Genomic DNA, 64,501 nt, shown 5'->3' on the forward strand with positions numbered 1-64,501 from the left:
CAATTGTCTAGCAAATCCCCTCACGAGGGGATGTCATCAATGTAGCGCCATACTTGGGTGTGTGGGGACAGCTGGATCCAATTAATTTCTTGTGAGTTGAGGTTGTATGTGATGGCTGAACCGTTGTGGTATCCCATGGGCAACTAAGTAAAGGTGTATAGTACTGAGTTCCTATGTAGGCAAAGGAGAGGCTGTTAAAATAGGCACTGGCTAGAATACATGTAAGAGCAAAGTATTGGCCTGTGAAGATTGAATGGCACATTCATTTGAATTATGTGAGGTATGGGGCCTCAATGGATGGGATCAATGTAGCTGTAATCCACCATGAGATGCCATTCCTCCTAGGACAATTAACATCTATGGTGGTGTCTCAGATCTAAACAAAATTAGTTACTTCTCACTTTAAGTTAATGAACCTGATCTGTATGTCAAAGATATTCTTTTGATATGTCTTCAACATGATTTCTGGTCATTTTATTTTCTCATTTAATGTGTTATTTTTGTCTATTAATTCCTTTTTTTATTTCGTGTTTAAATTTACTTGGAAAAGTTTGTGTAAATACACGAGGATAAATTTAACACATACACTTTCCTCCCCACCTGTATATGTATGAAACGAATCAATTATGGTTAAGATCCTTTCCGTAACATTTGGATTTGCTTACATACAGTAGCATCTGTTCTCACTCTCCCGATATGACCTCCTGACTGTTTGATTCATTCCCATAGTGCTCTTTTAGCCCCTGCCAGATGCCTGTATACAGCTGCACGATTGTAGCTCGTGAGATATGCCCTTCAAGATCCTGCCCCAGAACTGTGGACAATAGGCAACTATTTTCTTCCCAAAACATTAGTGCTAATTATATTTATTATTACAGTATGCACCAAATATGGACAATTGGTATGTGACAAAGACAAAAAGATAGACAGAGAGAAAGAGTCTTCAACAAATCCTAGTTTATATGCACTGGATAACTTTAGAAATTAGGACCTAAAATCTGCTCCTCTGTTAAATATGGGTGATAATATTGAGAATGTCTAGAGCTAATAGCACTTTAAATTATAACTGTGCTTCCTCTGATTGTTCTAAAATGTACTGAAATTCCCCAATCACTTTACAGAACCCCAATTATTATGAATTATGTTGGATTACTTATGGCTTTTCTGTCAACAAGAACAAAGACACAAAATACTAGAGGATTCATACTGAAAACAGTATGGTTTTGACTCCAAAATAAAATGCTGGAAAACTGCGTCTCAACTTTTAATTTATACCTTTTTATTTTTTTATTTTTTTTGGCCATACTGAGTAGCATGTGGGATCTTAGTTCACAGACCAGGGATAGAACCCACACCCCCTGAAGTGGAAGTGTGGAGCCCTAACCACTGGACCACCAGAGAATTCCCTAATATGCATTCCTTCTGATCCTTTGTGAGAAAAACATTTTCAAAGTTTGGGGGTTTTTTTCCCTCAAGAACTGCCTGTACTTGAAATATCTTGCCTGCTCTACTTTTGTTTCTTGCATAATTGAAGTAGTGAATTGAATAATTTAACTGAATAAGTGCCATTATTATATCAATAGACTGTCTTTTGTTTCCAATGAAAATTTTGGTTTCAGGGTGTAAGAATGTATCAAAACATCAAAATGTACACCTTAAATACATGCAGTTTATATGTTCCGTCAATTATACATTCATGAAACAAATATTCAAAACCTGTCACTTCCTAATAATTTTATTATGTTTTATTATCATCTGTGTCCTACAGGTTATTGTAGCTACTGGAATAGTATGGCAGAGTTAGAATGATGGACCTCTGACAACTTTTCCCAACTCCATGTTCAGTGACATCATGTTGACAGTTTGAAATTGGCCATGGTGGGAGTATTTATATCAGGGAAATTGGAAAACACTACAAACCAGGACTTAACTGTATTATTAAAGCCTAGACTTAAGAATATAGGAACAATGCAGATTAAAATTGTACGTATATGGTGTATGTGGTAATTAAATTGTACAGAATGCACAAAAATTGAGGAACAAAAATGAGCGTATTACTTGTTAATGAAAAGGGAAATAGTCACAACATAAAAAAGTAAAATAAGCATAAGATATAAACAGATATTTTACCAAGAAGGTAAACAGATGGCAAATAAACACATGAAAAAAATGCTCAACACCATGAATCCTTAGGGAGATGTAACTAAAACTACTGGTTCCTTACTAAAAGTGTAAATTCAAAAGACTGACCATACCAAGAATTGGCAAGAATGTGGAAGCATTTTACATAAACCTGGTGGGTATACAAAAGCAAACCATAATTTTAGGTCACCATTTGGCAGTTTTGTAAGTTAAACACTCACCTATTTTATGACTCAGGCATTATACTTTGAGTTACTAACACAAGACAAGTGAAAATGCATACATACATAGAATTACACACAAATGTTCTAGCACCTTTACTCACAATAGCCAAAACTGGAAGTAACCCAAATTCTCTTAACCAGACAAATGAATAAACAAATGGTATAAGTATAGAAAAGATACTACTCAGCAATAAAAAGAATGAACTACTATGGATCATTGAAGAATCTGAAAATAATTATGAACCATGAACGAAACCAGAAAAAAAAAAAGTAAACATTTTATGAATAAAACCATATAAAATTCTAGAAAATACAAAATAATCTATTATAAATAAAGGTAAATAAATGATGGCTTGGGGGCCTGGGGAGAAGAGCCTGAGTTAAACTGGGGGTGAGAGACATGTTCATTATTGTGATTATGATGAGGTTTCATGGGTTTATATGTATGTAAAATTTAAATTGTATACTTCAAATAGATACAGTATATTGCATGTTGACTATACCTGAATAAAAATTTACAAAATGGTTCAAAAGAAAAATATAGATATCCCACTCTTTTCAGAAAATCAGGCCTGGCAATCCTATATTGCCTCTCTTTCTAATGACCTTGGAGGAGCAGCCTTGCCTTAGTGGTAGAAAATACTGATGAGTAATAGATTCCTTCACACCTGAGTTAACAGGAATGTTGGCTGGTCACAGAGCCACACTGTGGACTAAGGCAGCAGTCCCCAACCATTTTGGCACCAGGGACAGGTTTTGTGGAAGACAATTTTTCAGCAGACAGGGGAGGGGATTTGGGCAGTGAGGTGGGGTGTGTGATGGTTCAGGAGGTAACGTGAGCAATGGGGAGCAGCAGATGAAGCTTCACTCACTCGCCCACCACTCAGCTCCTGCTGTGCAGCCCACTTCCTAGTAGGCCGAGGATCGGTGCCAGTCCGAGGCCAGTGGGTTGGGGACCCTGGACCAAGGGATCTCCTTTCGCTCTATGCTTGTTTCTTTGTGTAGCAATGGCCTTTAGCTGAACATCCAAGAGAGGCTATAGGAATCCAGAAAACCAATAGCTTATTTTCTTTCACAATGACCTCAGCTAAAAAAGATACACTTGCCTGGAGGTTCTGAGAATTTCTGGGCATCTGTGCCCACTGATATTGCACAGTCACAGTCAATTTGTTGATGCAATTTTAGAAGGGGCACACTCCATCTACTCCACTGCACTCTCCTCCGCTCCAGGGTTTCTTTACCAAGATGGTTCCCCCTGGCCCTAGTCTCACAGTGGCATTATCTAGTGAACTCTGGGGATCATGGCATGTGGCTCTTTTGCAGGATAACTGCTGAGCATTATGTGATATTTACTGTGAATAAGAAAAACAATTTGTGTTGTTATCAGAAGCACTGGAGGCTGTCATAACTTCCTGGCTCCTCAGGGTGTTTTCTGAGCCCACAAAAAAAACCCTGATACCCAGTCCACAAATTAGGACTCTGAAACCCTGCAGTCTTTCCTAGGAGACCCTGGGTAACAATGTACATTAGGCCAAAACCAGAAAGAGAGCTATATTCTTTATTTATTTTTTTTGCAGTACGCGGGCCTCTCACCGCTGCGGCCTCTCCCGTTGCAGAGCACAGGCTCTAGATGCGCAGGCTCAGCGGCCAAGGCTCACAGGCCCAGCCGCTCCACGGCATGTGGGATCCCCCCAGACTGGGGCACGAACCCACGTCCCCTGCATTGGCAAGCTAACTCCCAACCACTGCATCACCAGGGAAGCCCGAGAGCTATATTCTTAATCATACTGACATGTGAGGCACACAAAGCATGGGACCTCCATGAGAGCTGTGCAGTCCTTAATGCTGGTAGAGCCCAGTTGTTTTCAGATCACCTCACACAGTGAATAGAACCCCAAGACCAAAGGTGGCTTAAACATTAATGCCTTTATTATTAAAAAATGCAGAACAATAGGAGGCATGCAGTTCCCAGCTTTGTGACTCGGAGGCTGGGAAAATCCAAGAGAAGTGTCACCAGAAACTAACGTGTCCCTGAATATGCAGTGCTCCCTGACAAGTCACCAATAGAACTCAGACAGGGTCCACTGGGCCCAGACTAGGTCGGGTCCAGGCCCTACTTTGGAAATGAGAAGGGAATGAGGACCCCATAAGAGCTAAGACTACTCATTGCTTCCCCCGCAAATGGGGATGGGACAGAGGTCAGCTTCCCTGAGTATGTTGGGAGGTAACTTTTGCACACTGTGGACCTCCCAGGTGATAGAGATGAAATGAATTCTCCCATAGATGGCACTGACATAAAGCTGGCAAGGGTCCTGGGCAGGTAAGAAATTATAACACAGTTCCTTAAAGATTATCACATACCTGGGACTTTAGGGAAATCTTTCCACTGCAGACTTTCAGATATATGGGCTTTAATTCAGGCAGATGGCTCCCTCCCAACTTCTCTCCTCCAGTGTAATTATACTAGAACTGTACATCCCAGCATATCTACGGCTTTTCACTAGTCTGAAGGCTCTGGTATTGAATGAGATCAGATTAGCAGCTAACAGATTACCTGCGTTCACTGCACTCGTAAAACACCTTCCACTGTGAACTCTCTAATGTTGAATGAGGTTGGAACTTTGGCTAAAGGATTTTCCAGTCTCCACACTCACAAGGCCTTTCTCCAGTGTGAATTCTCAGATAAATGGCAGTTGGGGCATGTTCAACAGCCATTTATGGCATGTTCAACGAAGTTAGATTTGCAGCTAAAAGATTTTCCACATTCTTTTCACTGATGAGGTCGTTCTCCAGTGTGAACTCTCTGGTGGTAAATGAGACTAAACTTTCGGCTAAAAGATTTCCCACATTCATGGCATTCATAAGGCCTTTCTCCAGTATGAATTCTCTGATGTTGAATGAGGATGGATCTTTGACTAAAGGATTTTCCACACTCTCCACAATCATAAGGCCTTTCTCCAGTGTGAACTCTCAGGTGGTTAATGAGGTTAGATTTGCAGCTAAAGGATTTTCCACATTCCTGACACTCATAAGGCTTTTCTCCAGTGTGAACTCTCAGGTGGATAATGAGGTTAGATTTGCAGCTAAATGATTTTCCACACTCCTGACACTCATAAGGCCTTTCTCCTGTGTGGACTTTCCGATGTGAACTGAGGCTGGAGCTTTGCTTAAAGGATTTCCCACACTTACTGCACTCATAAGGTCTTTCTCCAGTATGAAGTCTCCTGTGGTGAATGAGAGTGGAGCTTCGGCTAAAGGATTTTCCACATTCATCACACTGATGAAGCCGTTCTCCAGGGTGACCTCTCTGATGTTGAATGAGGTTGGATCTTTGACTAAAAGATTTTCCATATTCCCTGTATTCATAAAGTTTTTCTCCAGCATGAGCTTTCTTATGGCTATTGAGGCTGTAGCTTTGGGTAAAGGACTTCCCACATTCATGGCATTTATAAGGCCTTTCTCCAGTGTGAACTTTCTGGTGCTCAATGAGGTTCCATCTTCGGGTACAGGCTTTTCCACATTTGCTGCAATTATAAAGCCCTTCTCTAGTGTGGACTCCTTGGTCCTCAACAAGTGTGTCTATGCAGCTAAAGGCTTTCCTGCCTTCTCCCCAGTTGTGATGCATTTTTCCACTGTGAAAGACAGCCTCACACTCATTATTGTTGTTTGGGTTCTCTTCAGTGTGAGTGACTGGTTGATGGAAAAATCTCGTGCTGGCTAAGAAGTCTTTCCCTATCTCCCTACAGGAAAAGGATTTCCCTGACACATAGGTTGTGTGGCTCTTTATAAACAAGGCTCTGTCCACAGAACTTCTGATGTGTATCTCTCCAATGTGCTGCCCTTGATACTGTTGAAGGTTGGCAGAGAAATAGAATCGATTCCCACAAGTGTATGGTTTCTGCCCAAGATGTGTTCCCTGGTGATCAGGCAAGTGCAAAGTATCTCCCAAGATTGGGCCACACATCTCAAAGGGCTGGGCCTTCTGGGGAGATGAACCTGCCTTGAGAGTCCTGATCTGTGACACTCCATCTACAGAAATGCTCTGTTGAGAAGGTGCTTCCTTATCTTCTACTCCATGCCAACAGCCTGAAAGTAAAGAAGTGATGATGAAGTACATGTTAACCTTATTGAGAGGGGGCAAAATCATCACAAATGTAAATTGACACATCAAAGAATCAGTCCATGAAACTGTTTTCAGGAAAAGGAAGTTGGGGTCAGCTTGAGGAAACAACTGCTCTGCCCTGCTGGGTCCCTAAGGTCACAGGATGGTGCAGGCCTCACTAGGCATAGGACAAGAGTAAAGGGTGTGGCTCAGGAGAAAGGCCTGTTCTACAGCTTATTCTTCTGTCAACAGCTTTTCTTTTTTTGGCTGTGCCATGCGGCATGCAGGATGTTAGTTCCCCAACCAGGGATCGAACCCGTGACCACTACAGTGGAAGCGTGGAGTCTTAGCCACTGCACTGCCAGGGAAGTCCTGTCAATGGCTTTTAGCAGGATTATATCTGCTGATGACATGTGATGCTGTTCAGAAGTCTTGTTCAGGCCCAAAAATATCTGACTGAAAAAAGGTAACAGGTGTTTAAGGATTATTAGACACGTGCACTCTTTAGGACACTACAAAATGGTAAAGCACTGAGGAGGGAAGAGTGTGAGGAATCCGTGAGGTAAACAGTCCAGAGAGGTGGGGAATAGTCTCAGCTGGAGTCAGAATACAAATGACTAGTATTAGACATGACAAGTCAGCAAAGTGTTAAGAATGGAGAAGGAAAGTTGGAGGTGAAGTGTGGCCACTGGTGATGACATCACCAAAACAAAACTAAAACAGGACAGGTTCTTGATATGATTGATATGAACCAAGCCCTGAAGTCATGTCCTCCCCCAACTGCCATTTATCGGGATCAGGCCCCATCTGGGCCCATCTTGTGGAGAATGGGATCATATCCATCCTGGGAAGCACAGAGGACTCTTCCTCTAACCCCAGCTGAGCTACTGCATGAGAGATGGATGATACAAATCCTAAGGGAAGGACAGGAGAAGTCAGTAGCCAATACTGTCCCAGACAACTCAGACAAAACAGATCACAGGAAAGATATTTCAAATATTACAAGAAGTACCCATGGGCACAGCTAAAGGGAAGGTGGCAGAGTAGTAAAACCAGGTATTTTCCCACCTGGACAGAAACTACAATGGTAGAATCAATCTGATGTAAATACTTTGCAATGCAAAATTGCTTTAATTTAGGTCAACTGCAGCTGTTACTATTACCCTGATATAAAAAAAAACAGGCAAAGACACTAAAAGAAACCTACAGGGCAATATATTTGATGATTATTTGTGCAAAATTAATCAACAAAATACTAGCAAACTGTATTCAGCAGCATAGTAAAAAGATTATACACCATAAACACCTGGGATTTATTTCTAGAATGCCAGGATGTTTCAACATACAAAATTAATCAGGGTAATATGTCATTTTAACAGTAAGAAAAAAACTTATTATCACCTCAATCAATGTACAAAAACCATCTGACAAAATTTATCACCCTTTTATGACGAAAATACTCAACAAATTATATATAGAAGGAAACTAGCTTAACATAATGGAAGCAAAAAAACTGAAACCCACAGCAAACATTAAACTCAATGGTAAAAGACTGAAAACGATTCCTCCAAGATCACTAACAAGAAAAGAATGCCAGCTTTCACCACTACCATTCAACACAGTATTAGAAATTCTAGACAGAGCAATTAGGCAAGAAAGACAAATAGGCATCCAAAAGAGAAAGGAAGAAGTAAAACTCACTACAGCTCATGACATCTTGAAGATTCCACCATAAAACTGTTAGAATAATTGAAGTTTGCAAAGGAAGAAGATATAAATACAAAATGAAAAAAATCAGTTATATTTCGATACATTAACAATGAACAATCTGAATGGGGAACTAAGAAAACAATTCCACATATAAAAGTACCTGTCAAGGGACTTCCCTGGTGGTGCAGTGGTTAAGAATTCACCTCCCAATGCAGGGGACGTGGGTTGAATCCCTGGTCAGGGAACTAGATCCCATGTGCATGCTGCAACTAAGAGTTTGCACGCCACATCTAAGGAGCCCACCAGCCGCAACTAAGATTTGGCACAACCAAAAAAAAAAAAAAAGTACGTGTCAAAAGTATAAAATAATTAGAAATAAACTTAACCAAGGAAGTAAGATTTGTACAGTAAAAAGTACAAAACACAGCTAAAAAAAATTACAGACAATAAATGGAAAGATTTCTATACTCATAGGCTGGAAAACTTAACACTGTGAAGATGTCAATACTCTCCAAGCCATCTACATATTCAATGCAATTCCTATCAAAATTCCCATGATGTTTTCTGCAGTAATAGAAAAATTCATCCTAAAATTCATATGGAATCTCAAGGGACACCAAATTGCCAAAACAATATTGAAAAAGAACAACAAAGGTGGAAGAGTCACAATTCTAAATTTCAAATATTACTGAAAACCTACAGTAATCAAAACAGTGTGATACTGGAATCAAGGCAGACATATAGACAAATGGGATAGAATAAAGAGCTCAGAAATAAACTCTCACATATGCAGTCAAATGATTTTCAACAAGGAGGCCAAGAACATTCAATGGGGAAGGACAGACATTTTAACACATGATGCTGGGAAAACTGAATATACACATGCATAAGAAGGAGGTTGGATGGATACCGAGTACATAAATTAACTAAAAATGCATCAAAGATCTTAAGAGCTACAACTATAAAACTCTTTAAGAAAACATAGTGGAAAAGCTTCATGACACCACATTTGGCAATGATTCCTTGGATACGACAAATTCACAAGGAATGAAAGAAATACAAACTGGATTTCATCAAAATGAAAACCTTTAGTACATCAAAGGATAGTATGAACATAATAAATGGCAACTCATAGAATAGGAGAAAATATCTGCAAATCACCTGTCAGATGAAGGGTTAACATTCAGAATATATAGAGAATTCCTAAAACTCAAGAACAAAAAATCCAAGCAACTTGATTCAAAAATTGGCAAAAGACTTGAACAGACATTTCTCCAAAGAAGATATACAAATGGGCAATAAGTGCATGAAAAGATGCTCAACATCACTAGGCTGTCAGGGAAATGCAAATCAAAATACAATGAGATACCACTTCACATTACTTAGGATGGTTATTACTCAAAAAAAAACAGAAAAGAAGTGTAGGCAAGCATGGGAGAAATTGGAACCTTTGTGAAGCTGCTATGGAAAACAGTATGGTGAGTCTTCAAAAAATTTAAAAAAGAATTATCATAAAATGCAGCAATTCTGATTCTAGGTATATACTCAAAAAGAACTGAAGCACGGACACTAAAAGATATCTGCACACCCATGTTCATAACATCATAATTCACAAGAGCCAAAGGCAAAATCACCCAACTGTCTACCGATAGAATAATGGGTAAACAAAACGTGGTATATACAATGTTATTCAGTCATAAAAAGGAAGCAAACATACTACAACATAGATGAACCTTTAAGATACTATGCTAAGTAAAGTAGGCTGGACATCAAAGGAGAACTACTGTCTGATTCCACACACATGGGATACTCATAATAGGAAAATTCATATTTACAGAAAGTAGAATGGTGGTTATCAGTAGATGAGGGAAGTTACTGATTAAGGGGAACAGAGTTTGTCTGAAGATGAAAAAGTTCTGTGGATGCATGACTGATGGTTGCACAATGAGAGTGTACAAAATGCCACTTAGAAATGTAAATATTTTGTTTTGTATATTTTGCCACAACTAAAATAAAGTAAAGAGACTTCCCTGGTGGTCCAGTGGTAAAGAATCCGCCTTACAATGCAGGGGACATGGGTTGGATCCCAGGTTGGGGAACTAAGATCCCACATGCTGCGGGGCAACTAAGCCCGTGCATCTCAACTACAGAGCCCACACGCTCTGGAGTCCACCCGCCACAACTGCAGAGCCCACGTGCTCTGGAGCCCTGTTGCCACAACTAGAGAGAGAAAATCTGCAAGCCACAACTAGAGAGAAGCCCACGTGCCACAACGAAGAGCCTGTGCACTGCAACGAAGATCCCGCATGACACAACAAAGACCAGGTGTAGCCAAAAGAAAATACAAGATAAATAAATAAATTAATTAAATATTTAAAAAAAGAGAAAGAAATATAAACCTTTAAAAAATAAAGTAAAACGAACTTAAGGAAAGGACCTCTCAAGATCATCTGTGTAAGCAGTGACTATATAAGTGACTACACTTCCAGGCACAGTCAGGAACAAATAAATGTGAGGTACAGGAAGGGAGCAATACTAGGGTGCCATGGAACTAGACAGTCACCCAGCGAGAGAGAGGGCATGACAGGTGGGATCCATTAGGCTGACCTAAAGAACAGCGATACCTAATCCTTCCCTGTGAAGCTTCGGGGCAGGAGGTGCTGGAGTGATAAGGATGAGAAGTAGACATGCACTCAGCTCAACCCTTGAACCACAGCACATACCCAGGCAACTGGGAAAGGAAGCAGTACCCATGGTTTAGATGGAGACATACTTGACCCTGGAGAAAAGAGGAAGGCCAAGCCTTGCCCAGGGCATAGGGGCAGGTGTAAGAGCTTACCCAATGAAGATGTAAGTGCAAAATTCTCCAGCATCACATCGTGGTACAGGCATCTCTGAGCCTCATCAAGGAGAGCCCATTCCTCCCAGGAGAAATACAGGGCCACATCCTCAAAGGTCACACTTCCCTGCTAGGACAGAGACAGATGAAATCATCAACAGCCTCACTCCTGAAGACCCACAATCTATCTCCTCACACATCTACCCCATGTCCATCCTCCTCCTAAGATCTCAGAGGAGATCCCAGATCCTGGTACCATTGGTGTCTGCTGTCTTCTCATACTCCCAGCACTGTGTTCACTCTGCTGTCCACTCTGCAACCACATGGGGCCTGTTAAGACCTAGATGCGTACACCTCCCTCATCTGATCCAGACCTCCCACTGCCTGCAGAACAGATGCCTAACCTCACAGGCAGTCATTCCAAGTCTGACTCTTACTCCCCACACCCAGTTTGTTCTCACCAGAAAGGAAGGAGACCTGCAATTCCCTAAACCAGCTTAGCCTCACCTCCAAGCACTTCCCGTTTTAGTGATAAGCTTCTACATCTCTTTCCATTGGTGGCCTGAAATGGGAACCCCTCCATCAAACCCCTGGACTCAACTCAAGACCCTGAGCTAATATTCTCTAAGGTCCCCACACACAAAGGTTGGGAAAATGGCACGTGACAAGTCTCATGACACCACAAATTTGGAGAAAATAGGGGTTGGGACCAGTGAGGGAGGACGAAACCGCCACTTACCTGATTAGGTTCCGAAAGCACTTCCGCAGCCATGGAAACCTGTGGGAAGAGGCAGGTCTTAGAGGGATGTGAGCATGGCATCCTACCAGGGGCTCAGGCCTTCCCTGCACCCCTGGGAGTCACCAGAGCCAGGTAATCTCGGACCGACCATCTAACCTCTGTATTGACTCTCAGCAGTTTTGTGTCCTTGGGGAAAAAACCCCAAACACCCTCTGCCGCAATGTCCTCAGCAGCCCTACAATTTGTGCTTCCACTGAACAGACTCTGGGGATTTTTTCAAACTTAACTTAGATCATGTCCCTTTTACGCAAAAATTTCCATGGCTCCAAGAGCCCTAAGAAGGAAGGTACAACTCCTCAGCCTGTCACTGCAGGTGCGACTCTACCCACACTTTGTTCCCTGCAGAAGCAACACGGACCCCAGTTTTCCCCAATCCTCCCGGCTCAATCCGACCTCCCAGCCTTTGCACCTGCCGGTGCCTCCACCTGTGACCCTCTGCCACGCGCCATCACACCGTCTGTCAGAAACAGGGCCCCACACACGGCCACCTCACCGTCCTGGACACCGGGGCCTGGGCTGCGGGCACGAGAGCAGGCGCCCCGCACTCGGGGCTTTAGTGTCTGGTGGGGCGAGGGCGGTGAGGACCCGCAGAACGAGCGTTTACCTGAGGCGGGTCCCTCGGCGCCGCCGCCGCCACCTGAGCCACAAGCCGGGGCAGAGAGGGGACAGCCGAGCGTCCCGAACGGACCGGGCACCAACGTCTCCAGACCGGCCCCGCAAGCGGCGATGTGCCCGACTATAGAACCGCCTCTAGTCACTGGGGACAAAGCCTCTTCCCGCGCCTCCTCTGTCTGTCTCCCCAATACAGACTCTGCGCTCTGACCCCAAGGACTGCCAAAATGACCGCCACAAAATACAGGAAGTCTCGTCTTCGCCCAGTGCGCCCTCCCGGAAATGCCGAAAGTCTGGATGTTCATTGGGTGTTCTTCGCTGCCGCTCAGCGCATAGCTTTCTGGGTAATGGAGTTCCCGCCGGCACACAGGCCCGCAGGAGCGGCGCCTTTGCTGGAATCTCCCAGGGAAAGGGTCAAGCAATGCCACGGGGCTGCTCAGAGCTGAAGGCCTTGTTCTTCTAGGTCGGAGAGAAGCTTCGCTTCCTTTCAAAGGGGCGAAGGCCAATTTCTGGGGAGCCCGAAGTGCATTTAGAAATCCTTCAATGCTATTGATCTCTGAAGTGTTTAGAAATTCGGATTCCATGCGAACATTGTCTGGTAGATGTGAACATTGTCTGGTAGATGCAAGTGATTATACATTATCCTATTGTCCTGTAAATGCACGCAGACTGAGGCATTAAAGTCATTTTTGTGAGCTTTAGTACGTTTTGTCTGGGAATTTAAAGAAAAGGAAAAAATCACCTGGGCCACAGTAGACAAGATAGAGGAGGCATATTGGACGGCTCTGACGAAGCCGGATGTGGTGGGATCCGGGCCTCTCCTTCCTGGTAGTCAATGATTAATGATTATGCCCAACTCAGTGAGAAACACCGTCTTATCCATAAAACATTAAATCATTTTATCTAAAAAACATAAATCTGTTTAACACATGCACATTCCTTTTTGTACTACACAGCTGACAGTTTCTCTTGTATGAAATATAACATTGGCTATTGTTTATTAAGGAGTACTACTCTCTGTACATTTATAAAATAGAAAGTTGTTGATAAACAAAATTTAACTGACTACATGTTAAAGATCTAAATGGGGGCTTCCCTGTTGGTGCAGTGGTTAAGAATCTGCCTGCCAATTCAGGGGACATGGGTTTGAGCTCTGGTCCGGGAGGATCCCACATGCCGTGGAGCAACTAAGTCCCTGCGCCTCAACTACTGAGCCTGTGCTCTAGAGCCCATAAGCCACAACTACTGAAGCCCGCACACCTAGAGCCTGTGCTCGGCAACAAGAGAAGCCCCCGCAATGTGAAACCCGCACACTGCAACAAAGAGTAGCCTCTGCTCCCGGCAACTAGAGAAAACCAGCGTGCAGGAACCAGGACCCAACACAGCCAAAAATAAATAAACTAATTAATTTTAAAAAAGAAAGAAAATAGTTTTCAAAAAAATTAAAAGTATATAATCATGAATGTATCTCTTAAACATGAAATTCATTCATGAGCAGAGCATGTATGTGCATTTCACACCTACAAAAATAACAGTGACATCAAACACATGGTCAGAGTTTATGCATAACAAATTTCCTCTCCCCAAAAAATTTCCTTTTTAGATCATTTGAATCACGATCCAGTCATTTTGTCTTTTAGACCAGTTGTAATTAATATTTCTCTCTCCTTCAAAACTTTTTTTTCGTGAAGAAAATGGATCATTTGTACAAGATCATTTCCATCATTCTACTATCTAATTGCAGCTGTTTTATATTGTCTAACACCTTCTTCCAAATGGCCAATAAATGCATAATTTGCTCCAAAGGGTGATCTAATGTTTGTTCATATTTTTGTCAAGGATAGTTCCCAGGTGGTACAATGTCCTTCTCATTGCCTACAATGGAGAGCCATTATGACAGGCTGTATTTAACCCTTTCTGTGACATGAGGATTGATCATGAGGATTGATCAGCACAACCATGTGCCCCAATATCAGTTTCCCACAGCCTGTCATCGGTTGGTTGCAGCTGTCACTGATGATCATTCTGTAGATCCACTACTATACTAGAGGAAGCAGAATGTTAATATTCTATTACAATTTTTGTATTTTCACTTAGAATCCTTCTAAAAAAACTTTTCTGCATCCTCTATTTGATTACCTTGAAATAGTCTGTACTGGAAAGACAGTAGAAATCATTCATATTTCCCTTTATTTTTATGTTTCCAGAATAAATAGTCAATTCCTTAACTTTCTGAAAGGTTTCTGACTCTGGCTTTGTAGCATTACGAGCATGTGGTTACTTAAAGTACTTGATGCATTTAAAACTTGTCCAGGTAATTTTCTTTGAGATTTAATTTGTACCATAACTGTGGAGGGGAATGCTTTTCAAGTTGAATCCTGTGGCATCCTCATTCTCACGTGACCCCAGTTGTGTGGTAGACTGTCCTTGTGTCCTAGATTGAATAGATGTTCCATCTTGAACATTTCCTGCACTAGATCTGGAATTGGCAAATTTTTTAAAGATGCTATTTTCTTTCATGAGAAAGTGCATTTGGAGAACACAGCCTGAGTAATTTGGATGGTAATTACTCAGAACAGGGCTATCATCTGTAGATCCCTTTAATGAGAGGAGATACAATATACATATATGGTTTAAACATGGTTTAAACAAATACAGATCAAGTTTAAGTTCATTCTTCCAAACAAGTTTAAAATGATATAATTTTTCCTTAAATTGTTTCCTTTCAATTTTTCTAACTTTTGATCAAACTGTGACGAATCTCTTGTATAATGTACTTATTAATTTTAAATATAAATATTTTCTTGAAATATAAACATGAGTAAATTTTTTAAATCTCCATAAGGATTTTCCACAGATATGTTTCAGTACAAATGTACAGTCAAAACTGTTTTTTAAAATGTACTTGGGGAATTCCCTGGCGGTCCTGTGGTCAGGACTCTGTGCTTCCACTGCCAGGGGCCCAGGTTGGATGCCTGGTCAGGGAACTAAGATCCTGAAAGCAGTGCAGTGCGGCCAAAAATAAAAAAAGTACTTTAAGTATTACTATTTTGTATGGATAGACTACAACTTTATTACACAAAGAGATTTATATATTTGTTTTACTTTTGTCATTAAATTTGATTGATTGTTTTAATTTTATTTTGATATAATATAGTTTAATAAATAAGTAAAATATTTATATTTACCCCAAAGTCAAAATTATAATTGAGGTAAATTAATTCAGATATATCTAGTTTCTATTCGTCCCTCCACATTGTTTAATCTCTGCCCGTCTATATCATTACTTATTGAAGGTTATAGTTCATTCTTTAATTGTTTTTAATGTAATTGTATAGATAGATAGGTAGAGAGAAAATGTGTATTTATCTACATTATTTATATTCTTATTCCTTCACAATCATAAGAATAATTGTAGAATACTAAACATCTTTTAACCCACTTGCCTTTTCTCACTTAAGAATATATCCTGAAGGTAATTTCATACATGGAGGAAAATGATCTTCATTCAGTTCATGGCTGTAGGAAAATATGTTCTGTGAATGGTGCATCCTTTATTCAAATACCCCTTCATATGAACACTTGTATGAATTCCATCTCAAGACCTTTATTAATAACCACTGCACCCATAAGTATGTACTCCTATAATCCAGTTAAATTAAGAAAACGTGTTACCAAAAGAGAGGAAATCATGTGCTATGTTTAGCAGTAGATACAGCTGAGCAGAAGAAGGTGACACATTTATGTTCATTTATCTTTCTAGCATTTATTCATTTATTTCTATCTCAAATTAAAATCAATATCTCCTAGATATGAAAGTGAAGGGTTGGACTTCCCTGGTGGTGCAGTAGTTAAGAATCCACCTGCCAATGCAGGGGACACAAGTTCGAGCCCTGGTCCGGGAAGATCCCACATGCCGTGGAGCAACTAAGCCCGTGTGCCACACTACTGAGCCTGCGTACCACAACTACTGAAGTCCGCACGCCTACAGCCCATGCTCTGCAACAAAAGAAGGCTCTGCAATGAGAAGCCCGCACGCCACAGCAGAGTAGCTCCCGCTCACTACAACTAGAGAAAGCCCACCGAAGACCCAACGCAGCCAAACAAAAATTAAAAAAAAAATAAAGAAGAAGAAAGTTAAAGGCATGTCAACCTGGAAATGGAAATCATCTTCCTCACTCAGACTGGAGTTGTGATCCTGGGAAACTCCTCCCTCTTTTGTCTTTTAAACTTCACTTTGTTGACTGGATAGAAGTTGAGATCCACAGATCAGATTATCAACCACTGGCCTTAGCCAACAACTTGTCTCTCTTCTCCATAGGGATCCCACAGACAATGGCAGCTTTTGGATTGAAATATTTCCTGGATGATGCTGGATGTAAACTTGTCTTCTATTTACACACACTGGCCAGAGGGGTTTCTCTCAGCACTACCAGTCTTCTGAGTGGTTTCCAGGCCATTAAGTTTTGCCCCAGAACCTCTTTATGGGTGGACTTCAGAATTCGATCCACAAAGTGTATTGGTTTCTGTAGTTTTCTTTTCTGGATCCTACAACTCTTGGTAAATGTCTGTATTCCTATTAGAGTAATTGGCCCAAGAAGTAGCAAAAATATAAGTGTAAAAACAAATTATGGATACTGTTCCCCACTCATGCCTGATAAATTTATCAGCTTATTACATGTAATTATATTATCTTACACGGATGTTATATGTTTGGGCTTCATGATCTGGAGTAGTGGGTACATGGTCCTTTTCCTGCACAGGCACAAGGAACAAGTCCAACACATTCACAGCAACAGACTCTCCCCCAGACCTTCCCATGAGGCTACAGACACGCACACCACCCTGATTCTAGTGAGCTCCTTTGTCTACTTTTATTGTCTCCCTTCCATTTTGAGTCTTTGCATTACTCTTATTGTGAATCCAAAACAGTAGCTAATGGACACGTCTGTGCTAATAGCATCACTTTACCTGCTTTCCTTTGTGTTCATCAGCAGTGACACCCATGTCTCTAAGTTCTTCTGTGATTTCTGAACCAGGAAAAAAAGTTTCCTAATCTAGCTCAAATAGCTATAAGTCTTATGATTTCTCCAGTTGGATCAATATTAATTTGTATTTTTAATTTTTTAAATTACATGATTGTCGGTCCAAATTATTCTGCTAGAATTGGGGATATAATAGTAAATAAGAACAACCCTTGCTAAATAAGCAAACAACAGATCTATACACAAATTTTGAATTCCCTTTTACTAAACAAACAAAAAAATGGAATATATATATATATATATATATATATATATATATATATATATATATGAATACACAGGCAAACACAGAGAGATGCATTCATGTGCAGACAGAATTCATAAAAGTTACCATGGCATAAACATTGCTTTTCTCCACAAGATAGAATTATCAGACTTTTCACTTTGCTAAACCAGAAACAACAGCCTCTAAGTGGAGTGGCTCCTGCTAACACCAAGACTTAATACCGAACATAGCTGCAGTTATAACCTTCCCCAGAAATGTAATCAGAAGCAGTAAGTGTGGAATTGTGAGGTCGGTACCAATTGGACCATCTGTCACATGGGCCGTCTCCATTTCTCAAAGGAAGATGAGGTAACCCACCTCAAAAGAACTTTTTTCTCCAAAGGGAGATGACCTTATGTGAAATAATCCTTTTTTGTGTTTATGACTTCCCTGTGTTGCCTTTAAAAATCTTTCTCTTTCCGTGGAGCTTTGAAGCTCCTCTCTACTTGCTACATATGATGCTGCCAAATTCATAAATCATTCAATACACCCATTTAGATCTTTAACATGTAGTCAGTTAAATTTTGTTTATCAACAACTTTCTATTTTATAAATGTACAGAGAGTAGTACTCCTTAATAAACAATAGCCAATGTTATATTTCATACAAGAGAAACTGTCAGCTGTGTAGTACAAAAAGGAATGTGCATGTGTTAAACAGATTTATGTTTTTTAGATAAAATGATTTAATGTTTTATGGATAAGACGGTGTTTCTCACTGAGTTGGGCATAATCATTAATCATTGACTACCAGGAAGGAGAGGCCCGGATCCCACCACATCCGGCTTCGTCAGAGCCGTCCAATATGCCTCCTCTATCTTGTCTACTGTGGCCCAGGTGATTTTTTCCTTTTCTTTAAATTCCCAGACAAAACGTACTAAAGCTCACAAAAATGACTTTAATGCCTCAGTCTGCGTGCATTTACAGGACAATAGGATAATGTATAATCACTTGCATCTACCAGACAATGTTCACATCTACCAGACAATGTTCGCATGGAATCCGAATTTCTAAACACTTCAGAGATCAATAGCATTGAAGGATTTCTAAATGCACTTCGGGCTCCCCAGAAATTGGCCTTCGCCCCTTTGAAAGGAAGCGAAGCTTCTCTCCGACCTAGAAGAACAAGGCCTTCAGCTCTGAGCAGCCCCGTGGCATTGCTTGACCCTTTCCCTGGGAGATTCCAGCAAAGGCGCCGCTCCTGCGGGCCTGTGTGCCGGCGGGAACTCCATTACCCAGAAAGCTATGCGCTGAGCGGCAGCGAAGAACACCCAATGAACATCCAGACTTTCGGCATTTCCGGGAGGGCGCACTGGGCGAAGACGAGACTTCCTGTATTTTGTGGCGGTCATTTTGGCAGTCCTTGGGGTCAGAGCGCAGAGTCTGTATTGGGGAGACAGACAGAGGAGGCGCGGGAAGAGGCTTTGTCCCCAGTGACTAGAGGCGGTTCTATAGTCGGGCACATCGCCGCTTGCGGGGCCGGTCTGGAGACGTTGGTGCCCGGTCCGTTCGGGACGCTCGGCTGTCCCCTCTCTGCCCCGGCTTGTGGCTCAGGTGGCGGCGGCGGCGCCGAGGGACCCGCCTCAGGTAAACGCTCGTTCTGCGGGTCCTCACCGCCCTCGCCCCACCAGACACTAAAGCCCCGAGTGCGGGGCGCCTGCTCTCGTGCCCGCAGCCCAGGCCCCGGTGTCCAGGACGGTGAGGTGGCCGTGTGTGGGGCCCTGTTTCTGACAGACGGTGTGATGGCGCGTGGCAGAGGGTCACAGGTGGAGGCACCGGCAGGTGCAAAGGCTGGGAGGTCGGATTGAGCCGGGAGGATTGGGGAAAACTGGGGTCCGTGTTGCTTCTGCAGGGAACAAAGTGTGGGTAGAGTCGCACCTGCAGTGACAGGCTGAGGAGTTGTACCTTCCTTCTTAGGGCTCTTGGAGCCATGGAAATTTTTGCGTAAAAGGGACATGATCTAAGTTAAGTTTGAAAAAATCCCCAGAGTCTGTTCAGTGGAAGCACAAATTGTAGGGCTGCTGAGGACATTGCGGCAGAGGGTGTTTGGGGTTTTTTCCCCAAGGACACAAAACTGCTGAGAGTCAATACAGAGGTTAGATGGTCGGTCCGAGATTACCTGGCTCTGGTGACTCCCAGGGGTGCAGGGAAGGCCTGAGCCCCTGGTAGGATGCCATGCTCACATCCCTCTAAGACCTGCCTCTTCCCACAGGTTTCCATGGCTGCGGAAGTGCTTTCGGAACCTAATCAGGTAAGTGGCGGTTTCGTCCTCCCTCACTGGTCCCAACCCCTATTTTCTCCAAATTTGTGGTGTCATGAGACTTGTCACGTGCCATTTTCCCAACCTTTGTGTGTGGGGACCTTAGAGAATATTAGCTCAGGGTCTTGAGTTGAGTCCAGGGGTTTGATGGAGGGGTTCCCATTTCAGGCCACCAATGGAAAGAGATGTAGAAGCTTATCACTAAAACGGGAAGTGCTTGGAGGTGAGGCTAAGCTGGTTTAGGGAATTGCAGGTCTCCTTCCTTTCTGGTGAGAACAAACTGGGTGTGGGGAGTAAGAGTCAGACTTGGAATGACTGCCTGTGAGGTTAGGCATCTGTTCTGCAGGCAGTGGGAGGTCTGGATCAGATGAGGGAGGTGTACGCATCTAGGTCTTAACAGGCCCCATGTGGTTGCAGAGTGGACAGCAGAGTGAACACAGTGCTGGGAGTATGAGAAGACAGCAGACACCAATGGTACCAGGATCTGGGATCTCCTCTGAGATCTTAGGAGGAGGATGGACATGGGGTAGATGTGTGAGGAGATAGATTGTGGGTCTTCAGGAGTGAGGCTGTTGATGATTTCATCTGTCTCTGTCCTAGCAGGGAAGTGTGACCTTTGAGGATGTGGCCCTGTATTTCTCCTGGGAGGAATGGGCTCTCCTTGATGAGGCTCAGAGATGCCTGTACCACGATGTGATGCTGGAGAATTTTGCACTTACATCTTCATTGGGTAAGCTCTTACACCTGCCCCTATGCCCTGGGCAAGGCTTGGCCTTCCTCTTTTCTCCAGGGTCAAGTATGTCTCCATCTAAACCATGGGTACTGCTTCCTTTCCCAGTTGCCTGGGTATGTGCTGTGGTTCAAGGGTTGAGCTGAGTGCATGTCTACTTCTCATCCTTATCACTCCAGCACCTCCTGCCCCGAAGCTTCACAGGGAAGGATTAGGTATCGCTGTTCTTTAGGTCAGCCTAATGGATCCCACCTGTCATGTCCTCTCTCTCGCTGGGTGACTGTCTAGTTCCATGGCACCCTAGTATTGCTCCCTTCCTGTACCTCACATTTATTTGTTCCTGACTGTGCCTGGAAGTGTAGTCACTTATATAGTCACTGCTTACACAAATTTTCTTGAGAGGTCTTTTGCTAAGATTCTTTTTTCTTTATTTTAGTTGTGGCAATTTTGCAAAACAAAATATTTACCACTTCTAAGTGGCATTTAGTAATTCTCATTGTACAACCATCACAATCATGCATCCACAGAAGTTTTTCATCTTGTAAACTTCAACTCTGTACCCATTAAACAGTAACTTCCCCCATCCACTCACAACCACCATTCTACTTTCTCTATCTGAGTTTGACTATTCTGAGTGTCACATATTGGCAGAATCATCAGCAGTTTTTTTTTTGGTCTGGTTTTTTGACTTAGCATAATATCTTAAAGGTTCATCTGTGTTGTAGTATGTGTCAGAATTTCCTTTCTTTTTAAGGCTGAATAATATTCTATTTTATGAATGTAGCACATTTTGTTTACTATTAATTTATAGGGGGACACTTGAGTGCTTCTACATCTTGGCTCTTGTGTATAATGCTGTTATGAACATGGGTGTGCAGTTATTTAGTGTCCCTGCTTCAATTTTTTGGGGTATATACGGAAAATTGGAATTGCTTCATCTTATGTTAAATCTGTCTTTAATAGAATTAAAATTACAGCTGCACAAAGGTTCCAATTTCTCCCATCTTTGCCAATACTTCTCTTTTTTTTGGGTGATAACCATCCTAATTGGTATGAAGTGGTAGCATAGTTTGGTTTTTTTGTTTGTTTTGTTTTTGTTTTTTTTAAACAGGCATGTTCTTTTATTTATTTATTTATTTTTGGCTGCATTTTGTCTTCGTTGCTGGGCGCGGGCTTTCTGTAGTTGTGGCGAGTGGGGGCTACTCTTCATTGTGGTACGCGGGCTTCTCATTGTAGTGGCTTCTCTTGTTGCAGAGCATGGGCTCTAGGTGCACGGGCTTCAGTAGTTGTGGCATGTGGGCTCAGTAGTTGTGGCTCGCGGGCTCTAGAGCCCAAGCTCAAGAGTTGTGGTGCACAGGCTTAGTTGCTTCGCAGCCTGTGGGATCTTGCCGGATCAGGGATCACATCCGTGTCCCCTGCATTGACAGGCAAATTCTTAACCACTGCACCACCAGGGAAGTCCCAGTATCATACTGTTTCAATTTGCATTTCCCTAACAGCTGGTGATGTTGAGCATCTTTTTGTGTGCTTATTACCCTTTTGTATATCTTTGTTGGAGTAATGTCTGTTGAAGTCTTTTCCCAATTTTTTTTTTTTTTTTTTTTTTTTTTTTTTTTTGCGGTACGCGGGCCTCTCACTGTTGTGGCCTCTCCCGTTGCGGAGCACAGGCTTCGGACGCGCAGGATCAGCGGCCATGGCTCACGGGCGCAGCCGCTCTGTGGCATGTGGGTTCTTCCCGGACCAGGGCATGAACCCGTGTCCCCTGCATTGGCAGGTGGACTCTCAACCACTGATCCACGAGGGAAGCCCTTTTCCCAACTTTTGAATCAAGTTGCTTGATGTTTTTGTTTTTGAATTTTAGGAATTCTCTATATATTATGGATATTAATTTTTTTATCAGATATTTGACTTGTAAATATTATCTCCCATTATGTAAGTTGCCTTTTTACTATTTTCTTAGCATCGTTTGATGTACCAAAGTTTTTCATTTTGATGAAGTCCAGTTTGTTTTCCTTTTGTTCCTTGTGCCTTTGATGTCATTTCCAAGGAATCACTGCCAAATGCAATGTCATGAAGTTTTCCTCTGTTTTCTTTGAAGCATTTTATATTTGTAGCTCTTAAGTTTATATCTTTGATCCATTTTGAGTTAATTTATGTACCTGGTGTCCATCTAATTTCATTCTTATGCATGTGGTATTCAGTTTTCCCAGCATCATGTGTTGAAAAGCCTGTCCTTCCCTGTCGAATGGTCTTGGCCTCGTTTTTGAAAACCATTTAACCATATATGTGAGAGTTTATTTCTGAGCTCTTTATTCTGTGCCATTGGTCTGTATGTCTGCCTTGATTCCAGTATCACACTGTTTTGATTACTGTAGCTTCACACTGATAACTTGAAATTTAGAATTGTGACTCCTCCAACTTTGTTCTTCTTTTTCAAGATTGTTTTGGCTGTTTGTTGTCATTTGAGATTGCATATGAATTTTAGGATGAATTTTTATATTACTGCAGAAAACATCATTAGAATTTTGATAGGGATTGCATTGAGTCTGTAGATGGCTTGGGGGTCATATCAACATCTTCACAATATTAAGTTTTCCAATTTATGAACATAGAAGTCTTTCCACTTACTGTCTTTAATTTTTTTTTAGCAGTGTTTTATACTTTTTAGTGTACAAGTCTTACTTCCTTAGTTAAGTTTATTTCTAAGTATTTTATTCTTTTGATAGATAGTTTTATAAGTGGAGTTTTTTCTTAGTTTCCTGTTCAGATTGTTCATTGTTAGTGTGTAGAAGTACAACTGTGGAAAACTGCCGCCATGTCCTGCCTGCCGTCTGCCGCACATGGTAGGTAGTTGATCCAAGACCTTGCTTCATACGTGTGGAGGGAAGCCCTTCCCCTGAAGTTAGTTATGACTTACAGCAATTGGGTAAACTACACCTGTGTGTAGAATTGAAACATTTTTCTTTTCTCCCTGCCTGGTGCCTCCAGAAATTGGGGACTCTTGGGTTCTGAACAGCCTTATCAGGGGAATGGAAAAGGCTGACTCCTGGCATGTGCAGGAATCTCAATATTTTGGGAACTTCTAGAAGAGAAAAATCCACCAAGGCATAATCTGGTGGCATGCCTTTGGCATGGCTTTCCTGGCCTTGAGAGGCCTTTTGGGAATTCATTCTGACACTCCTTCTGAGGAATTCCACCACAACTAGTTTGGAGGAGCCTAAGTGGTCAATTGACCACACTTGTTTTACAAACAGATTAGTTTCGATTTGGCTGTTTGGTGGAGATGAGGGTAATTTCAAGGAGAAAAAAGGCTATGTTTTAGTGGATATTAAATTCTAGTTCTGTTAATTGAGGTTTGTATTTATGAAAGTTATTATGTTAGCCATACTTTTGCCCTGATGTTCTGGATGGAAAGAAACTTATCTAGTGAAATTGCCACAGAGTGTGTGACAGTGTGACTGTGTCACATTAAGTGTGACACTGCTTGCTTTAAGTCTGCTACTAAAAGCACATGTACAATGCTTGTGTGACAATTGGGTATAAGAAATATATGGTCTAGGGCTTCCCTGGTGGCACAGTGGTTAAGAATCCACCTGCCAGTGCAGCGGACATGGGTTCGAGCCCTGGACCAGGAAGATCCCACATGCCACGCAACAACTAAACACGTGCACCACAACTACTGAAGCCCACGTGCCTAGAGCCCGTGCTCTGTAACAAGAGAAGCCACCAAATGAGAAGCCCACGCACCACAATGAAGAGTAGCCCCTGCTCACTGCAACTAGAGAAAGCCCGTGTGCAGCAACAAAGACCCAATGTAGCCAAAAATAAATAAATCAATTTATTTTAAAAAAAGAAAGAAAGAAGTATATGGCCTATAAAGTGTTTGCCCATTAACATTCCTCTGAGCCTGTTCATGAGATCTGATTAGTTTTTCCCCACCTTGTATAACTAGGCAAATATAAAGGAGGCCTAGCACTGAGGGACATGATCTGAACCTGGGGTAGGAGCCAGCACCCCAGCCTAGAGGGACGGATATTTTAGTCATCAATGTTTTCTACTGAGAGATTTGCAATCAGAAGGGGAAATGATGGGAAAAATCTCCATGTGTTGAGGTATAGGGGAGTCATTCTGGCTTAACTTAAATTTTACTGATCAGAGCAGCCTATTTGTGATCTTTCAGACATGCGTTGTACATCTGCTTTGGCCATTGAGGAAGGGAATGTGTTTGAAAGTCAAAATGGAGTAACTTGTTCAGACATCCAAGGTGAAACTAAGGGGCCATCGTATACATGATTTTAGTCACGTTCTTGTGTTATTGAAAGTTGAGTTTTGAACTGTTTTGCAGACTAGGAGAAAAACCACAGGCAGGTGTGTTATCTCAGAATGTGGTTACTGCTTGTGTTTTGCTTAATTGTCATAATCTCTCCTGTGTTGTGCCTGTTAGATGTCTTAAATTTCATCTCTAGCCTGAAGGAGGAAATCTATTCCACGACTGAACAGCAACACTGGCCTCACTGTGAAGTGAGTCTAATTGCTGGGTCTCCAGCGAGATGTGATTGTCAACCTTCTCTGGACTTCCATGAAAAATTGACCTGGCTACTATGACTATTTGGGGACTACTGACAATGGGGGAGAAAGACTCTCACCATATTTTTGTCCTGCATGCCAGTACATCAGAAGGAGCCCTGTTGAACTAAGATCTCACATGCTTCATGGCACAGCCAAAAATTAAAAAAAAGAAAAAAAAAGAAGGACCCCGTTGGTAAACGTTACTATACAGCTGACTGCCCATGAGCCTCCCTTGGCTATGCTGTGTGGAATGGAATAGGCTGGCTTCTGGACACATAAGTCCAACTAGTGGGATTAACTCTTTTTTGTTTGGAAGGATCTAATGGGTCCAACCTTAATGGCACTCAACCTAGCATGGGGAGACAGATCTGTAGTGCAACTGCTGACCATTGGCCAGGTCACCAGAATGTTTCTTTAAAATCCGGACCTCCCCATGGGGGTAGCTCTGGGTTTGTGAAAACCCGGGGTGGCCTTACCTTCCTTATAACTGGACAGGGCACTCTTACTATTGACTCTCTTTCCATTGACCTTGTAAGATCTTGGCTCCAAAATTTGCCCACATCCTGGCAAATGACTCTTCTGAGCATAGTAGGTATCTTGATACTCTGAGGCTGCTGCTGTCTGTATTGTATTTGTGGTATCTGGTTGCAGTGCCCCCTACATACTTGACCCCAGGGATATCGCGGAAGAGGGTAGACCAAGATTGTAAGGGTCGTGCAGTGTGTGTAGGGGTAGAGTGTATGGTCAGGCCACTCAAGATGGCTGTTCTCTTGCTCTCTGTACATCCCCTGCCCGACCATTGCCTGCTTCATCTATACCCTATGCACATGACTGACCTTCCTACTCACTTGCCCCAGGCCCCAGCTAGTGATCATTCTTATCAAAGGGGTGGTGAGGGGTTTGCCTCTCTACTGGTTTCCCTGGTAACTAATGAGCCCACCTGATGCCAGTTCCCCTATAACTGGTAATCTTCTGTTCCCCTGGGAGCAAGGACTGTTGTCATGTCCTGCCCATTGTCTGCTGTACAGGGTGGGGTGTCACGTCAGGACCTTGCTTCAGATTTGTAAGCTCCCCCATCCATTAAACCATTGATGTCTCTGTTGCTGGGAGGAAAAAAAAAAAAACACAACTGTTTAATTCTTTTTTTTTTTTTTTTTTTTGCCACACTGCCTGGCTTGGAGGATCTTAGTTCCGGACCAGGGAGTGAACCCAGACCTTGGCAGTGAAAGCTCTGAGTCCTAACTACTGGACCACTAGGGAATTCCCACAACTGTTTAATTTGTATGCTCTTCCTTTGCTGAATTCATTTATTCTAACAGTTTTGTGGTGGAATCTTTAAAATTTCATGAGCTATGGATGCCTTTTGTCTTTCCTGCCTAATGCTCTGTCTAGAATTTCCAGCACTATGTTGAATAGTAGTGGTGGAAGCTGGTGTCCTTTTCTTGTTTTTGATATTGTAGGAATACTTTTCAGTCTTTTACCGTTGAGTACAATATTTGTCATGGATTTTAAATCCTTTGCTTTTATTATGTTAAGCTAATTTCCTTCTATTGATAGTTTGTTGAGTATTTTATCATGAAAGGGTATTAAATTTTGTCATGTAGTTTTTGTGCATTGATTGAGGTGGTATGATTTTTTTCCTCATTCTGTTAATGTGATATATTACACTGAATTTTGTATCTGTTTTAAAAATATTTATTTATTTATTTATTGGCTGCATCAGATCTTAGTTGCAGCACGCAGGATCTTCCTTGCAGCATATGTGATCTTTCATTGTGATGCATGCTTCGTCGTGGCGTGCAGGCTCAGTAGTTGTGGCTTAAGGGCTTTAGTTGCCCCGCGACATGTAGGATCTTAGTTCCCTGACCAGGGATCGAACCCATGTCCCCTGCATTGGAAGGTGGATTCTTAACCACTGGAACACCAGGGAAACCCCTGAATTTTTTATGTTGAACCATCCTGGCAAGTTGTGTCTTGTAGAAAGCATATAGTTGGATTATGTTCTTTTATCCATTCTGCCAGTTTCTCTTTTGCTTAGAAATTTTATTCCATTGACATTTAGAATAATTACTAATGAGGGGGGAATTACTTCTGTCATTTTGCTATTTGTTTTCTACATGTCTTTTGGTCTCTTTTGTCCCTTGTTTCCTCATTACTGTTTTTTGTGTTCCACTTGTGTTTTGGTAGTAAAATGTTTACATTTTTTGTCGTTTCCTTTGTGTACTTTCTATAGCTATTTTTTTCTTTGTAGTTACCATGGAAATTACATTTACCATGCTAAAATTATAACACATTATTTGAATTTATACCCTTTTAGCTTCAACGATATTGAAGTGAAAGGGGGTGGAGGGATAAACTGTTGGTTTGTATGTCCCATGATTTTTTTTTGTTGTTGAAAAATGGGTGTTTGTGTCTTACATTGTGGTAACTTGAGATTCAGTTCTCCCTCTTCCTAGGGTTTGCTGGGATCTGTTTGTTTGTCTTTCTGTTTGTTTGTTTAATGGCTATAGGGTGTCTCCAACCTGGAGATCAGTCTGAGGTATAAAGTTAAGGTCTACTCAGATTTTTTTCTTACCCAGATATGCATGGTGACTTTGTAAATTCCCCTGCATATATGATTGATTTTGAGTGCCTTAGTCCTTGAATTTCTGCCTATCAAAATGGGACTAAGAGAAAAATGATGTGAGGGGGGTGGACGGAATAGACATCTGCCCTTTAAATCCCCTGTGAAATTGCTTCAGCTAGTGAGGGGAGGGCCTTTGCAACATTGGTAGTGTGGTTTCCAACAATGGCTGCCCAACTCTGTAGCACTACCATCATTAGAAGCAGCAAAAAGAGCACAGATTTCTGATATTTGGAGGACAGATGCCTTATTGCCCAACCTGGCTCCTAGAAGCTTCTCCAGGAACATATACATGGTGCCTGCCCCAGGGCTCAGAGTTAGGGGAGTTGGAGAATGAAAACCATTACCATGCTAAGAGCTGAAAGTGATCAAAATTAAAGCAGTTTAGCATTGCAGAGGGGTTACATCAGATTGATTCTACCAGTATAGTTGTCCAGAAGGGAAGACACATTGCTGGTTCTTACTTTTCTGCTCTCTTACCTCTGTCTGTCCTTAGGAACTTTTTTGTAGTATTTAAATAGCTTTCTGGTGGTCTATTGTGTGCTGAGTTGTCTGGGACAGTATTGGCTACTGACTTGTCCTGTCATTCCCTTAGGAATTGGGTACTCTTGGTCTCATGCAGATCCTCAGATGAGGCTACAGAAAATGTCCTCTGCTTCACAGGATGGACATGACTCCATTCTCAACAAGATGGGCTCAGAGCAGGCCTGACACAGATGAATGGCATTTGAGAGAGGACATCACTTCAGGGCTTTGTCAAAATCATACAAAGAACTTGTCCTGTTTAATTGTGTTTTGGTACCATTGCTAGTGGCCACACCTCACTTCTACCTTCCCTTCTCCATTCTTAACACTTTGCTGACTTGTCATTTCTACTAGTCATTTTTATTCTGACTCCAGCTGAGAGCTACTCCCCACCTCTCTGGACTGCTTACCTCACTTATTCCTCACACTGTTCCCTCCTTAGTGCATTCTCACTTTGTAGTGTCCTAAAGTGTGCAAGTGTCTAATTATCCTTAAGCATTTTTTACCTTTGTTCCAGTCAGATTTTTCTGGGACTGGACTGGACTTCTGCACAGCATCCCGTTGTCAGCAGATATAATCCTGCTAAAAGCCATTAGCAGAAGAATGAGCTGTAGGACATGCCTTTCTCCCTGGGCCACACCCTTTACTCATGTCCTGTGCCTGGGGAGGCCCACACCATCCTGTGAACTTAGGGAACCAGTGGGGCAGAGCAGCTGCTTCCTCAAGCTGACCCCAACTTTCTTTTCCTGAAAACAGTTTCATGGACTGATTCTTTGATGCATCAATTTACATTTGTGATTGTTTTGCCCCCTCTCAATATAGTTAACGTGTACTTCACCATCACTTTTTCAGGCTGTTGGCATGAAGTGGAAGATAAGGAAACATCTCCTGAACAGAGCATTTCTGTAGAAGGAGTGTCACAGATCAGAACTCTTAAAGCAATTTCATCTCCCCAGAAGGCCCAGCCCTTTGAGATGTGGGGCCCAATCTTGAGAGATATTTTGCACTTGCCTGAGCACCAGGGAATGCATCTTGGGCAGAAACCATACACGTATGGGAAACAATTTTATTTCACTGCCAACCTTCAGCAGTACCAGGGGCAGCACATTGGAAAGATACCCATCAGAAGTTCTGCAGACCAAGACTTGTATGTAAAGAGTTGCACAACCCACTTGTCAGGGAAATCCATTATCTGTATGGAGATTGCGAAGGACTTCTTAGCCAGCATGGGATTTTTCCATCAACAGGTCATTCACACTGAGGAGAAGCCAAACAACAGTAATGAGTGTGAGGCTGTCTTTCACAGTGGAAAAAAGCATCAGAACTGGGGAGAAGGCAAAAAAGCCCTCAACTGCACAGACACACTTGTTGAGGACCAAGGAGTCCTCACTAGAGAAGGGCTTTACAAGTGCAGCAAATGTGGAAAAGCCTGTACCCGAAGATGTAACCTCATTCAGCACCAGAAAGTCCACACTGGAGAAAGGCCTTACGAATGCCATGAATGTGGAAAATTCTTTACCTACCTTTCCAGCTTCATTATACATCAGAGAGTTCACACTGGAGAAAGGCCTTATGAGTGCAGTGAATGTGGGAAATCCTTTAGCCAGAGCTATAGCCTCAATAGCCATAGGAAAGTTCACACAGGAGAAAAACCTTATGAGTGCAGGGAATGTGGGAAGTCTTTTAGTCAAAGATCTAACCTCATTCAACATCAGAGAGTTCACACTGGAGAAAGGCCTTATGAGTGCAGTGAATGTGGGAAATCCTTTAGCCAAAACTTTAGCCTCATTTACCACCAGAGAGTTCACACTGGAGAACGGCCTCATCAGTGTGGTGAATGTGGGAAATCCTTTAGCCGAAGCTCCAGCCTCATTCACCACAGGAGACTTCATACTGGAGAAAGGCCTTATGAGTGCAGTAAATGTGGGAAATCCTTTAAGCAAAGCTCCAGCTTTAGTTCACATCGGAAAGTCCACACAGGAGAAAGGCCCTATGAGTGTGGGGACTGTGGAAAATCATTTAGCCATAGTTCCAACCTAAAGAACCACTGGAGAGTTCACACTGGAGAAAGGCCTATTGAGTGCAATGAATGTGGCAAATCGTTTAGCTGCAAATCTAACCTCGTTAAACACCTGAGAGTCCACACAGGAGAAAGGCCGTATGAGTGTGGGGACTGTGGAAAATCCTTTAGCCAAAGTTCCAGCCTCATCCAGCACCAGAGAGTTCACACTGGAAAAAGGTCCTGAGTGCAGTGAATGTTGGAAAAAATTTTCAGCTGCAAATATAACCTCATTCAACACGAGAGACTTCACACTAGTGAAGGGCCATAGATAGCTGGGATGTGCAGTTTCCTTCTAGTGTAATTACAGTGGAGGATAGAAGTTGTGAGGGAGCCATTCATCTGAATTAAAGCCCATACATCCAAAAATCTGCAGTGGGGAGTGTTATGTAGGAATCCTTAAGGAGCTGTGTTATACTTTATTTCCTGCCAGGCTCTTTCTAGCTTTATGTCACTGCCAGTATGACAGAATTCATTTCACCTGTGTTACCCAGCAGGTTCACACAATGTGCAAAAGTTATCTCCCAACATGTTCAGGGAAGTTGACTTCTGTCCCATTCCTGTTTGTGGGGTAAGTAATGAGTAGTCTTAGCTCTTGTGGGATCCTCATTCCCTTCCCATTTCCAAAGTAGGGCCTGGACCCGATCCAGTTTGGGCCCAGTGGACCCAGTCTGAGTTCTATTTGTGACTTGACAGGAAGGACTGCATTTTCAGGGACATGTTTGTTTATGGTGACATTTCTTTTGGATTTTCCCAGCCTCTGAGTCACAAAGCTGGGAATTGCAAGCCTCCTATTGCTCTGCATTTTGCAATAATAAAGGCATTAATGTTTAAGCCACCTTTGGTGTTGGAGTTCCATTCACTGTGTGAGGTGATCTGAAAACAACTGGGCTCTACCAGCATTAAGGACTGCACAGCTCTCATGGTGGGAGGGGGGTCCCATGCTTTGTGTGCCTCACATGTCAGTATGATTAAGAATATAGCTCTTGGGCTTCCCTGGTGGTGCAGTGGTTGACAGTCCGCCTGCCGATGCAGGTGACTCGGGTTCGTGCCCTTGTCCGGGAGGATCCCACATGCCACGGAGCAGCTAGGCCCGTGAGCCATGGCCGCTGAGCCTGCACGTCTGGAGACTGTGCTCCACAATGGGAGAGGCCACAGTGGTGAGAGGCCCGTGTACCACACACACACACACACTATATATATATATATATCTTTCTGGTTTTGGTCTAAGGTAAATATATTGTTGCCCAGGGTCTCCTAGAAAAGACTGCAGGGTTTTAGGGTCCTAATTTGTGGACTGGGTATCAGGATTTTTTGTGGGCTCAGAAAACACCCTGAGGAGCCAGGAAGTTATGACAGCCTTCAGTGCTTCTGATAACAACACAAATTTTTTTTCTTATTCACAGTAAATATCACATAATGCTTAGCAGTTATCCTGCAAAAGAACCACATGCCGTGATCCCCAGAGTTCACTAGATAATGCCACTGTAAGACTAGGGCCAGGGGGAACCATCTTGGTAAAGAAACCCTGGAGTGGAGGAGAGTGCAGTGGAGTAGATGGAGTGTGCCCCTTCTAAAATTGCATCAACAAATGCTCCATTGACTCTGACTGTGCAGTATCAGTGGGCACAGATGACCAGAAATTCTCACAACCTCCAGGCAAGTGTATATTTTGTAGCTGAGGTCCTTGTGAAAGAAAATAAGCTATTGTTTTTCTGGATTCCTATAGCCTCTCTGGGATGTTCACCTAAAGGCCATTGCTACAGAGGCAGAGAAACAGAGAAAGGAAATCCCTTAGTCCAGGGTTCCCTAACCCACTGGCCCTGGACCAGCAGGCACTGATTCGTGGCCTGTTAGGAAGCGGGTTGCACATCAGGAGCTGAGTGGCGGGCGAGCGAGTGAAGCTTCATCTGCTGCTCCCCATTGCTCATGTTACCTCCTGAACTATCACACCCCACACCCCACCCCCACCCCCCCCCGTATGTTGAAAAATTGTCTTCCACGAAACCGGTCCCTGATGCCAAAAAAGTTGGGGACCACTGCCTTAGTCCACAGTGTGGCTCTGTGACCAGCCAGCATTCCTGTTAACTCAGGTGGGAAGTAATCTATTACTCATCAGTAGTTGCTACCACTAAAGCAAGGCTGTTCCTCCAAGGTCATCAGAAAAGTGAGGCAATATAGGATTGCTAGGCCTGATTTTTGTTTGTTTGTTAGTTTTTGTTTTTTGGCTGTGCCATGCAGCTTTTGGGATCTTAGTTCCCTGACCAGGGATTGAACCCAGGCCATGGCAGTGAACCACTGGACCTGCCAGGGAAATTCCCCAGACCTGAGTTTTTGAAAAAAGTGAGAGATCTAGATTTTTATTTTGAACAATTTTGTGAATTTTTATTCAGGTATAGTTGACATGTGATATACTGTATCTATTTGAAGTGTATAAATTTTTACATATAGAACCACAAAGTCTCATCATAATCATGATAATGAACATGTCTATCATCTCCAGTTTACCTCATGCCATTTTATAATGTCCTTCCTCTCCCCCACCCACAGATCACCATTCATTTACTTTTATTTATAGTAGATTAGTTTGTATTTTCTAGAATTTTATATGATTTTATTAATGAAATGTTTACTTTTTTTCCTGGTTTCATTCATGATTAATAAATATTTTGAGATTCTTCAGTGATCCATATATAAGCAGTTCATTTTTTTTATTGCTGAGTAGTTTCTTTCCTATACTTATAGTATTTGTTTATCCATTTGTCTGGTTATGGTTATTTGGGTTATTTCCAGTTTTGTCTATTGTAAATAAAGGTGCTAGAACATTTGTGTGCAATTCTATATGTATGTATGTATTTTCACTTGCCTTGTGTTAGTAACTCAGGGTGTAATGCCTGACTCATCGAATAGGTGAATGGTTAACTTATGAAACTGCCAAACTGTGACCTGAAATTGTTGTTTCCTTTTACATACCCACCAGGAGCATGCAAAATGCTTCCACATTCTTGCCAATACTGGTATGGTCGGTCTTTTGAATTTCCTTAAATTTTGAATTTAAGCAACCAGTAGTTTTAATTGCATTATTTTCCATTTGTATATCTTCTTGGTAAAATGTCTGTTCATATCTTTTGACTATTTTTCTTTTCATTAACAATTAAATACCTTATTTTTATCCTCAATTTTTTGCGTGCTACATACAATGTAATTACCACAAAAACCATGTATATACCTTAAATTTAATCTGCATTGTTCACATATTCTTCTTTTTTTTTCTGCAGTATGCAGGCCTCTCATTGTTGTGGCCTCTCCCATTGTGGAGCACAGGCTCCGGATGCGCAGGCTCAGCGGCCATGGCTCATGGGCCCAGCCACTCTGCGGCATGTGGGATCTTTCCAGACTGGGGTATGAACCTGTGTCCCCTGCATCAGCAGATGAACTCCCAACCACTGCACCACCAGGGAAGCCCTATTCATATATTCTTAAATCTTGACTTTGAATAATATACTGAAGTCCTGGTTTGTAGTATTTTCCAGTTCGCCTGATACAAATACTGCCACCACGGACAATTTCAAACTAGGAAACCGATGAAACAATGATTGTTAATCAGCAAGAACTTGCCCACCCTTCTTTGGGACCCACACTTGACCAACCTAACTTAAAAGCTGAGTCTTAATGCAGGCAGACATCTCCAATGAAGACTGTAAAATGGCACTATGAAATCATTATGATTTTAATTGCATTTCTCTCAGGATACTTTTTCTTTTAAAATTAATTAATTAATTTTTTGGCTGCGTTGGTCTTCCATTGCTGTGCCTGGGCTTTCTCTAGTTGCGGCGAGCAGGGTCTACTCTTTGTTGCAGTGTGCGGGCTTATTATTGTGGTGGCTTCTCTTGTTGCGGAGTGTGGGCTATAGGCATGTGAGCTTCAGTAGTTGTGGCACGCAGGCTGTAGAGTGCAGGCTCAGTAGTTGTGGTGCACAGGTTTAGTTGCTCTGCTGCATGTGGGATCTTCCCAGACCAGGGCTCGGACCCGTGTCCCTGCATTGGCAGGCGGATTCTTAACCACTGCACCACCAGGGAAGCCCCATCCCTCAGGATTCTTGATGTTGAAGTTTCTTTTTTTTTCTCAAAAGATGCTCTTTATTCATTCACATATATTATTGCATTTAATGCTCACTTCGTACCCATGAACAGAGGAAGCAGAAAGATAATTCCTTCACAGACGAAGAGTTTGAGATCCATAATAAAGTCCTTCTTCCCAATTAACAGCGAGTGAACAGAAGATCAAAAACCACCTCTGCTTTCAGCTCTCCAACTTCACCCTTCTTTCTTGAAGGCAATGGAGTGTTCAGCCCTCATTTTCACATATGTTTATTGTTATTAAAAATATTTTTAGCAAACAAACTTGAAGTATAACCAAAAATCCATACTTCAAAATGTATAGAAATTATATTTACATATAATTTTTCACATTAACTCATTCAAAGTGTATCTATTATATTACAGGTGTTGGTTGAAACATCTAGGCATCTTAGTATTTTATCTTCATATCATGCAAACTAAGTCCTAACCAGGACTTAGTTGTGTCCTGTCTGGTTAAATTTCTATTCCTATTTTTTGCCTACTTTTATTTTGTGAGGTTTGCCTATTTTCTCTTTTTTTTGACAAATAGGAGAGCAGGGAAACAACAAAGACATCTGTGAGATTTCACTCATTCACCAATAATGTGAGTGAATTTTTTCTGAATGTAATTGTAATTGGGAATAGTTTCGCATGTTTTCTTCAATTTTTTTTTACTATGCATGACATAATGACCACATACATTATACATGTTTAAGATAAATCTGCATTAACATATGCTACCTCAGGCCTAAGTCGAAACATTCAATTACACAGTAAATTAAGCCCGGTTTTGTAGTGTTTGCCAGTTTCACACCATAGCCAATGTCAAATTGCCAACATAATGTCACCGAACATGGAGTTGGGAAGCATTGCCAGTAGGCCACCATTGTATACTTTTTCCACCTTACAGGTTCAGCAGCAGCAAATAATTTTAAGATTGTAGTTACCATAGTAGAATGATTATAAAGTGACAGCTTTTGCATATTTGTTTTGTGAATCATTTCATGGGTGTATAGTTGACTTAGAATAAATTACAAGTATTTGAAATGTACATTTTGACATTTTGATACTTGTGCACACCCCTGAAATCAGTTTCCTCCTGCCATTTTTAATTCATCCTCAACATTAAAATTGCTGTTGCAAGGGACTTTCCTAGTGGTCCAATGTTTAAAAATCCGCCTTCCAATGCAGGGGACCTGGGTTGGATCACTGGTCAGGGAACAAAGACCCCATATGCCGTGGGGCAACTAAGCCCGCGTGCCACAACTACAGAGGAGCCCAGATGCAGAAACGAAAAATCGTACATGCCACAACTAACACCCTATGCAGCCAAATAAATAAATATTTTTTAAAAATTACTGATTCAAGAATATATTCTACTTTTGTGATGACTATTTTCAAGTGTTTATATAAACGGAATGACTGTTGGATCCTACCCCTATGTTAGATCATTTATCATATCATGCACATTTTTATGCTTGTGTAACATCATGTATGTCGTGATTTTTAAATTTATAATTCCAGGTATCATGTCATTGAATACATAATTTCTTAGCATGTATTTCTAAAATAAAAGAGCCCTCACATAACTCTGGTAACTTTATTGCACATGAAAGTATTCTAAATATTACTGCATATCAGCACAACTGGGGACACAGTGTGTTAGATTTTGAATGCTAACACCCTTCAATGCAGCCTGGACGTACAAGCTCATGTACCACAGCACAAAAGATGTGTGACAGAAATGAAACCTCGGGAAAATAAAATGGGAGGTGCTGACCCAGCATGGCAGGGGTGGCCACACAAACACTCCAGGTAGATTGTGGGACAGGCGTGTTATAGGGATGCTCAACATTCTGGCGTGTGGGCCACACACAATCACACAGTTCTCGTGGATCCATGTGATGAGGTGGGTGCAGACTGGCTTAGAAAGTATAGCCTCTCCCACATCACTGCAAGTTTGATGATGCACTGATGGTGTTCAGTTCAGGGACTGGGTCATCACCTTGTTACAAGCGGGAGATTCACACCTGTGAGCAGCTTTATCAAGCAAAGGACTTGGGGTGGGGTTTTACATGGTTTATGTGAGGTGTCAGCCTGCATTCAGCCCTTGGCATTTGGATGAATGTTTGTCAAGGGTGAGTCCTGAGGAGTTGTGGGCACGTTCTTGCTGATTAGCAATCATTCGGTGATTTATGTTTTTCTGGTGGGTAGGAGGAGCTGTAAGGAGATGGGTGAGGGGGTTAGGAGGAAGAGCCTTGTTTACCGGGAGAGTGCTGCAGTGGACATTCTTTATCCTTCAGGGACCCTCACAGGGTTCGAAATACTTACCAGGACAATTTGTACCCAGGCACATTGTGAAGTGGGTTCATGAAGAACATGGACACGACCTTGGAAACAAATCACTGCACATGTCTTATGGTGGAGGTACGTGTCATATTTGGGGCGATGCTGAAGACCCTGTGTGGTTTGTTGTGTTCATGCTGCTGTCCCTGTGAACAATTTCACAAAAGGAAAGGTGTTTGCAGGGAGATGTACACTGGGGGAGGTGGAGCTGGAGGCCCTGGTGTGGATGCAGACGTGAGCTGTGGGTAGTTCATGGTCGGGACACAGCTGATGTATTCTGTGCAGGGAGGTGCAGAAGAGAAGCCAGTGCACCTGTTCAGTGTAGAGGATGCACTCTCATCAAAGGGATGGCAGCTGAATGCCATTCTGGAAGTCCCTCAAACTTTCTGAACTGCAGACCCCTCCTTTCACAAATAGGAAAAATAATAATACATTCCGAGCACTGGGCAGGTTGGGTTGATAAGTGGGGTCATTCACAGGAAAGCCATCAATGTTTGTTCCCAGTGAAAAGATAGTCCTGTCCATTAGCATGGGGTAGAGGGAATGAGAGGGGCTCTTGGGGAGAAGGGTACAGAGGGTGTCAGGTTGGGCAAGGTGTTCTTTGAGTCCCCAAACCTACTTGGGGAGTGAAAGAGGACTACAGTGACCAGACTGCTTGTGACCTGAACCAGGTGACCTAACATTGAATCCCAATTCCTAGTCCATTGCTGGGGGTTCACAAGCAGAGCAGAAGATACCCTGTATGTGGGCCACACTTTCCTCTCAAGAAATGGTCCATTTGCTGCAGGATAAATGCCCCTACATCCTCCCACTCTGTTACCATCTAAACTACAACCCCAATGCCCTCTGTGACCTTTCTGATTCCTGCTCCATCTGAACTCCCTGGGTCCTCTCCCACAGTTCCTTGGGTAGGAAATGGGACTTTCAAATCCCCTTCACAGCATTTGTTCCCTTTGAGCAGCCACAGCAAGGAGCAGAGGCTGCAGAGTCTAAAGACCTCTTTGTGAATTCTGACTGAGTCCCCTCTGGGGTTGTGACTTTGAGGAAGTCCCCTCTCAGCCCTTCCATTACTTCAGGTCTGAAATGGGGATATTATCAATACCTCCTATGGATTGAGAAGATTGTGGAGGGTACATGTGAGATCCAAGTCCCTCAGTGCCCAGGTGGCTCCCTAGGTGCCCTTTTTGGTGGTGCGTAAGGATCCTCCCAATACTCTGTCCTTGTCTACAGAGAGTAGGTTTATGTTTGACTGAAATGGATTTAACAGTGTTATGGGAAAAATTTATTCTGACACTTGTTAAAATGGTAAGGAATTCTTTATTCAGAACTATCAATATTTTGGATGTGTCAAGATTCTGACAATATAGGTGAAATATTGAGTTCAACTTTAAGACAGCTGAGGATTTGAGCCAAGGAGTAGAGTGAATGAGTCAGTGGATGGAAAATCACTAACAGAAAACAGGGCAAGGGGTGTTCTTGGTAAACCAACTTAAAAATCTTGCCGTAGAGGTCAGATATCGAGGATAGGAAATGGGTGTTTGATCAGATATCACTGAGGGAGTTATTCTTACTAAGCGGGCTTTGAAGATTTCTTGATAAAACTTGGCTAAGCAGGCCCTGCAAGGATGGGTCAAAGACCAAGATCTGTGGGAAAGAACGCTCAGAGGATTCCGACTAAAGCTTAGGCAAGTAGAGAGGCTTTGTCAGTCTCTGGTGTTGAAGGAAGTGACCTTTTGTCCTCCAAACAATATAGGTTCATTTCTCATTTGGTTCTTTTTGTTCGTTATGGACCAGCTGAAAGGAAATCAAGGTGGCAGTGTAAGAGGACATGAGCTCACTTCTCCACATGAACACATCAAAAATACATCTACAGTGGAACAATCTTCACTGAAAACTAAATGGAAACTGGCAGGACTCCTGTACAACCAAGGCTGTAAGCATCATACACACACGTAATCCGGCAGGAAGGGAAGAAAAGCACTGGGGTCTAGAGATGTGGGACTCAGAGGAGAAGGGAGATCACAGGTGGCAGACACCCACCCGGGGCAGTGAGCTGATCGAGCCACAGACTGGGTGACCAATTCCTAGGTTCTATATGGCAGAGGCAAGCCTCCTGACTTGTTGGAGGACGAGTGGGACAGAGAGAAAGGTTGGAGGATCCTGGACTCTGTTTGGAAGGAGTATGCATGCTCCCACCTGGTCCTGGGACCGGGCAGAGAGAGATCTGCTTCAGCAGCTGCCGGTTTCCAGTGAGCAGGTTCACCACACACCCCGGCCAGAGCAGAAGAAATGCTCTGGCTACACTAACTCCATGCCCCAACATGTCGCTGGATCTGGGGCAGTCAAGACCAGGGAAAGACTCCATTTATGGATGAAGAGGCAAGCTAGTCCCAGGGCAGAGCCCAGGTGGGGCTGCAGTGGCCATTGTGGGAACTTGCTCCACTGGTACATGAGAAGCAGCCCACATCTCTGATGGTAGCTGTTTGGCCACAGCTCACCCACTCCACCATACATGCAGAGAAACCACACTGGCTCTGCCTTCTCCCTGTGGAGCGGTGCCACAGCAGGGCGGGAGTGGTGGAGGCTGGAGACACTGGTCAGCTGGGAGAGAGTAAGGGGTCTTGTCCCAGAGGCAGGATAATATATGAATAATTGCCCAGCCTGAAGACCAAAGAAAGAGCCCAGAGACAAGGACAGAGACATCAATGGTTTAATGGATAGGGGATCTTACTTATCCAGAGCAAGGTCCTGGAGACACACTCCCACCATTGTCTGCAGACAGGAGGCAGAATGTGACTGCAGTTCTTTTTTACTGGGGGCAGAAGGAGTTTACCTGATTTAGAGGGAATTGACGTGAGGTTAGCTCATCAGTTCTCAGGGAAACCATCATAGGAGAACAGCACTCAGCCCCTTTGATAAACTATTAATGTGAAGAAGTTATGATCTAAAGATTAGAAAAATCACTACCTGTGGCTAGGGCAAGAAGGTAGGCATTGACTGAATAAGCCTTATGATTAACAGGGAAGGTCAGCCATGTGAGTAGGGTGCAGATGAATCAGACTGGTGGGGCAGGGATGTACATAGAGCAAGAATACAGCCATTTGGGGTGGCCTGATCATCCGTCAGTGTTTCTCAGTGACTTGGGCACAATCACTGACTATGCAACCAGGAGAGCCTTTGCTGGGGGGACCAAAAGCTGTGCTTTCCCTCTTGTTTAGCTGCATCAGGCCAGCCCAATATCTCCTTTCCAGATTCCCAGTCAGGGTCCTGTCTTTTTTCTTGTCCCTGATCATAGCTTACAAAATGACTCTAGCACTTCAGGGTGCACGCATTTCAAGAGCAATAGGATGTTTATTTACTTCTAGTTACCACTGGATGTCGACGTGGTTTGGCTTCAAGGAGTCTGAGATTAAATAAATGCTCTGAATTGTACCCCCCCTTTTCCTCATGTATCCCCACCCAGACCTTAAGAGGGATGGAGCCGCTTCCTCGCCCCCCCACCCCAGCTGATTTCCCAGCGCTCCTCTCGGTGCTGTTTGGCTTTTTTCCTGGTTCTTCCAGTGTGGGGCGCCACTGCTTCAGGCCACGGAACTACATTACACAGAAGAACTTGCGCTAAGGGAACGTTCATCCAATGAAAATCTAGAAAAGGAGCATTTCCGGAAGGGGAACATCAGGGAGGGGTACTTCCGGTGTCTTCGTAAGGAGATTTTGATTGTTGTTGAGACTGTAGACCTGTTCAATACCTCCGCTGTGCGATGTTGGGAACAAGGTGAAGGGCCCAGGAAGCGGAAGTGGAGGGTTTGTGCGCACTAGACAGGGGCGGGGCGGGGACGACGCCGCCGCTTGCGGCGAGTAACCGTGCCGACTCCGACCCGGTCGCTGGACTGTCGACGCTCCGCTCCGCGCAAAGGCTCCGATGGCGGCTTCTGCACTGAGGGACCCACCTCAGGTAAACGCTGCGGTCTCCGGGTTCTCGCCTGCCCGTTTCCCCACCGAAATACAAACGCCCCGAGTGAGCGGCGCCTGGTCACGTCTGGTCCAGGACAGTGAGGGCTTCAGGGGTGTTTTATCTATTTCTGACCACCAGTGTATGCGGTGTGAGTGAGGCTTGGAGATGCAACCGAAGCAGGAACATTCCGGAGACGTGTATTCCGTCTTGTTTCTGCGAGGAATCAAGTTTGAGGCCAGGCTGTATCTGCAGTGGTAGCTGAGAGGCTATACTTTTCTTCTTAGGGCCCTCGGATCGGTGGAGAGTTTTGAACAAAGGAAGGACACAATCTGAGTTAGGCTTTTAAAAATTCTCCAAAGCCTGTTCAGTGGAAGAAAAGACTCTAGGTGGGCGATGAGGACTTTGAGGCAGAGGGAAGTTGTGGAATTTCCAAGGTCACAACTGATAAAAGGTAGCACTGGGGACAGAGGCAGGGAGGGGAGATTAGCCAGTCAGCCCGAGATTATCTGGCTCTGGTTCCGCCATGGGACCAGGGAAGGCCTGATCTCCTGGAATACCACCATGGTCACTTTCTTCTATGGCCTGCTTGTTCCCACAGATTCCCAGGGCTGCAGAAGCACTTTTGGTTAATGGAGGTTGTCCCAATCCCTCACTTGTTTTGACCCCCACGTACACATTCTCTGTATTTGAGGTGTCTTAGGGCTCTTCACCTGCCATTCTACTAGCTTTTTGGTTGGGGGACCTTGGAGAACCTCATGCTCTGGGTACTGAGTGCAGGCCCAGACGTTCTATGGAGGGAGTATGGAAGGTTACTCCAGAACCCACACCAGTATGTGGAAGTACTTTGAGGTGAGGTTGAGTTGGTTTAGGTAAGTGCAGGTCTCCTTTATTTTCTGGTGGGAATAAACAGCACAGAAAAGCAGGATTTCGGCTTCAAATGACTGCCTGTGTGTTCTGGAGGTATTGGGAGATTCAGATCAGAGGAGGGAGGTTTTCTACCCCAGGTCTCAAATGGCTCCATCTTTTTGGGCAGTAGGGGAAGTGTGTGGGAAGATGGATTGTGGGTTTTCAGGAGTGAGACCGTTCATGGTTTCATTTGTCCCTCTTATACCAGGGCAGTGTGACCTTTGAGGATGTGGCCGTGTACTTCTCCTGGGAGGAATGGTGTCTTCTTGATGAGGTTCAGATACACCTGTACCTTGATGTCATGCTCGAGAACTTTGCTGTTGTATGCATGCTGGGTAAGGCCCTCACACCCACCCCTATCCTCTGAGCTAGGTTCTTCCTTTCTTCTCTTCCTCAAGGGCAGCTCTGTCCTCACATCTGGTACATGGGCACTGCTTTCTTCTTAAATTCCTTGGTTATGTGCTGTGGTTACTATGGCTAGGCAGAGTGCATCCCTAGTCCTTAGTGCCCGAACACCAGTTAGCCCCAAAGTTGCAGCTAAAGATTCAGGGTCAGTAGTCTTTTTTGTAGATTGTTTTTAATTTTATTGAAGTATTGTTGATTTACAATTTTGTTTTAATTTCTGCTGTACAGTAGGTCCGTGGTTATCCATTTAAAATACAGCAGTGTGTACATGTCAATTCCAAACTCCCTAACTATCCATCCCCTTCACCCTTCCCCCTTGGCAACCACAAGTTCATTCTCTATGTCGGTGAGTCTGTTTCTGTTTTCTAAATAAGTTTATATGTATCAACTTTTTTTTTTACATTCTGCATATCTTTCTCTTTGTGACTTAACGTCACTCAGTATGACAATCTGTAGGTCCATCCATGTTGCTGTGAATGGCATTATTTCATTCGTTTTAATGACTGAGTAATATTCCATGGTATATAAGCACCACATCTTTTTTATCCATTCAACTGTCGATGAACATTTAGTTTGCTTCCATGTCTTGGCTATTGTAAACAGTGCTGCATTGAACATTGGGGTGCATGTATCCTTTCAAACCATGTTTTTCTCTGGATATATGGTGAGGAATGGGATTGCTGGAATATATGGTAACTCTATTTTTTGTTTTTTGAGGAACCTCCATGCTATTCTCCATAGTCGCTGTACCAATTTACAGTCCTAGCAGCAGTGTAAGAGGTTTCCTTTTTCTCCACACCCTTTCCTACACTTGTTATTTGTAGGATTTTTAATGATGGCCATTCTGACTGGTGTGAGGTTGTACCTCATTGTATTGAATAATTTTGATTTGTATTTTTCTGATAATTAGCGATGATCAGCATCTTTTCATGTGCCTATTGCCCAGTTGTGTTTTTGCTTTAGAGAGATGTTTATTTAGGTCTTCAAGGTTGTTTGTTTTTGTTATTGAGTTGTATAGCTGTTTATATATTTTGGAAATTAAGCCTTTGTCAGTCACATTATTTGGAAATAGGACATCTTTTTGTTTTCTTTATGGTTTCCTTTGCTGTGCCAAAGCTTGTAAGTTTGATGAGGTCCCATTTGTTTATTTTTGCTTTTATTTCTGTTGCCTTGGGAGACTGTCATGGTCAGTAGTCTTGCCATCCACCTGATCAATCCCTCCTTGTTTGCCCTGTCTTTGGCCAGGTGACTGTCCAAATGAATGGTACCCAAACTTTGCTCCATTCTTGTACCTGACATATTTTTGTGCCTGACTGTGTGACAGTGTTGTCACTGACATTGTTACTACTAAAACAGACCATAGGATGTTTTTTCAAGACTTTTTTCAAGATTCCAATTTCTCTATATCCACGCCAGCATCTGGTTTTTTGTTTCTTTTTATTTTTTTAACATTTATTTATTTATTTCAGTTTCGCCAAGTCTTAGTTGTGGAAGGCAGGTTCCTTAGTTCTGGCTCACTTGTTCCTTAGATGCAGCTTGCAGACTCCTTAGTTGTGGCATGTGAACTGTTAGTTGTGGCATGCATGTGGGATCTAGTTCCCTGACCAGGAATTGAGCCCCGACCCCCTGCGTTAGAAGTGCAGAGTCTTAACCATTGCTCCACCCCGGATGTTCCAGCATCTGTTATTTTCTGTTCTCTTTTTTTGTTTTGTTTCGGCCTTGCTGGGGGGCTTGCAGGATCTTAGTTCCCCAAGAAGTGATGACCAGGGATCAAACCTGCGCCCCCTTCAGTGACAGCGTGCAGTCTTAACCACTGGACTGCCAGGGAGGTCCCTGTTATTTTCTGTTCTTTAGATCATAGCCATCCTAATGGGGGTGAAATGGTATATTTTTCCCATTTCAATTACATCCCTTTCGGTGTGCTTATTGGCCATTTGTACAGCTTTAGAAAAATATCTGTTAAAGTTCTTTTTTATTTATTAATCAAGTTGGTTTTTTGGTTGTTGTTGAATTACAGATTTATCCATAAATTGTGGATATGAATCCCTTTTTATATACGTGTTTTGGAAATGTTTTCTCCCAATCTGTGGTTTCTTTCTTACTGTGTTTATAGTGTCCTTTGATGTTAAAAAGTTCTTCATTTTTTTCCTTTCTTCCCCCAGCTTTCTTAGGCTATAATGACACATAAGTTTGTGTAATTTAAAGGTATGCAACCAAAATTGTTCGTTTTTATGAGGTCCAATTTGTTTATTTTTTGTTTTGTTGCTTTTGCCTTTGTTGTCAAAGGCAAGAAATCATGGCTGAATCCAACGTTTTGAAGCTTTACTTGTTTGTTTTTTCTAACTCTCCCTGTAAACAAGGCTCTTACATGTTAGCTCTTACATTTAGGCCTTTGATATATTTTGAATGAATTTTTGTGTCTGGTGTTAGGTAAGGTTCTAATTTCATTGTTGTGCATGTGGGTATCTGGTTTTCCCTGTGCCATTTGTTGAAAAGGCTGTCTTTATTCAATGAAAATCATCCTCTTGTTAGTAATTATTGCATCATATATTTGAGGGCTGATTTTTAGACACTCTAGTCTCTGTTCTATTCCACTGGAGTATATATCTGTCTTTATGCCAGTAGCACCTTATGGTGTTTTGCTTACTGTAGCTTTGTAAGAAAGTTTGAATTCATGTGTTGTGAATCCTTCAACTTTTTTTTTTTCACAATTGCTTTGGCTGTATTGAATCCCTTGAGAGTCTATGTGAATTTGAGTCTGAATATTTTTTTTTGAATTTTTCTATTTCTTGAAGACATCATTGTTTTTGATAGGGATTGCATTGAATCAAAAATCCCCCATCTGAGTGTTAAAACTGATGAACCTACACGAACACATCATTATCACTCAAAATCTAAAGTTTGCAATAGGGTTCACTCGTGGTGTTGTACATTCTGTGGGCTTTGATAAATGTATAATGACATGTATTCACCGTTATAGTATCATACAGAATGTGTTCAATTTTCAATTAAAAATTCTCTGTGCCCCACCTGTTCATCCCTTCTTCCCCCATACTCCTTGGTGTCCCCTGATTACTTTTTTACTGTCTCATTAGTTTCCCCTTTTTGAGAATGTCATATCCTTGGGCTCATACAGTATGTAGCCTTTTCATCTTGGCTTATTTCACATAGTAACATGCATTTTAAGTTTCCTTGACTTGATAGCTCATTGCAGTTTATTTGTAAATAATGTTGCTGTTCTCTAGATGTATCATGTTTATCCATTCATCTACTGAAGGATTTCTTGATTACTTCCAAGTTTTGAAAGTTTTGAATAAAGCTACTGTAAATATCTGTTTGAAGGTTTTCGTGTATGTGTCCCTTTTCAACTCCTTTGTATAAATACCGCAGAGTACAATTGCTGGAGGATATAAGATTATGTTCATTTCAGTTTAGTAAGAAACTACCAAACTGCCTTTCAAAGTGGACTACCATTAAGCATTCCAATCGGCAATGAATGAAATTCTTGTTGCTCCACACCCTCACCAGCATTTGGTGTTGTCAGTGTTTGGATTTTGGCCATTTTTATAGGTATGTATTGGTATCTGCTTTTGAGTTTAATTTGCATTTCCGTGCATCTTTGTATATGTTAAATTTTTATGTGTATATCTTCTTTTAATAAAGTGTTTGTTAAGGTGTTTTGCTCATTTTTTATTTGGGTTGTTGTTTTCGTACTGAATTTTAAGTTTTTTTTTTTTTTTTTTTTTTGCGGTACGCAGGCCTCTCACTGTTGTGGCCCCTCCCGTTGCGGAGCACAGGCTCCAGACGCGCAGGCTCAGTGGCCATGGCTCACAGGCCTAGCCGCTCCGTAGCATGTGAGATCTTCCCGGACCGGGTCACGAACCCATGTCCCCTGCATCGGCAGGCAGACTCTCAACCACTGTGCCACCAGGGAAGCCCAAGGGTTTTTTGTACTTAACTTTTAGTCCCATTATCTATTTTGAGTTAATTTTTTGTGAAGGGTGTAAGGTTTGTGTCTAGAATTCATGTCTTGGCATGTGATGTTCGGTTGTTCCAGTACTATTTATTCTAAAGACTTTATTTTTCCCCATTGTATGGCACTTGTCATCTGTCAAAAGTCAGATGAGTGTATTTCTGTGGCTCTGTTTTTGTGCTCTCAATACTGTTCATTGATCTGTTTCTCTGTCCTTTCTACAATACTGCACTGGCTTGATTACATTTTGTTTTTGTTTTTTTTCACCATGCCACGCAGCTTATAAGTTCTTAGTTCCCCAACCAGAGATTGAACCCTGGGCCCTCAGCAGTGAATTTGCAGAGTCCTAACCAAGGGTGCCAGGGAGTTCCCAGGCTTGATTACCTTAAATACTAAATCTTGTTTTTCTTTTCCTTTCTCTTTTTTTCTTTCTTTTTCTTTTTAAGATACTAACTCTTGAAGTTGAGTAGTGTCAGTCTGCGACCTTTGTTCTTCAGTATGGTTTTGGCTATTCTGGGACTTTTGCCTCTCTGTATAAACTTTAGGATCAGTTTACTTATGTCCACAAAATAATGTGCTGGGATTTTGATTTGGATTGCATTGAATCTAGGTGCAGTCTAGGTGAAATTAGGAAGAACTGACTTCTTGACAGTAGTGGGTCTTCATATTTATGAACATGAAATATCTTTCCATTAATTTAGTTCTGTTTATGTAGTCCTTTGATTTCTTCATCAGAGTTTTAGAGTTTCCCTTATGTAGATTTTTTTTCTTTTTATATTTATTTATTTCTGGCTGCGTTGGGTCTTTCTTGCTGCAGGCGGGCTTTCTCTAGTTGCGGCGAGCAGGGGTTTCTCTTCATTGCGGTGCGCAGGCTTCTCATTGTGGTGGCTTCTCTTGTTGCGGAGCATGGGTTCTAGGCACATGGGCTTCAGTAGTTGTGGCACGTGGGCTCAGTTGTTGTGGCTCACAGGCTCTGGAACACAGGCTCAGTAGTTGTGGCTTATGGGCTTAGTTGCTCCACAGCATGTGGGATCTTAATGGACCAGCAATCAAACCCACATCCCCTGCATTGGCAGACAGATTCTTAACCACTGTGCCACCAGGGAAGTCCCCCTTCATGTAAATCTTGTATATGTCTTGGTAGATTTATAATTAAGTGTTTCTTCCTTTCTCTCTCTACTTGTTTAGGGGGGTGTTAATGTACATGGTCTTGTGTTTTTAATTTCAAATTTCACTTGTTTATTCTTGATGTATTGGAAAGTGATTGACTTTTGTATAGTATCCTTGTATCCTGAAACTTGGCTATAATTGCTTCCAAGTTCCAGGATTTGTTTTGGGGGGTTTTTTTTTTGGTGTGTATATTTTGGTTTTTACATAGCTGGTTATATCATCTGAGAATTAAGGCAGTTTGATTCCTTCCTTCCCAATCAGTATAACTTTTATGTAACTTTCTCCTATCAGTCCATTAATTATGACTTAGAGTATAAAGTTGAAAGGGAGTTGCCAGAGGGAAGAGCCTTGCCTTCTTCATCTTATTGGGAAAGTTTCTAGTTTTTCTCTAGTTTTTCATCTGGTAAAGATGAGAGTATAGGGTTTATTTCAATTGTCAAGTTGAAGTTCTTTTTCTATTTTTAGTTTACTAGGAGATGGAGATTTTGATCATAAATAGGTGTTGGATTTTGCCAGATCTGGTTTTCCGAATCTATCAATGACATCATGTATTGGTGGATTCTTTTTCTTTTTTCTTTTGGCTGTGCCACAGCTTGCAGTGTCTTAGTTCCCTGGCCAGGGATTGAACCTGGCCTAAAGCAGTGAAAGCGCCAAGTCCTAACCACAGGACTGCCAGGAAATTCTCACATATTTGTATTTAAAGTGGGTTTCTGGACTTCACTCATGGCACATTGGTTAAGAATCCACCTACCAATGCAGGGGACATGGGCTTGATCCCTGGTCCAGGAAGATTCCACGTGCCACAGAGCAGTTAAGCCTGTGAGCCACAACTACTGAGTCTGTGTGCTGCTACTATGGAAGTCTGCATGCCCAGATCCCGTATTCTACAAGAGAAGCCACCACAATGAGAAGCCTGCACACTGCACTGAAGAGTAACCCGTTTGCTGGAACTAGAGAAAGTGCACATGCAGTAAGTTGATACAGCCACTATGGAGAACAGTATGGAGGTTCCTTGAAAAACTAAGAAAATAACTACCATATGACCCAGAAATCCCGCTACTGGGCTGAGATCCCACTACCCTGAGAAAACCAGAATTCAAAAAACTACATGTACTACAGTGTTCATTGCAGCACTATTTACAATAGCCAGGACATGGAAGCAACCTAAATGCCCATTGACAGTTGAATGGATAAAGAAGATCTGGTACATATATACAATGGAATATTACTCAGTCATAAAAAGGAACAAAATTGAGTTATTTGTAATAAGGCGGGTGGACCTAGAGTCTGTTATACAGAGTGAAGTAAGTCAGAAAGCGAAAAACAAATACCATATGCTAATGCATATACATGGAATCTTAAAAAAATGGTACTCATGAACCTAGGGACATGACAGGAATAAAGATACAGATGTAGAGAATGGACTTGAGGACACAGGGAGGGGGAAGGGTAAGCTGGGACGAAGTGAGAGAGTAGCATTGACATATATACACTATCAAATGTAAAATAGTTAGTTGGAAGCAGCTGCATAGCACAGGGAGATCAGCTCAATGCTTTGTGACGACCTGGAGGGGTGGGATAGGTAGAGTGGGAGGGAAGCTCAAGAGGGAGGGAATATGGGGATATACGTATACAGATAGCTGATTCACTTTGTTATACAGCAGAAACTAACAAAACATTGTAAAGCAATTATATTCTAATGAAGATGTAAAATAAATAAAGTGGATTATTTTGAGAGAACATATAGCTGACTCCTGCGTATGGATTCACTCTGATAATCTCTCTTTTCATTGGTGCATTGAGACTACCAGTGTTTAATATATTGATATAAGTGGATAAATATTTAATGTATTTGTTACCATTTTCTACCATTGACCATATTCTTTGTTCCTATTTTAGTCTTCCACTCTTGTTTTTATTGTTTAAATCGAGCATCTTGTATGATTGCATTTTCTCTCCTTGTTAGCATATCAGATATACTCCTTTCTTTTCATTTTTTTAATGTAGTTGTGCTAGAGTTTGCACTCTGTATTTACATCTGATTGAAGTCCACTTTCATATAACACTGTATGGCTGCCTTGGTAGTTTGAATACCTTATAAGTTTAAAAAAATCCTAATTGCTATCCTGCATTGTATTATTGTTCTCATTTGTTTTAATTTTACATAAGCATACATAAATGGGTGTGTTTTAAAATGCATAACAGGGCTTCCCTGGTTGTGCAGTGGTTGCGAGTCTGCCTGCCAATGTAGGGGGCACAGGTTCAAGCCCTGGTCTGGGAGGATCCCACATACCTCAGAGCAGATAGCCTATGTGCTACAGCTTCTGGGCTTGTGCTCTGGAGTCCATGAGCCACAACTACTGAGCCTGCATGCCACAACTACTGAAGCCTGTGCACCTAGAGCCTGTGCTCCGCAACAGGGGAGGCCACTGCAATGAGAAGCCTGTACACCGCAACAAAGAGTACCTCCCGCTTGCCACAACTGGAGAAAACCCACATGCAATAATGAAGATACAATGCAGCCAAAAATAAATAAATTCATTAATTAAAAAATGCATAATGGAGTATACAGTTACTATTTTTCCTTAGAAGACATGCATATGGGCAATGCCTTCATGAAAAGATGCTCAATATCACTAATGGTTGGGAAATGCAAATCAAAACCACAATGAGGATTTTCCTGCTGGCACAGTGGTTGAGAATCCACCTGCCAATGCAGGGACATGGGTTCAAGCCCTGTTCTGGGAAGATCCCACATGCCCTGGAGCAACTAAGCCTGTGAGCTACAACTACTGAGTGTGCACTCTAGAGCCCAGGAGCCACAACTACTGTGCCTGTGTGCCACAACTTCTGAAGCCCGCACGTGTAGAGCCCGTGTTCTGCAACAAGAGAAGCCACCACAATGAGAAGCCCGTGCACCACAGCGAAGAGAGCCCCTGCTTGTGGCAACTAGAGAAAGCCCGCATGCAGCAACGAACACCCAACACAACCAAAAATAAATAAAGAAATAAATTTATTAAAAAAAGAATAATCCACCTGCCACTGCAGGGGACGTGGGTTAGATCCCTGATCCAGGAAGGTCTCACGTGCTGCAGAGCAGCTAAGGCCCTGTGCCACACTACTGAGCCTGTGCTCTAGAGCCCATGAGCCACAACTTCTGAGTCCAAGTGCCACAACTACTGAAGCCTGTGTGCCCTAGATCCTGCACAACAACTACTGAGCCCATGCGACAGAACTGCTGAAGCCTACACACTCTAGGGCCTGTGTGCTGCAATTTTCGAGCCTGCATGCTGCAACTACCGAAGTCTGTGCGCATAGAGCCTGTGCTCTGCCACAAGAGAATCCACCACAATGAGAAGCCCGTGCACCACAACAAAAGCCTAGCCCCCACTCACTGCAATTAGAGAAAGCCCACATACAGAAATGAGGACACAATGCAGCCAAAAATAAATAAAAAGTTAGGGAAAAAAACCACCATGAGATACCACCTCACACATGTTACAATGTCTGTTGTGAAAAAGCCAAGAAATAAGTGTTGGTGAAGTTGTGGAGAAAAGGGACCCCTTGTGCACTGTTGGTGGGAGTGTACATTGTTACAACTACTATGGAAAACTATGGAGAATCCTTACAAAATTCAAAAAGGAACTTCCATATGGTCCAGCAATTCCACCTCTGTGTATTTATCCACAGGGAGTGAAATCATCATCTCAAAAAGATATCTGTACCTCAGGTTTATTTCAGCATTATTTACAATATTCAACAGATGGAAACAACCTAAGTGTCCATTGATGGATGAGTGGATCTAACAAACATGTAGTATATGTGGCATATTATTCAATAATATACAACCATAAAGAAAGATAGAAATTTTGCCATTTGCCTCAACATGGATAGACCTTGGGGACATTATGCTAAGTGAAATAAGTCAGAGAGAGAAAGACAAATCCACTTGTCCCACTGTTTCCACGGAGGATTGGTTCCAGGAGCCCCTGCATATACTGAAATCTGTGGATGCTGAAGTCCCATAGTCAGCCCTCTGATTCTGAAGTTTTCCCATTTGTGGATTCATCTAGCTACAGATCATGTGATCCTGTGTGTATTTGTTGAAAAATATCTCTGTACAAGTGGACCCAAGTAGTTTTAACCCATGTTGTTCCAGGTTTACCTGTACTACATGAGTGTACTTACATGTTGAACTTTTAAAACAACAACACCCCCACCAAACTCAGATACAGAGAAAGGATTAGTGATTGCCAGAGCAGGGCAAGGTGGTTAGATGAAGTGAGTGAAGGGTGTCAGAAGTTACAGACTTCTAGTTATAAGATGAGTAAGTCCTGGGGATGTAGTGCACAGCATAGTGACTTTAGTTAATACAACTGTATTGTACATTTAGAAGTTTCCAAAGGGTAGATCTTAGAAGTTCTCATCAGAAGAAAAAAATGTAATTATGTATGTTAACTAAACTTATTGTGGTGCTCCTAGCAGTGTATACATAAATCATGTTGTACAACTTAAAGAAATACAATGTCCCGGGCTTCTCTGGTGGCGCAGTGGTTGAGAGTCCACCTGCCGATGCAGGGGACGCGGGTTCGTGCCGCGGTCCGGGAAGATCCCACATGCCACGGAGCGGCTGGGCCCGTGAGCCATGGCCGCTGAGCCTGCGCGTCTGGAGCCTGTGCTCCACAAGGGGAGAAGCCGCAACAGTGAGAGGCCCGCGCACCACAAAAAAATTTAAAAAATAAAATAAAAATAAAGTGTTTAAGTGTTTACTGTAAAAAAAAAAAAAGAAAAAAAAGAAATACAATGTCCCATGTCAGTTTTATGTCAATGAAAGTTTTTTATTCTCTTATGGTCTTCCTTTCTCTATGAAACCCAAATTTGTGATCTATGTCATTTTTTCTCTCTGAAGAATCCTTTTAATATAGTTCCACAATTTTTCTGTGTCTAAGAACGTGTTTATTTCATCATCAGTGTTGAAGATTTATGTCGCTGGTTACCAAATTCTAGGTTGGTGATGTCCCCTCCCCCTTCCCACTTTAAATATTTTACTCCATTCAGTTCTTATTTCCCTGAGTTCTGAGGAGAATTGAAATGTAATTGGGTGGTTTTTTTTGACTTCTCTTGGGAAAGGTGTTGATTCCTTTAGCCTCTTTTAGTATTTTTTCTTTCTGCATTTGAATGTGATAAGCCTAAGATGTAGTGTTTTTGGCATTAAACCTGCCTCATGTTCACTGAGCTTTCTGGATCTGTTGGTTGGTATCTGACATCATTTTGTTAGAAATTCTCCATCATTATTGCTTCAAGTATTTATTCCGTTTCTTTTTTTCTTTCTGTTTGAGATGTTTCCATATGTGTGTGTTAAACATTTTGTGTTTGTCCCACGGATGTTTTATATTTGGGTGTTTATTTTTTATTTTAATTTTTGTATTTTTTCAGTTCATTTTTCAGTTTTGGAAGTTTCTCCTAACAGAAAAAGAAGTTCAAATATTCTCTCCTCAGCTGTGTCCAGGGTACGAATAAGCCCATCATAGTCATTCTTCATTTCTGTTATGGTGTACTTGATCTTTAGCATTTCTTTTTGGTCCTTTGTTAAAATTTTCATCCCTCAGCTTACATTTCCCTTCTGGAATTGTATGCTGGCTGCTTTATCCCTTAGTAGACATTAATTAACATATTAGTCATAATTATTTTATATTCCCAATGTGATTGTTCAAACATCCCTGTGATATCTGATTTTGATTCTGAAGCTTTGTCTTTTCAAACTGTTTTATGGAACACTGCAGATCTTCAGAAGGTGCCATGGTTGCAAAAGAGTTAGATCAATTAGATTCTGCCAGTACAATAGTTGTTTAGGTGGGGAGACACATTCCTAACATTTTGTACTCCATCCATTGTACATCTTTTCCTCTGGCTCCACCAGATGTTCTTTTTCTTGGCCCCACTGTGTGGCATGCCCGACCAAGAATTAAACCTGTGCCCCTTGCATTAGAAACAAAGAGTCTTAACCACTGGGTCACCAGGAAAGTCCCTGCACCAGACATAAAATGTAATATTTATATATTGTGTATTGTGTACTGAGTTCCTCTCGGCCAGTATTGGCTATTCAGCCATCCTGACTATGTTAGAACTTGTATCATTTGTGTCCCGTGTAGTTGGTCAAATCGGGATGGAGAGTCCTTTGGGCTTCATGGGATGGACATGACTCTGGTCTCAGCAAAAAGCCTCAGAGGTGGCCTGATTAAGATGAATGACAGGGCTTCCCTGGTGGCAGAGTCGTTGAGAGTCTGCCTGCCGATGCAGGGTACACGGGTTTGTGTCCCAGTCTGGGAAGATCCCACATGCCGCAGAGCGGCTGGGCCCATGAGCCAGGGTCACTGAGCCTGTGTGTTTGGAGCCTGTGCTCTGCAACAAGAGAGGCCACAACAGTGAGAGGCCTGCATATCGTGTTAAAAAAAAAAAAAAAAGAATGACAACTGGGAAAGGTCTTGATATTAGGTCTGTGTTTGAATGACAACAGGGAGAGGCCTTGATATTAGGTCTGTGTTTAAGTCATATCAGGAAGTATGAATTCCTCTTGACTAGTGTTTTAGTGCCATTGTCAGTGGCTACAAATCACTTCTCGTCTTTCTCCATTCGTGACATTCTACCAACTTGTTATTTCTACTACTTCCCATTTTTATTCTGACTGCACTCTCGGATTCATTACCTATCACCTCTCTAAACCACTTATCTCATGTGGTCTTCACACTGTTTTTCCCATAGTACGTACTGACACTATTTGTGTCCTGAACATAGGGATCCTTTAATATTTCTGGAATGCCAGTGACCTGTTGCAGTCAGATTTTCTGAGACCTGGACATACACTTTTTTTTTTTTTAACATCTTTATTGGAGTATAATTCCTTTACATTGTTGTGTTAGTTGCTGCTGTATAACAAAGTGAATCAGCTATATATACACATATATCCCCATATCCTCTCCCTCTTGCATCTCCCTCTCACCTTCCCTATCCCACTCCTCTAGGTGGTCACAAAGCACTGAGCTGATCTCCCTGTGCTATGCGGCTGCTTCCTACTAGCTATCTGTTTTACATTTCTTAGTGTATATATGGACATACACTTCTGTACGTTATCAGAGATCACTAGGAGATGCAGTCCTGGTAAAGGCCACTGACAAGGAGTGAATTGCACAAGACGCCTTTCGCTTTGGGCCCCATCCAGTCCTTGTGTCCTGTACTTGGTGAGAACAGCTGCTTCTCAATTTGACCCCAAATTCATTTCCTGAACACAATCTTGTGGACTGGTTCTTTCACTTGTCAAATGTAGACTTGTGATGGCCTCACTCCCCGCAATAAACTCAACATGAACTTCATCATCGCTTCTTTGTTTTCAGGTTCTTTTCCTGCAGTTGAGGATGAAGAGATGCCTTCTGAACAGAGTGTATCTGCAGAAGGAGTGTCACAGATGAGGACCCCCAGGGCAGGTTCATCTCCTGAGAGGGCCCAGCCGTGTAAGATGTGCATCCCTGTTTTGAGAGACATTTTGCACTTGGCTGAAGAGCAAGGAACAAATAGGGGGCAGAAAGCATACACATGTGGGGCATGTGGGAAACAGTTCTATTTCACTGCAAACCTTCAAGAGCACCAGAAGCAGCACATTAGCGAGAAACCCTTCAGCTGTGATATGGGGAGACCCGCATTTTTCAAAAGCTGCACAATCCATGTAATGGAGAATCTCTCTACCTACATGGAGATTGGGAACAACTACGTGGCCAACATGGAACTTCAGCCACAGACCACTAATACCAGGAAGAAACTGAACAACAGTAAGGAGTGTGAAGCTGTTTTTCACAGTGGAAAAGGTCATCACAGCTGGGGAGAAGGCAAGAAAGCCTCCAGATACACAGAAATACTTATTCAGGTTGAGAGAGTCCTCACTACTGAAGGGTTTTGTGAGTTCAGAGAATCCGGGAAAGCCTTCACCCAAAGAACTAACCTTATTCAGCATGAGCAAGTTCACACTGGAGAAAGGCCTTATGAATGCAGCCATTGTGGAAAATTTTTTAGCCACAAATCCCATTTCCTTACACATCAGAGAGTTAACTGTGGAGGAACACGCTATGACTGCAGTGAATGTGGGAAATCCTTTAGCCTAAGGAAGTACCTCAGAGCACATAGGAAAATCCACAGTGGAGAAAAGCCTTATGAATGCAAGGAATGTGCTAAATCTTTCATCCAAAAGTGGAACTTAATTGAACATCAGAAAATTCACACTGGAGAAAAACCTTATCAATGCACCCAATGTGGAAAATATTTTGCCCGCAAATCCAATTTCCTTGCACATCAGAGAGTTCACACTGGAGAAAAGCCTTACGAGTGCAATGAATGTGGGAAATCTCTTACTACTAGCTCTGGCCTCTATTATCATCTGCGAGTTCACACTGGAGAAAGGCCTTATGAGTGCAGTGAATGTGGGAAATCTTTCACTACTTGGTCGATCCTTTGTAATCATCAGAGAATTCACAGTGGAGAAAGGCCTTTTGAGTGCAGTGAATGTGGGAGATTCTTTACTCGAAATGAAAAACTCAGTGCCCATATGAATGTTCACACTGGAGAAAAGCCTTATGAGTGCAATAAATGTGGGAAATCGTTTACGAGTAGGTCGAACCTTTGTAATCATTGGAGAGCTCACAGTGGAGTGAGGCCTTTTGAGTGCAGTGAATGTGGGAAATTCTTTAGCCAAAAGGCACACCTCAATGCCCATAAGAAATTTCACACTGGAGAACAGGTTTATGAGTACAATAAATGTGAGAAATCTTTAACTCCTAGGCTGAACATCAAGTGTCATCAGAGAGTTCATACTAGAGAAAGGCCTTATGAGTGCAGTGAATGTGGGAAATCTTTTGTTGCTAGGAGTGGCCTCCAGTATCATCAGAGAGTTCACAATGGAGAAAGGCCTTATGAATGCAGTGAATGTGGGAAATCTTTTACTGCTAGGTCGAGCCTTCGTGACCATCAGAGAATTCACACTGGAGAAAGGCCTTATAAGTGCAGTGAATGTGGGAAATGTTTTACTGGTAGCTCTAGCCTTCTTCGTCATCAGAGAGTTCACAGTGGAGAAAGGCCATATGAATGCAGTGAATGTGGGCAGTCATTTACTAGTCGATCCTCTCTCTATGATCATCACAGAGTTCACACTGGAGAAAGGCCTTATGGGTGCACTGAATGTGGGAAAGCCTTTAAGCAAAGACAGCTCCTCCGCATCCATAGGAAAATCCACACTGGAGAAAAGCCTTTTCAGTGCAAGGAATGTGGTAAATCTTTCACCCAAAGGTGCCACTTGATTAAACATCACAGAGTTCATACTGAAGAAAGGGCTTTATGAATATCACAAACATGGCCAGCAGTGATATTGAAGGAGTTCCAGGTGGTAAGAGAGTGAGAAGAACCTGTGCAGCTAATGGACCATTTCTAGAGAGGAAACTGAGACACAGAGATGATGTGTCATCTGTTTGTGATCTCCCAGAAATGGACAGTGATCTGGGCTTCAATGCCAGGTTGCCTGGTTCAGGATATCGAGAGTCTGGTCACTTCACTCCTCCCCTGCCCCCACCCCCAGGTTTGGGGACTGAAAGAACACCTTGTCCATCCTGACACTTCTGTGCTCTGATCCCCACACCAGGAGCCCTGCTCACACCCCAGCCCCATGCTGATGGACAGGATTATCTTTTCTCTGGGAACCAATATTGATGACTTTCCTGTGACTGACTCCATTTATGTATCCAACAAATCCAGTGCTGTGATTCAGTTATTATTATTGGCATTTGTGAAAGAAGGGGTGTCCAGCTCAGAGATGTTGAAGGACTTCCACAAGGGCTCACTAATGCCAGGCCTTTGATGAGAGTGGTTCCTCTACACCCTGCACCCGTCCACTGTCTTCTCTCCTGCCCCTCCAAGCAGGGCCTCCACTTGCTGTGTCCTGACCATGAACTACCCACATCTGACATGTGCATCACTACCAGGGTCTCCAGCTTCATTTTCACCAGTACACATCTCCCGGAAACACCGTCCTGCTTGGGAAGTTCTCCACAGGGACAGCAGCACTAAGCCAGGGACTCCGGACTGGGTCATTGGTGTAACCCCAGATTTGACACAGGCTCTATCGCCATATGCAGTGATTCGTTTCCAAGGTCCTGTCCATCTTTACATACCCACCTCAAGATGTTCCTGTTGCCCTGTTATGTGGTTGACCCACTCACTGTTCTGGGCAGTGTGACGGACACAGAAGGACTAAGAATGTCCAGCATGGCCCTACGTGACCTGGTCTCCAAGCATCCTCTTCCTAAGCCCTTGATCCATTGCCTCACTGTTCCTCCCATCCCTCGAGAAAAAGTGTTAACTCACCAAAATGATGATTGTTAATTAGCAAGAACTTGCCCTCCCTGCCTTGGGACCCACACTTGATCAACCTACCTTAAAAACTAAGATTGAATGTAGGCTGACCCCTCCCATGAAGACTTTAAAATTCATCTATAAAAAGTTATGATTTTAATTACATTTCTTCAGGATTTCTTTTTTCTTTTTGACCGTGTCACACAGCATGTGTGATCTTAGTTCTTCTGATCAGGAATCTAACCCATGCCCCCTGCTGTGGGAGCCTGGAGTCCTCACCACTGAACTGCCAGGGAATTCCCTTTCTTAGGATTGTTGATGTTGAATTTTTGTTTTTCATGTGTCTGTTTTTTACCTGTGTCTCCTCTCTGGTTAAATTTCTATTTCTGTATTTTGCCTACTTTTATTTTGTGAGATATGGCTATTTTCTTTTTTTTTGACAAAAGAGAGCTGGTGAACAGCAAAGACATCTGTTAGATTTCACTCATTCATCAATAACGTGAGTGATTTCTTTTCTGAATGTAATTGTAATTTGGAATAGTGAAAGAATATGTTCTCAAGTTTTTCTCAATTTTATACTATGCATAATGTAACGGCCACATACATTATACAGGTTTAGGAATAATCTGCATTATTAATATATTCTACCTTAGTGTTAAGTCCAGACATTCAGTTACACAATAAATTAATCTCTGGTTTGTAGTGTTTGCCGGTTTCCGTGTATAAATATTCCAACCATAATCAAGGTCAAATTGCCAACATAATTTCACTGAACATTCATTTGGGAAGCATTGCCAGTAGTCCACTATTGTATTCTTTTTCCACCATTACAGGTACAGTAACCGCAATTTTAAGAATGTAGCTAATAAACCATAGTAGAATTATAATAAAGTGATAGGTTTTGCATCTTTCTTTTGAAAATCATTTACTGGATGAATAGTTGACTTAAGTTTTACCTAGTTGAAATGTACATTTTGACATACTTGTGTATAGCTCTCCAACCGGTTTCCTCCTGCCATTGTTAATTTATCCTCAACATTAAAATGACTGATGCAAGAGCATATTCTACTTTTGTAATAGCTATTTTCAAATGTATATATAAATGGAATGACTGTGTTGGACCCTTCCTGTATCTTATATCATTTATCCTGTTTATGCACTTTTTTTGTGTTTGTGTATCAAGACTTACTTCGTAGTTTTTAAAATTTATAATCCTAGGTATCATGTCTTTGAATACATGACTTCTTAGAATGCATTTCTAAAATAAGAGAACCCTGGGACTACCCTCATGGCACAGTGGTTAAGAATCCGCCTGCCAAGGACTTCCGTGGTGGCACAGTGGTTAAGAGTCCACCTGCCAATGCAGGGGACATGGGTTTGATCTCTGGCCCGGGAAGATCCCACAGGCCACTGAGCAAGTGAGCCTGTGCACCCCAACTACTGAAATCTGTGTGCCTTAGGGCACACGTTTGGCAACTACTGAAGCCTTTGCTCTGCAACAAGAGAAGCCACTGCAATGATAGCCCTTGCAAAGCTTCGAAGAGTAGCCCCTGCTCATTGAAACTAGAGAAAGCCTGCACACAGCAATTAAGACCCAACACAGCAAAATATATATATATATATAATAAAAGAGCCCTTCATAACTCCAGTAACTTTATTACACGCGGAAGTATTCTAAATGTCAGTCCATGTCAGCACAACCAGGGACACTGTGTGTTAGATTTTGAATGCTAACACCCGTTGTTTCAGCCTGGACCTACAAACTAATGTACCATTACACAAAGGATGTATGACAGAAGTGAGACCCTGTTGGGGAAATAAAATGGGAGGTGCTGACTCCGCACAGCAGGTGTGGCCACACAAACACTCCAGGGACATTGTGGCACAGGTATGTGTTAGGAATGCTCAAAATTCTCATGTGTGAGCCACACACAGTCACACAGTTCTCGTGTATCCGTGTGGTGAGGTGAGTGCAGACTGGCTTGGAAAAAACAACCTCTCCCACATCACCGCAAGTTTGATGATGCACTGATGGTGTTCAGTTCAGGGACTGGGTCACAACTTGTTAGAAGCTGGAGATTCACATCTGTGAGCAGCTTTGTCAAGCGAAGGACTTGGGGTGGGGTTTTACAGCCTTTATGGGAGGTGTCAGCCTGCACTGAGCCTTTAGCATTTGGACTAAAGTTTGTCAACGGTGAGTCCCGAGGCGATGTGGGCACATTCTTTCTTATTAGCAATCATTTGGTGATTCATATTTTTCTGTTGGGGTAGGAGGGACAGTGGGGCAGTGGGTGAGGGGGTTAGGAGGAAGAGGCTTGGGGTCAGGGAGAGTGCCACAGTGGACATTCTTAGTCATTTTGGGCCCCTCACAGTGCTCAGAATAGTGACCAGGACAATTTGGACACAGGCACATCCTGAAGCGAGTTTGTGCAGAAGATGGACAGACCCTTGGAAACAAATCACTGCATATGGCATATGGTGGAGGCCAGTATCACATCTGGGGTGACACTGAAGACTCTGTGTGGTTTCCTGGGTTGGTGCTGCTGTCCCTGTGAACAACTTCACAAAAGGGAAGGTGTTTGCAGGGAGATGTACACTGGGGGAGGTGGAGCTGGAGGCCCTGGTGGCGATGCAGACGTCAGGTGTAGGTAGTTCATTGTTGTAAGACAGCAGATGAAATCCATTCAGGGAGGTTTAGAAGAGAAGCCAGTACACCTGTGCAGTGTAGAGGAAGCACTGTCATCAGAGGCCTGGCAGCTGTGTGCCTTTGTGGACACTCCTCAACCTCTATGCAGACCCCTCCTTTCACAAATTGGAAGACTAATAATAGACTGATCAGTGGGCAGTTTGGGTATATAAATGGGGTCATTCACAGGAAAGCCATTGATGTGGGTTCCCAATCAAAAGATAGTTGTGTTCATCTGCATGGGGCTGGGGTATGAGCAGGGTTCTTGGGAGGGAGACAGAGGGTATCAGGATGGACAGGGTGTTACTTGAGTCCTCAAAGCTGGATAGGGAGGGAAACAGAGTGCAGTGACCAGAATCCCCATGCTCTGAACCAGGCAACCTGGCATTGAATTCCAGATCCCTGTCTCTTGCTGGGAGATCACGAGTAGAGGACAGCCACCCTCTGCCTCTTTCCTCCCTAGACATGGTCCATTTGCTGCAAGATTAACGCACCTGCATCCTCCTACCCTCTTATCACCTCACACTCCTCCACCCCCAGTGCCCTCCATGACCTTTCTGTTTCCTACTACATCTAAACACCCTCAGGGGCTTCTGGTTGTCCAGTGGTTAAGACTCCAGTCTTCCACTACAGGAGGCACAGGTTTGATCCGTGGTTGGGAAACTATGGGCCCACATGCCACGTGGCATGGCCAACACACCCCCCAAAACAAAAAGCACACCCTCAGTCCCCTCTCTCATTTCCAAGCTAAGGGAATGGGACTCCTCAGAACCCCCTGACACTATCTGTTGTCCTTGGATCAAGACATAAGAAGGACCTGGGGCTGCAGAGTCCAGAGACTTCTGCGTGGATTCTCTCTGACCCCCTCTGGGATTGTGAGGTTGAGGAAGTTCCCTGTCAGCCCTTGTTTTCCATTTCCTTAGTCCCGGAATGGCAGTATTAGCAATTCCTTCCATTGATTTAGAGGACAGGGGAGGGTACATGTGTCATGAAAGCCCCTGAGTACCCAGGTGGCCCCCTAGGTGCCTCTTTTGAGAGGTGGATAAGGATCCTCCCTTCCTCTGTCTGTGTCTATAGAAGTAGGTTCAGGTTTAACTGAAATGAACTTAACAGTGGTAAGGAAAAAATTATTCTGATATTTATTAAAATGGTAAGACATTCTTTATTCAGTACCACTGGGATATGTGTCAAGATTATTACAATATGGGAGAAAAATTTAGTTCAACTTTAGATATAGTAAAGACAACTGAGGATTTATAGACAAGGAGCAGATTGAAGGGTTCAGTGGATGGAAAATTATTAATGGGAAACATCAAGCGTGAGGGGGGTTCTTGTTACATTGACTTAATAAGAATCTTGCTGAAGAAAGACCTGAGACATCGGATATCAGAAATAGGAATTGAGGATTTGATCAGAGGGTCAGGTATCAATGGTTGGATTATTACCTAACTACCTTTGCAGTTTTCTTTCTGAGACTGAGCTAAGCCATTCCTGCAAGGATGTGGGAAAGGCCAAAGACCAGTGGGGAAGAGAGCTCAAAGGAATCTGACTAAAGCTTAGGCAAAGAGACAGGGGTCCCATGTTCAATCCCTTGTCGGGGAATTAGATCCCCCATGCATGCCGCAACTAAGCGTTCACATTCCACAACTGAGCAGTCCGCATGCTGCAACTAAAGATAGCGCATATCACAATGAGGGTCTGGCACAGCCTAAATAAATAAATAAATATTTAAAAATAAAATATAGGTTAGACAGAGACTGTCAGTTCCTGTTGTTCAAGAAGGAAGAGACCTTTTTTCCTCTGAAGAACACAGGGGTTTTTTTTCTCATTTGTTTGCTTTTGTTCCTTAAGGAATAGCTGAGAGGAAATCAAGGTGTACATGGAAACTGGCAGAAGGACTCCTGTACAACGAAGGATGTAAGAAACATACACATGTAATTGGACAGGAAGAGAAGAAACGTACTGGGGTCAAAAGATGTGTGACTCAGAGGAGAAGGGAGATCACATGGGCAGACACCCAGACAGGGCAGTGACCTGATCGAGCCACAGATTGAGTGACCCAGTCCTAGGTTCTATATGGTAGAAGCAAACCTCCTTACTTGTCGGAGGACCAGTGGGACAGAGAGAAAGTTTGGAGGATCCTGGACTCTGTTTGGAAGGAGTGTGCATGCTCCCACCTGGCCCTGGGACCAGGCAGAGAGAGGTCCGCTTCAGCAGCTGCCGGTTTCCAGTGAGCAGGTTCACCACACACCCCAGCCAGAGCAGAAGAAATGCTCTGCCTCCATTAACTCCATGCCCCAACATATAGCTGGATCTGGGGCAGTCAAGACCAGGGAAAGACTCCATTTATGGATGAAGAGGCAAGCTAGTCCCAGGGCAGAGCCCAGGTGGGGCTGCAGTGGCCATTGTGGGAACTTGCTCCACTGGTACATGAGAAGCAGCCCACATCTCTGATGGTAGCTGTTTGGCCACAGCTCACCCACTCCACCATACATGCAGAGAAACCACACTGGCTCTGCCTTCTCCCTGTGGAGTGGTGCCACAGCAGGGCGGGAGTGGTGGAGGCTGGAGACACTGGTCAGCTGGGAGAGAGTAAGGGGTCTTGTCCCAGAGGCAGGATAATATATGAATAATTGCCCAGCCTGAAGACCAAAGAAAGAGCCCAGAGACAAGGACAGAGACATCAGTGGTTTAATGGATATGGATCTTACTAATCCAGAGCAAGGTCCATGATAGACGCTCCACCATGGTGCAGACACATTAGCTAGGAAGTGGCAGCAGTCTTTTTTACTGTGGAGCAGAGGGAGTTTACCTGATTTAAAGGGAATTGATGTGAGGTTGGCTCATCAATTCTTAGGGAAACCAGCAGAGGAGTATGCCACTCACAGTCCCTTTGATAAACTATCAATGTGAAGAAGTTATGAACTAAAGATTAGAACAATCACTAGGACTTCCTTGGTTGCAAGTGGTTAAGAATCCGTTTGCCAATGCAGGGGATGTGGGTTCGATCCCTGGTCCGGGAAGATCCCACATGCTGCGCAGCAACTAAGCCCGTGTGCCACAACTACTGAGCCTGCGCTCTGTGACCCGCATCCCTCAACTACTGAAGCCCACACCTAGAGCCCATGCACCCCAACAAGAGAAGACACCAGAATGAGAAGCCCTGAGCAGCACAATGAAGAGTAGCCCCCTGCTTGCCACAATTAGAGAAAAGCCCGTGGGCAGCAATGAACACCCAACACAGCCAAGAGAGAGAGAAAGAGAGAAACAAAGAAAGAAAAAGAAAAAAGAAAAAGAAAGACACACGATCACCATCTGTGGCTAGAGAAAGAAGGTAGGCATTGACTGATTAGGTCTTATGATTAAGAGAGAAGTTCTGCCATGTGAGCAGGGTGCTGGTGAGTCAGACTTGGTGGAGCAGGCGGTGTATAAAGAACAACAATACAGCCATTTTTGGTGCCCAATTATACCTCAGCGTTTCTCAGTTGGGCACAATCACTGACGATGCAGGCAGGAGAGCCTTTTCTGGGGGACCAAAAGTAGTGCTTTCCCTCTTGTTTAGCTGCCTCAGCCCTGCTGAATATCTCGTCTCCATATTCCCAGTTACGGCCCTGTAGCTTTTTTTTTTTTCTCTGACCATAGCTTACAAAATTACTTTTATCACGTCAGGCTGCATGCATTTCAAGAGCAATAGAATAATGTTTACTTGCTTCTAATTACCAGTGGATGTAAACTTGGGTTGGCTCCAAGGAGTCTGAGATTATGTCCAAACACTTAAGTAATCAGTAGCATTAAAGACTCTTAAATGCTCCGATGAATCTCGCCAATTCTTTCATGGATCCCCCACACCTTAAGAAGGATGGAGCCTCCTCCCCTCCTGCCCCCCCCCCATTGATTTCCCAGCGCTCCGCGCGATGCTACTCGGTTTTTTCCTGGTGTTTCTAGTGGGGAGCGCCACTTCTTGAGCCTTTACCCTTACATTACCCAGAAGAACTTGCGATAAGGCGAAGTTCATCCAACGAAAATGTAGAAAATGAACATTTCCGGGAG

The 64,501-nt window shown here is 42.8% G+C and overlaps 4 protein-coding genes across 4 annotated transcripts; 3 read left to right on the forward strand and 1 right to left on the reverse strand.

The window, feature by feature from the left end:
- Nucleotides 1-4,282: 4,282 nt before the first annotated feature.
- On the reverse strand, nt 4,283-12,642 carry LOC309837090 (uncharacterized protein). Its single transcript, XM_082677437.1, has 4 exons — nt 12,421-12,642; nt 11,757-11,795; nt 11,018-11,144; nt 4,283-6,452 (listed from the first exon to the last, which is right to left on the reverse strand). The coding sequence occupies exons 2-4, from the start codon at nt 11,787-11,789 to the stop codon at nt 5,137-5,139; spliced, it is 1,476 nt and encodes a 491-aa protein (XP_082533563.1). The 5' UTR covers nt 11,790-11,795; nt 12,421-12,642; the 3' UTR covers nt 4,283-5,136.
- Nucleotides 12,643-16,575: 3,933 nt separating this feature from the next.
- Nucleotides 16,576-17,363, forward strand: LOC309836624 (vomeronasal type-1 receptor 1-like; the record flags this gene model as incomplete). The annotated part of the gene is given in 3 exon segments (XM_082676733.1): nt 16,576-16,677; nt 16,681-16,708; nt 16,711-17,363. Coding segments are annotated over 3 exon segments (783 nt in total), but the record flags the coding sequence as incomplete, so codon positions are not given.
- Nucleotides 17,364-19,090: 1,727 nt separating this feature from the next.
- Nucleotides 19,091-31,334, forward strand: LOC309837086 (uncharacterized protein). Its single transcript, XM_082677428.1, has 4 exons — nt 19,091-19,324; nt 19,950-19,988; nt 20,601-20,727; nt 29,297-31,334. Exons 2-4 carry the CDS (start codon nt 19,956-19,958, stop codon nt 30,688-30,690), a joined length of 1,554 nt encoding a protein of 517 aa, XP_082533554.1. The 5' UTR covers nt 19,091-19,324; nt 19,950-19,955; the 3' UTR covers nt 30,691-31,334.
- A 10,788-nt stretch (nt 31,335-42,122) lies between these two features.
- Nucleotides 42,123-58,704, forward strand: LOC309837082 (uncharacterized protein). The gene is made up of 2 exons (XM_082677422.1): nt 42,123-42,163; nt 54,768-58,704. The coding sequence occupies exons 1-2, from the start codon at nt 42,130-42,132 to the stop codon at nt 56,756-56,758; spliced, it is 2,025 nt and encodes a 674-aa protein (XP_082533548.1). The 5' UTR covers nt 42,123-42,129; the 3' UTR covers nt 56,759-58,704.
- Nucleotides 58,705-64,501: the final 5,797 nt, after the last annotated feature.

The sequence above is a fragment of the Grampus griseus genome, assembly GCF_964374135.1.
Source record: "Grampus griseus genome assembly, chromosome: 19".
Lineage (NCBI taxonomy): Eukaryota > Metazoa > Chordata > Mammalia > Artiodactyla > Delphinidae > Grampus > Grampus griseus.

Excerpts from the sequence above, each read along its gene's own strand:
- LOC309837082 (XM_082677422.1), top strand. The coding sequence starts at position 42,130 with ATGCTCGAGAACTTTGCTGTTGTATGCATGCTGG. Across the intron at positions 42,164-54,767 it reads TGCTGTTGTATGCATGCTGG|GTTCTTTTCCTGCAGTTGAG; the intron begins GTAAGGCCCTCA and ends CTTTGTTTTCAG.
- LOC309837090 (XM_082677437.1), bottom strand. The coding sequence starts at position 11,789 with ATGGCTGCGGAAGTGCTTTCGGAACCTAATCAG. Across the intron at positions 11,145-11,756 it reads TGCTTTCGGAACCTAATCAG|GGAAGTGTGACCTTTGAGGA; the intron begins GTAAGTGGCGGT and ends CTGTCCTAGCAG. Across the intron at positions 6,453-11,017 it reads TGCACTTACATCTTCATTGG|GCTGTTGGCATGGAGTAGAA; the intron begins GTAAGCTCTTAC and ends CTTTACTTTCAG.
- LOC309837086 (XM_082677428.1), top strand. The coding sequence starts at position 19,956 with ATGGCTGCGGAAGTGCTTTCGGAACCTAATCAG. Across the intron at positions 19,989-20,600 it reads TGCTTTCGGAACCTAATCAG|GGAAGTGTGACCTTTGAGGA; the intron begins GTAAGTGGCGGT and ends CTGTCCTAGCAG. Across the intron at positions 20,728-29,296 it reads TGCACTTACATCTTCATTGG|GCTGTTGGCATGAAGTGGAA; the intron begins GTAAGCTCTTAC and ends TCACTTTTTCAG.